Raw genomic sequence first — 72089 nt, 5'->3', positions numbered from 1 at the left:
AGTTCAGTGGAGGCTGGTGAAATCCAAATCTGTCAAGCGGAGAGAGAGAATTGTACCAATTAACAAGCTTATATGCAAGTTTAGGACGATAAAACAAGTTGAGCTGCTTGATCTCAGCTTGATATTGATTTTTTAAAGGCCTAATCAAGCAGCCTCCTGCTAAGCTTTATGCATATAATCCAATATTGAGCAAACTTTTCATCAGCTCGACTCTTTACTCTTTACTCTTTACAATTAAAAATTTCAAGCAACGCAAGCTCCAGTGGATACAGGCTTATTCACAAAAGGTTTGCTCAACACCACTGAGCAGAACTTGAGCAGTGCAACACCCCACTCAACAAATTTCATTTTACAGTATAATGGAGTGAAAACAAACTCAGGTTACCGCTGACCTTGTTTCTAAATTAAGGCTACAAGCTTTGCTTTTATACGAAACCATTGAACTATTGTGTATAGTTAATCATATAAGAATTGCAGGAAAATTTTATAATCAATAACATCTTTTCTCAATCCCCAAAAAAAAACTACTAACTTTGATTGGTACTTACACACACCCACTGGATTTTGAACCAACAACCATACTCTCCATATCACTTTTATGTGGAGAGGAGGTGTCATTTTGAACTAGAGTCAAATTACAAAATGATTGTAAAAAAAAAAACTCAAATTACGCCAAAAGTCTTGTAGTACAACTAGTTGACACCTCCTGATGTTTTCCACGGAAACATCTAGAGCTCAAATCCTCCTCCCCCGTTGTAACTATCAAATTATCAACAACAAAAAATCAAATTACATAAAATGAAGGGATTGGTTGATTAATTCAGCTCAAATCACAAGCAAATAAATGGTCATCTGCATTTTCACGTGCTAGTATTTACATTGAAACATTAATTATCATATCTGCTCAGCTTTTCTTTTTTTAGATAAGTATATCTATGAAGCGATAATTTTAGTGGAACAAACAAGAAATAAATAGCAGAACCAATTAAAGCACAAACTGCAAAATATTTAAAAGCTCTTTCTCCCCAATTCTATAATCTCTGTTCACAAAAACAGCATCACAAAATCTCAAACACATGTATACAGGAGGCAATACCTGTACTGTGTGCACTGAGGTGCATCTCGACGTAATAGTGTTTGCCCCACTTCCAGCATGTGACTCACTGGAGAAAATAGCAAATCAAAGATTAGACTATGAAAAAGAATGAAGACTTAAAAAGGATCACACACTGGTTCAAACTATTAAACAAAAGGATATATATTTGCTTTACCTAAGGAGTAGTCTTCAGTTCTCCTTTCAAGATTTTTTACTGTTGGAATGTGCTCCAAGGGAATCACCAAGTAATGCCTGTAAATTTGTCATCCAACTCAGAGCGATCACATGGTTGAACTAAAACAAAAAACATATAACAAGTCCCCAGCATGGTTGGCAGTAAGACTAACAGGTGCCAAATCCTAATTTGGTATCGATTTAGTACACTATGCATATTAGTGCAAATGTGGGAGATGAATCTGCTCTAAGTGTTTTAAGAGTATTGTAAAACCAATTACAAAATAAGCACAATATTTACTTATAGGCTAGGAAGCACTGACGCGGCTGGGAGGGTGCCGCACCGGAGTCCGACGCGGCCCGCGTCTGATTTTTTTTTTTTCAGATTAGCGCCGACTCGGTTCAGATTTGCGCCGATTGGGCCAGAATCGGGTTGTATCGGCCGAAATCAGCCTTGAATCATGCCTGAACAGCTGAAATTGGCTTTGAATGAGGCCCAAACATCCTAAATCTATCCTTCCTCAATTTTATTTTGAATATTTGCTGCTTCTTTTGTGTTTTGTTTTTTGTTTTGTGTTTCTTGCCTTCTTCTTTCTTTGTATAGTGAATTAAGGCCATAGTAATGTGTTTTCTAAGAATATTTTAATAGTAAAAATATATTAAAAAATATAAATAATAATTTTTTAATTGCTGCACCCCGCCGCACCTGCACCCTATTTTTTCAAAAATTGCCGAGTCCCGCACCCGCACCCGAGTCCTAAAACGCACTCATGCTTCTTAGCTTATAGGAAGCCCTAAAATATTGAAAAGGTGCCTCATGAAGGAAGACCCATGACAAGCGGATAACGAAGGTAGCAGAAATTTTGCAGGTTGTCCAAATGACATATATCTTGCCTTTGTCCAATGTAAGCACGCTAACAAAAACCAACATAGATGTACACATAAAATTTTCTCAGTCATCTTCAGGTTGCTTCAAGTTCAAGATTTTACTTGCTGTTTTCTTCACCCTATCTGACATCATTTTTCGATAAAATTATTGAAAACAAAAACAGTTACCATATATGCATGTTTATTTGCTTGCTTGGATCAATGGCCATTAACCAAAAACTAGTAACAGCAGTTGAAATCCAACCATACCAAAAAGCACAGAATGATACATGTCGGCCAGTCACGATCTGCAAATGCCCCAATTATCAAAAATCATTTTAATTTAACGAGTTTAAGCAATCCTTTTTCATCCTGTTAGAGATACCAGTCTAAATTCAGCCTGCATGTACAACTTGTACTATTGCAGTTCTACTGCACATCATAACTTTTATTACATCCTAGGCTTAGTCTAGAGTTGGTCCCTCTTGGCGTAGGTTGTTAGACCGAACCACACTAATCTTTCTTTTTTTCTTCTTTGATAAGTAATTGCAAATTATTAAAAACCAAAAAAGTGTATACAGGACATATACAAATCAAAGAAGAACAACAAAGCAAAACAAGAATAAAAAAGGACATAAACGAAACCAGCCATAATAATAATTGCACAAATTTATAGTTTCTAGAAAATCCATCAAAGAATACGTGGAGAGAGTGAAGGACTTCAATCCCCATTCATAGAGAATCCTCAAAAGTAAAAACTTGAGATTTGGCACGGTGGACTCTTTATCCTTGAAAATGTGGCAATTCCTTTCACCCCAAATAGGGATGGAGCTACTTGTGGACCCCCCCGACCCACAAGTTGGTCCTTTATAATATATATAGATATATAGAGAGAGAGTACAACGTGTATGCCCAAGAGCTTTTAGATTGAATTCTGCAGAAACTAGAAAGTAGAAACTACAGCTTGTAAATGGATGGTTCCTCCTAGAAGCTGCTATAAATTTAATGTGGCTTTGAAATCATTAGTAGGTGGAGGCTGTGCAATCCATGATTGTGGAGGTCATCTAGTAGCAGCTAATAGTGCTCCTATTCCTAAAGCAGGTGATTCACTATGGATGCTTCAGCTATGTCGAAATTTTGGTCGTCGCTCCCTATTGGTTGAATGTTCTATTCCCCAGTTGTTATCCTTGCTGAAATCAGAAATGTGCCCACTAGAAATCAATGAGCTGTTAAAGATCATTCGGGATTTGGCTTCTTCTTATTACAAAATTTCTTTTCATGCAATTCCAAAATAGTGTAAAAAGGCTGCAATGCACCACAACATACATGCCAGGGTCGCCCCCACTGTCCCATATCTACGAGAACCCAGAATACCATTCCAAGATTCCAGCATTGAAACAACAGAGTTTGGCATAACCCAACAAATCCCAGCTAGGCAGAAGAGAAAAGCCCACATATCAGAGGCAAATGGGCAATGCAGCAACAAGTGAAGTGACTAACACTTTCACCAGCTAATCTACACAAACAACACCAATCCACTATAACAATAGCAAATTCTGTTTCTCTTTCTTTTCTCTCACTTTTTCTCAATCTTACATAGCTTAAATCTCTTCTAATTATTCCTAATTTGTTCCAAACCCACTCTCCCACCCCACCCCACCCCCTTAATCCCAATTCCACAATTACCTCAAAATACACGTATCATACCACAAAATCTAACAGGGATCCCCACATTTCATATTAAAATAAAAGCGCATAAATATTAAAATCTAGGAATAAACGGTAATTAGAGAGTTGTAAAAGAGAAAAATGGATAATATGAAAACCTGACAGCAGAAGGGTTGATGTCTTGAAAGGCAATCACCTTCTCATCCTGCCCAAATCCACACACCCAAATCAGAAAATAAAGACAAAAGAAAAGGGTAAAAAGGGTATTAGAGAAATGAAATGATTACAGTGTGGAGGAGAGTAGCGGAGGCGGATTTGTTGGCGATCTGGCAAAAGATACACGCTGCTTCTGCTCCCGCCATTTTTTTTTTTATGTTTTTAGGGGCACTACTGCGACGGGACTCGAAGTTAATTTGAAGGTGGTTTTGGACTTTTACCTTTACTTTTCATCAGACTTTTTATTTAGTCGATGGCCATTTTTAGAAAGGAATTTCAAAATGCATGCAGAAAATTTGGGGAAAGAAAAGAAACGAATTTCAAAATTGCGATTCGCGAATCTGAAATTTTTTTTTTTTTTTTTTTTTAGGTCTTATTGAGCAAGTCGTGACTATTGTTGGAGAACTTTCCGAGTAAGTTCTGCGCTGCGCTACACCAACCTTTGCAATTTTGTCATGCAGCGATTTGTGAGAGGTGGAAATAAAATGATAGATCCATAATTCCAACCTTCACAAGACGTTAACATAGTAAAATTGTAATAAAGTTGTGAAAATTGAGATGGTTCTAGATTTACTCAACTCTTAGAAGCTGAATGCTCCAGTGAGATGTCACGAAGATGACGCCATAAAATTAGTGACACTAGGCTGTTCACAATCGGTTTATTAGTTTTTTTTTTTTTTTTTAAGAGAAAAAATTGGTTTATTAGTTGAGACCATGGAAAGATGGAAAACGTTAGGAGATATTTACTTTTTTTCCTCCAACCGTGTTTAATTGGGATGACAGAAAAGTAAAGATATGGAAATAAATATTATATTAGGGACTATTATATTTTTTAATTACAAAAAAAAAAAACTTAGGAATATAACGAGTATTATACGTTTGCAGGTAAAATCATTTTTCATCACACTGTTTTTTGGTAATTGGAAAATTTAGTAATTTTAAATTATAATGGATGCAAACAGGGACGGAGGGAGGGGGGGCGAGGGGGCACCAACCCCTGAAATTTAAAATGTTTTCACTAACAATACTGAAATACCATATTTGCCCCTACACAAAAGACAAAAAAAAAAAAAAAATCTCAATTAAGTTCATTCACGTTACCTTTCCTTTCCAGCTTTCCTTTTTTTTTTTTTTTGGACAGAAGTGATAAAACCTTTCCAGCTCTCCTAGTAGTAGTAGACTTCTACCCCTAGAAGTAGTATAATTCTAATGATCTCTATAACAACTATTGAGTGTGAAGAAACCATGCAGCGGTTTCAAAATATGAAAAATCGTCGAGGGCAATTGAGTAAAATAAGCTAAGTGTGAAAAAATAAATTAAAGTTTACATTTTATGTTAGTTTCTGTATGACAATTACATTATCATATAGTTGTTTACTTATTTTGTTATTAATATTGATTAATTTTTTTAGATTAATTTTTTACTTCCAATCTTGTCTTTTAATCTTGCCCCCCTGACCTAAATTCTTGGCTCCGCCACTGGATGCAAATTACTAATTTTTACAATATATGTGTGTGTGTGTGTGTGTGTGTGTAGAGAGAGAGAGAGAGAGAGAAGAGCCTCTCATGAGCGTGCTCAGATGCTAGTAAACTTTTAAGTTTACTTATCTAAAATTTTAAAATTTAGTTAAGGAGTATCCGAGTAAGAGAGATTTCTAAACCATTTAGTTAAGACTTAAGACTAAGAGTACAGCTTAAATTGAGCAATTGAAATGGGAGAATGTGTGTGTGGTGGTGGAAGTTTGTATTTGTGTAGAAGTTGCATTTTAAATTTTAAATAGTTAAGCCAAATTTTAGGAAAATGAGGTGATTTTTGTATTTTAATTTTATAAATAATTTTTTGAAAATGACTTTTACACCTCATTTATTTATTTGCTTAGGTAAAGATTAAAGGTGGTTTAGGGAATTAAAAGAACAAATAACTAATTTTATCCTCTTAATATAGGAGAAATTACTCTTTATCACCTTAAACTATACCCAAGATTACACTTTGCGCCCTAAACTTTTCAAATGCACATTTTACACCCTAAACTATGACACTTTGCACCCAAAGTTAAATTTTCTATTATATTGGATGTAAAACTCAATCAAATGACTAGCCATGACTATTGCTTAAGTAACACCAAGTCAAAATACCTAAATGCCCTCTTCCAAGTAAAAACTCAAAAGGACCCGGCCAAAATTGGAAATTAACATTAATTTCCAAACAATATAATTAGTAGGCATTGTGTATGAAAGTATATTGATTACTAACATCTCAAATCAAAAAGACTCAATTTTGGGCCTAAAAATCAAGTCTCAAAGACTCGGTTTCTATGTTCTAATCTTGTCTGAGTTGGCATTTTGTCCATGTGACATCTACCTGGAAATCGAGTTTTATAGACTTGATTTATAAGCCGACTCTTTAAGCATCGATTTGTGTGTGACATGGCAATTTCTATGTGATGTGGTTGATCCACGTGGAAGCCACCTGGAAACTGAGTCTCTAAGACTCGATTTCTAATAGGACTTTTTCAAAATTAAACGCACTGTCTCTAACGCCTCTCCACTCTCACACACCCTTTCACTCTCACACAAACCAGAGCAATCTCTCATGCCTCTCTCACTCACCTGCCCACTTTCACGCCTCTCTCACTCACCCTCTTCACCCTCACACAAACACCCTCTCACGCTCGCGCCTCTCTCACGCTCGCGCCTCTCCACCCTCACACAGACACCCTCTCACGCTCGCGCCTCTCTCTCTCTCTCTCACTCACCCTCTCCACTCTCACTCAATTCTCTCTCAGGTATGATTTTCTTATTGTGTGAATTTTTCATGTGGGTTTGTGGTTTGTGATTTTTTTGTGTGTTACTCTGTTTGGTGATAATGGATGAGAAAATTTTGTGAAGCACATTGTTGTCTATTTGGTTGAAATAAAATCCCAAATTCCAAACCAGTTTGTACTTTTATATAGTAGTTGCTTCGAAAATAAAACTTCTAGGACATTTTAGTGAAGACTTGATGTGGGCAGAACTTTGATATCATATTGGTGAATCATAGATAGCCATTGTACAAGGGCATAGGATCTTATTTACAATATTTCTTATAGGACAGCTTTAACATTAATGGAAATGACTTGAATCAATTAAGAGGAGCTTTGACAGTTGGTAGTAGAGCTAGTGATGAAGTTTTATGGGTCTAGAACTCTAGATAACAAACTAGAAGCATAAAATAGGAAGAAATACATGAAATTTCTTAGATTGAGAAGAGCTCATCTCACTTCATTGAGTCTATAATCTTGATTAAGGTCTTGTGGCAGGATGAACATCAAGTCACCAAACATTGGACTTATGGTTGCTTAAATTCTTTTTGAAAGGTTAATTTAAGGACTGAATGGACTTTACTCGAGGGTGAAATGCAAAAATAAGTCAGGATTTTCCTTACAGATAAAGTATCCTTGGCCTTAGTAACCTAATCAAGAATTATGCTTTTGAGTAAGCAGCTGGTTCTTGAAGTACAAAACTACAAAAGGTCTCATGTTTCACATAGTTACAAAATGTTCAGAACGACTTCATTTCATTTTGCGGGAGGAACTTCAAGCTTCGAAGTGGGGCTTCCATAAGAATTAAGCATATTTTGGAGTCCTCTTTGTCTTTGGTTTTGCATTAGAATCATTTGGTTTTGATTAGAGACTTAGTCTTCCCATCATTAATTAGTCTGTTTATATGTGTTGAAATCTTTTTGGCTGTTTTACCACCAAAAAAATTGATTTTTTTTTTTTTTTGGTTGTGTTGCTTAATTGCTGTCAAAACAAGAGTTACTTACCATCTTGTCATTCACCTTCACTTACCTTATTTTAAGTATTACTTACCAGTTATACTTAAAATCTCATTATATGATGCAATTTTGCAAACTTTCTTTACCTTTTACTTTTTTGATTAAACAAATAGGAGAGGAGCTGTCCCATCCTCTACTGTTCTAATAAAAAATTTAGCTTTGAATGAGAAAAACTTATTTCTTCATTCGTTCTGTTTCGGCCAAATGACTATTTTTATCCTTTGAACTACAATTTAAGGTTAAATTGTGTTCATAAACAATCAATTGTGTCACTATAGTCCTTAGATTTTTTGAAAATATTTCATTGTTTGTTTACTTATTGTAAAAAAAATAGCCACAATTATACAAGTCGTGTTACCTTCAAACTATTTAGTTTTGTTAGTAGGAATCAAAGTTAACTATAGATTGACTCACGTCTGTAAGCTAATCTCATAGGCATCACTTCATTTCCAAAAGGAGAGGATGGGCAAGGGTAACATTGAACCATTTTCAAAAATTTATGGGTCTAAATTTTAGTTGATAGTTCGGGTATGTAATTGAACATTGATGCATAATTTAGGGTTCAAAACTTACCTTATATAAACGTTTTTTAGCTTTTACCATAGAGCCACATTCTTTCTCCCCCAAATTTTCCGTTTCTCCTGGGTTGAATCATAGTCATTATTCTCAAAACTGGAGTGGCAGTATTTGGCTGCATTGGCTAACGATGACAGATTGTCTTGTAGGTGCAAAAAATTAAGCAAACTTCTTCTAGTTTTGAATTATTTTGATTTCCTAATTTATCAAATAAAAATGAAATGAATTTAATTTTTGTTCATTTTGATGTTAAACTAATGAGGCATTTGGTATGGGATGGTGTTTTAGGATTTTTGGAAATGTTAAAAGATTCCATAATTTTTATGTTTAGTTGCAAATCAAATGTCTACAGATATTTGGATCTTTGTAATTCTCAAGATATATACAATATTGCTATTTAGCTTTGGCCAAAGAGCAATATTGTATATATCTTGAGAATAATGCCCTCGTTAGGTATCACATGCTCTATCGAAATCTTGAGACACTCTAAAAACCACCCCCAACTAGTCCCTGACTCCTTGTCCACAACAGCAAAGGCGAGAGGCAAAACCTTTTGGTTAGCATCGGTTGTCATTACAATCATCAACACCCCTCTACATTTACCATACAAATGAGTCTCATCAATCCTGATCACTAGCCTGCAATATCTGAATGCAGCATTGCATGGAGTGAATGCTCAAAATACATAACGCAATAACGTAGTACCATCTATGCCCCTTGGTATGGTGTAATAGTTGTACTAGGTACCCGAATCCTAATCCTAATCCAAGTATGCCAACAACAACTTTCGTAATCTTTGGTAAGACTCCTCTTAATCCCCAAATATCTTAGCAATTTCCTTTTGTTTTGTGTCTCATACCTTATAGTAAGAAAGCTCATGATTATACTTAATATGTATGATCTCCCAAAGCTCATCAATATGAGTAGTGTGATTTTGTCGCAATTTTCCCACAATTTTCAATGCAATAAAATTAAAATCCATCATTTTACCATCTCTTCGCAGGCCAAAGGGTATACAACTATGTGGACCCACATAAGACATGACCATCCACAGACTATGAAGTTTAACCTTCATGAATGCCCCAACGTACCACTTGCAATTGGTGTCAATGCATGCGGCGCACAATTTAGTTTTGGTCGACCTCCAGATTATAAAAGTTTTATTATCCTTTGTTGCGTATATTATCAATACACGCTTCACCGCCTCTTTATTTGCAAAAGTCAACCATTTATTAAAATACATCACACCTTCCCAAGTATAAACAAATGGTATCTGAAGACGTGAAGGATCAACCATATTTTCCCAAGTATTTGCGTAGAATGACTTGGCAGGAGGTGTGTAGGCAGTGGTTATATTTGTATCATGCTGGACACCAATATCATCGTCTGCATCACCTTCATCATGGTACTCCATATTTTCCTCTTCAAAATTAGGAACGAGTTCATGGTCATCCACATCCCTGTCAAAGTCGCCTCGCTTAATCCTATCTTCGTACTCATCCATATCATCAAGATTTTTACCATTATTCGGAGCATGATCTTCATCTTCTTCTTCCTCCCCTAAATGTGTCTCTTAAGGTTGGAGTATTTCACCAGTATTGGCAGCATGATCTTGACATGGAAGCGTATAGCCTCCCATTATATAGCCTCTCATTGTAGTGCACTCATCATCTAGGGCTATAAATTGTAAAGATGTAGTTTTTTGTTGCACCTCCTCAGTATCAACTTTTGGAAGCAACTCCAAACTTACATACAACTTAGCAGCATTTACTTTAGGCATTTTATGGATCCTATTAAACATGATCTTTACATGTTTGTCTTCTTTGATCGCCATATACTCGTAATTTATCCATTCATGAAGGACTTCTTGTGGGTAACGATAAATAATCTTTATGTTATAACAATCAGGGTTCAAATTCAATTCTTCTATTATTTTCCTCTTCAAATCATTCAACGTCTTCAACTTACGACGTATCATCATGTAGTAGCATTCGATACTCGGCCCTCTAAATGGGAATCCGTCAATCTCTCCAGGATTGACAAGGGGTCCATCATAGTATACATTTATATCAATATTCTTCAGAGATTGTGAATCTATTAGAGTCAAGTGTAATATGTTAGTGGCATATTTTATCTCTTTCATTTAACATCAATTGCAAAACCTTTTCTATCTACCCAAAGTACAAAAATTACAACTTGTCACCTCACATTTGCATATACTCACCCCACATTACATACAAACACACTCAATCATTATCATTTCATACTCAAACAAATAAAAAAACTAAAGACAAAACTCACCCCCATTACAAAATTACAAATTATTCTAACAAAAATATAAAGGAAAATATCAAACCAAACAACAACAAAAATAGTCACGATAAAAAGCCTAACAATACGAATTATATCTACAATATTTTTTACTTTTTATAAAAGCATATGCATATTACAAACCCCACATTATCATTTGTTTCTAAAAAGGAAATATAAAGAAAAATACCAAACCAAAAAAAAATCATTAATCATACTCAAACAAAAAAAAAATCATTAATCATACTCAAACAAAAAAAAAATCATTAATCATACTCAAACAAAAAAAAAATCATTAATTATACTCAAACAAAAAAAAAAAAAACTAAACACACCTCACCCCATTACAAACCTTCAAATCATTCTATCAAAAATATAAAGAAAAATACCAAACCAAACAAAAAAAAATGTTCATGATATACCCATAATAAAACCTAAAAAAAAAAGTCACTAGAACCTTACCTGACATGAAGATGTGTAAATGAGGGGTGAGTTTTGTATGAGAGTGAGAGAGTGAGAGAGGAAGAGTCTGCTAGGTTTTTTTTGGAGGAGGAAACAGAGAGAGGCTGAGTGATATATTGTGAGGTTAAGGAGCTGCCCTATCCACGTGGGGGGTCGTGGACCACAACTTAAAAATTGAGTCTTAGAAACTCGATTATCTTTAAAATTGAGTCTCTAAGGCTCGATATCTAGCTAGAATCCACATGGACACAACTCAGCCATAAATCGAGTTTCAAATAGTCGAGTTATAAATCGAGTCTCTAAGACTCGATTTTCATGTAAACGCCACGTGGAAAAGCGCCACATCAGACTAGATCAGCTCATGGAAATCAAGTCTTTGAGACTCAATTTATAGGCTCTAAATCGACTCTCTAAGACTCGAGATGTTAGTAAAATATATAGTTTTTGAACAATGCCTATTATTTTATTGTTTGGAAATTAATATTAATTTCCAATTTTGGCCCAAAAGACCCTTCTCTTGTATTTTACACAGTCCAGTCTCAGGCAGTCCCTCTCACCCATGACTTGGTGTTTTGGGCCTCTTGCATGCACAGATCAGTGGAAATGGAAGGTGGTATGGTGGCTGGGTCGCGAAAGGTAGTGAGTGATGGTGGCTAGGTCTAATTTAGGTTTTGTTTTGGTCTCAATTCAAATATGATTTGGGGTTTGCTTGGGTCCCAATTCAGATCCGGTTTGGGTTTTGGTTGTGTATGATTTAACCTCTCTATCTCTCTCTCACACACACACACATACAGTAAATCTTGGTGATGGATTGGTTGAGATTTGTGTTTGTGATTTTGTATCCCTATGAATTTGTGTTTGTGATCTGGTTTTCATTTATGAGACGGCTAACAGCTTGTGGGTTTTGATTGTGAATTTCATGCTTGAAAATTGGTGGCTGTGCAACGGTGTGTGTGGCTAAAAATGGTGGAAGAGTTTGAGGAGAGAAAATGGCTTGCCGTTGGGTTGGAAGAGTATTTGGGTCTTTGGACTATGTTCCACTTAAGCAAGAGTCACATGCAACTCATGGGATTGAGCTTTCCATCCAATATAACAGAAAATTTGACTTCGGGTGCAAAGTGTAACAAAAGTCATAGTTTAGGGTGCAAAACGTGCATCAAAAAGTTTAGGGAGCAAAGTATTATCTGGGGTAAAGTGTAATTTTCCCCTAAATATATAGAAATATCTAAATAGCAATAGTGTATGTTAATTTTTAGGAAAAAAGATGTGTCAAAATTTTTAAATTTATTAAATTTTTTAGCAATAAAAACTTGTGTCGATGTCATTTTGGCAATTAGAAAAAAAAGAAGACTAAGTTGTGTGGGGGAGGGGGGGGGGAAGTAGTTTTATTTTTTATTTTTTTAAAAGAAGAAGTTATATTAGTTCTAAAAAGCAAAAGAAGTTGTATTAATACTTGACTTACAAACATGAGAGAGAAATGTGAAGAAGGGAGAAAAAAGTTTAGTGACCACAACTTGCTGCTATTTTACTTTGGCAATTAGGGAAGAAAAAAAAAACAAGAAATGTATGTTTGTTGGGGGGGGGGGGGACAGTTTTTTTTTATTATTTAAAAAAAAATTGTATTAGTGTTTGACTACTAATGTGAGAGAAAAATGTGGAGGTGGAAGAAAAAGCTGTTTTTCTTTTTTAAAAAATTTAGCTCAAATTTAGGAGTTTTTAAATTAGTTATTTTACATATCTAACCCTATTATTTAAGTTTTACAAAAAAGTAAGTTTGAGGGTATTTTAGGTATCAAACAAACTGTATCTTTTTATTATATATATATATATATATATAATTTTTATTTTGAAAATTTTTTTTTGAGAGAGTTTCAACCTATGACATCCACTCCCGATAATAGCTCTTTATTATCAGACCAAGACACCAATCAGTTTTTTGTGTAAGCGGTGATTAAACCCCAGATCTTTTATACAATTATCAAAGACTTTATCAGTTGAGCTAACTAGAACCCACATTTTGAAAATATAATTTATAAGTGAATAAATAAATTTAAAAATTAATAGGAGAGTGATCCTATTTTTATGGCAATGTTTTAGTGTGAGATAGAGTTTCATTTTTACCGAATTGTCATTTAGTTTTGTCTCTACTTAAACATAGGGGTGTAAAGACATTTTTTAACTAAAAAAAATTAGGAATCCAGAATTGTCATTTAGTTTTGTCTCTACTTAAACATAGGGGTGTAGGGACATTTTTTAACTTTAAAAAAAAATGAGGAATCCAAATAGAGGAAGCCCCTTAAGTAATAGTATAGACTAGTCTCATCACACGCTCAAAGCGCGTGTGATGAGGTTTTTTTTTTGTTAGTGGTTCTACTTTGTAGAAAAAAAATTATTTATTTATTTATTTATTTATTTTATATATATTTATTTATTTTGAAAATATAATTTATAAGTGAATAAAGTAATTTGAAAATTAATAGAAAAGTGGTCCTATTTTTTAGGCAATGTTTTAGTGGAAGTCAGAGTTGTATTTTTATCAGATTGTCCTGTAGTTTCATCTCTACTTAAACATAAGAGTATATGAGTATTTTTAAATTAAAAAATGAGGAATCCAAATAAGGGAAGCCCTTTAAATAATAGTATAGACCAGCCTCATCACACGCGCTTCGCGCATGCAATGAGGCTCTTTTTTTAGTAGTCTTATTTTGTAGAAAAAAATTGTATTTAATTATTTTATATATATATATATAATTTTGATTTTAAAAATCTAATTTATAAGTGAATAAATCAATTTAAAAATTAATAGAAGAGTGATCCTATGTTTTAGGCAATGTTTTAGTGGGAGTTAGAGTTGCATTTTTACCGGATTGTTGTTTAATTTTGTTTCTACTTAAATATAGGACTATAGGGGCATTTTTGAACTAAAAAAATGAGAAATTTTAATAGGAGAAGCCCCTTAAATTGTAGTATAGACTAGCCTTATCACACGCGCTTTGTGCGTGAGATGAGACTTTTTTTTTGGATTAGTATTATAATTTTTCACTTATTTTAATTTGAAATTTACACTTATTTTTCCACAAAAATTGTAGATTTAGAACCACTATTATGGTCAAAAAATAAGGCTAGCTCTAAAAAAATGAACACAAAATAACATTGAAATATGTTTTTTCTTTTTCTTTTTCTTTTTTAATAGGAAACCGTGGGTGGGATTTTTTTAAAGAAGGTGGCATAGTTTTATTTTTTAATTTTTTACCGAACTTAGGATGGGTATTTTTAATAGAAAACGATAGGGTGGTTTTTTTTAGAAGGTGGGATGGTTTTTTTAGGAGAAAGTGGGGATTGTGGAGAGTTTTTATTTTTCACTTTTTTTTTTTTTGCTAGTAGTCCTATTTTGTATATTTTATATATATATATATAATTTTTATTTTGAAAATCTAATTTATAAGTGGATAAAGAAATTTAAAAATTAATAGGAGAGTGATCCAATTTTTTAGGCAATGTTTTAGTGGGAGTTAAAGTTGCATTTTTACAGGATTGTCCTTTAGTTTTGTCTCTACTTAAATATAAGGCTGTAAAGGCATTTTTAAACTAAAAAAAATGAGGAATCCAAACAGGGAGCCCCCTTAAATAATAGTATAGATATAGATATACATTTTTTTATTCTATTGGGAAAAAAAAACATAATAAAAAATGAGAGCTTGAAAAATGTAGCTTGTGTGAATTATTAAAAAAGGGTTGGAAAATGACAAAAATGATAATTGGTGAGTAGGTGAAAAAAAAAAAGTGGTGTGGAATTAATTTGGGGAGAAGGATTGAGATCAAGTGCAATAGCCCTAGTTACTGCACCAATGTAATTCCTTTTTAATGGTTGTGATAAAAAGTTAGGAATGTTGCTTTTAATATTAGCCATTGGATCAAAGAGTTTTAAAAAGTAAAAAAATTAAAAGATAGAAGTTAGAAGAGGTAAAAGAGGAAAAAGTTGAAACTTTTTGTGAGGGATTTAGAAAGTATTGCAGAGTACAATTGCTCTGACTATTGCACAGATCCAAATCCTAGGGAAAAAACTATCAATTTTCACCCAAGTTTTCTCCCTAATTTGGAAAAAAAACAATTTGATGCGCCCAAGTCCCCCTCCCCCCCCCCCTCCTTATTTTTCCTTTGTTAACCAAACAATGGAAAACTCAATTTTCCACCCAAAGTTTTCCATCCCCTCATCACCCCGAACCAAACACAATGTAAAAGATCAAGTTAAAATAATAAATAAATAAAAGAAAAACCTAACGTTGTCATGCACTATCAAGCCTATTTAAAGAAATATCTAATATGTCTCTTAAATATAAACATCATTTAATATTGTTTGAATTTTCTTGTGAGCCTCCAAGTTCTTTACTTTATTCCTCATCTCTGGCTATTGTACATCTACCATTTGCTACCTAAACACTCTCATGCGTAATTGCATATAATTATTATTATGCAGTAAATATCAACTTTTGGACATATGCAAAGGATCTTAGTTCTTGATGAGAATCAATTTTAATCTTGTAATACCCTGATTTGATTTATAATCATCACTGTCATCATCATTATTAATATAGAGTTGAGGTACTATATGAGCGTGCATAGTAAGATGGGAGCAGATAATTTTGTGGTATTACAAAATAGGCGAGAAGATTAAAGTTTTAGTGTATACAATTTAGTGCGGTAGTTAAAATAAAAAATAAATAAATAAAAGAGGAAGATGTCTTCTGGGCCTCTTGGAGACTAAAGAGATAAGTTTAAGTGGGTTTTAAACTATAGCGCACTAAGCCCACATCTCTAATGCATCAAATATAAGATAGATGAAGAGATAAATTAAGGTTTTTCATAGAAAGGGATTCATCACTAAGGAGGCTAGGAGGTGTATTTTTTCTTGGAGTTAATTGAAGAGGCAACCAAAGAATCCAAGTATGATTTCTCATTTGTTAGAATCAAAGAATTAAAAAGTTAGAACCTTATCATGGAATCGGTAGTGATGGGTAAATTGTTTAAAACGGGATTGTTTACACTATAAATCTTAATTTGTATAGATGATTTTACGTTCTTCATTGGGTTGTATACATATTAATTCCTAGGTCGCAAATCCTAATTCAAGGAAAACATGGCTTTTATGTTTCCTGGTGGTTATATAGATTAGATTGGCTTAACTTTTTTTTTTTTTTTATAACTTTGGGATTATAAAACCACGGCTTACGTTTAAGAACAAAGCCACTGTGTGTATTCTAGTACAAGCCGTAAATTGAAAAAGGTATGTATATGGCTTTACTTCTCCTTTTGGTTATATGCATATTAAATCGTAGGTAGCCACTGTGAGTATTTTAGAACAAAGCCACGGATTACGAAATTCAATTCATTTATATAGCTTTACATTTTCATTGGTATATATAGAGACTAAATTTTAGATTTAGCCACCGTGTATATCCATGAACAAGTCATGGATCAAATCTTTAGTCATGAGGTTTTCACCTTTTCAACTGTGCTTATATGTATTAGGTGGCTTTAACTTTTGGGGTTATGTATATTTACTTAAATCCTAAAGTATTAGCTGCTGCCTCTGAGTTTTGAGAAATGCAAGGAAACATTATTGATTAGAATATTATTGGCTAGAGAAACTTTATTTTGGTGTTAAAAAGTGTATTAGTTCAGCAAAGTGTAATCTTAGTGAGTCAGTTTGTATAATTTGATAAGCCATATATTTTGTGGGAGATATTAAGTGATTCTCATGGTTGATTATAGGTCCTATTTAAGAGTGTATTGATACTTTTGGCAGGTGTTTCTGCTGGATTTTCAGAGTGATTCAAGTGCAGTAATTATGCATAATATGCACAAGTTTTGTCCATTAGGTTCTTAGAAGTTAAAAGTTTTAAAAAGTTTTGTATTTCAAACTTATATTTTCTAAAGTTTATCAAAAGTATTTTTACATCATTAAAATAGAAATTTCGACTATTAAATAATGTTTTAAAGAGAAACTTTGAATTCTAAATAACGTTTTGAACGCCCGAATCTTAATTAAAAGATGATTTATAAACCAAACTATTTTCAGAAAATAATTGAGTTTCAAAGTAAGTTTTCTAAAATGGTTCTTGTTCTTTAAGTTTGTTTAAAACCAAGTGATTTCAAAGTCATATTCTTATTTTCTAAATGGTATTTAAGACGTTTCTTTTAGAAAATTGGGTTTTCAAACTTACCCAAGAATTGTAAAAATATTTATATAAACTCTTCAGTTGTTATTCATTCCCTAAAAGAGTCAAGCATCCTTTGATTTATGTTTCAATTCAATATTATGAAATTCAATTTGCCTCTTTATATGGAGTAATTATTAATATTAAGAAAATTATTCTATTTTGTATAAACTTTGCTTTTGTAATATGTGACTTAAAATAAGTGTCTTTAAAATTGATTAGGTATATGTGTAAGCCCACTCATAGGGTTGTATGTGAGAATAAGTGTTGATCCCTCACCAAAAAGGGTTAGATGTTGGTATCCGCTCACAGGATTGTATGTGAGAATATGTGATATGTTTATATGTGACACTGTGCTCTGATCAATTATATGTATGTGTTTTCGAATGATTTTAAGATGTGATTACATACGTATTAAGTGATTCATTATATGTTTTGGAATAATTATATTTGATATCATTGAGTGAGTTTGGGAAAAATCAAAACACTCGTGTTTTGCTTGACTCTATGTTGTTGTGTATTGTATATAATTGCTTACTAGATGTGTGGCTCACTCCATCAATTACAATTTTCATATTAAAGTTTAGTTGGAGAACAGAACCTTTGGATTGCTTTGTAAGGTGCAAGGTAGAGCGTGTGAGTTTTTAGGCGAAGTCAATAATACTTGAAGTCTTAAATGATTATTAGTTATTTTTATTCCGCTTTAGATTTCATAGTATTTTGGAGATTATTCTAAATTATGGATTTTAGTATTGTAAAAGATTTATTAAGAGCATTGGTTATTTGGAGTTTTATTGAACTATGTTTAAATTAATTATGTTTACTGAGTTATGTAAGACTGGCAAGTTAGCCATGCATCTAAATTCATGTTCCATGGATTTGGGTCGCGACAAATCTACTATTACGACTAAATTTAAACACATTTGATGTCAAATTTCCTTTCATCACGTTGGTTGGAGAGGCTGAAGTCATAATGTAAGAAGCAGCACAACTAGTAACCTGGACATAAATTAGTTTTTTTATATTTAAAAAAAGCGCAAATAATATTAAGTGTTGATTGTGAAGCCACTCCCTTCTCATATGAGCAAGATTCAGAGGACACACTCATCTGGGCTCATTCAAAAAATGGCTTCTTCTCTCTAAAAACAACTTACCTGATGGCTAGGGGTTTAAACCTCCTGAACTTGGATATTGTGTCTATAGCTTGGGTTTGGAAGACTGAAATTCCCCCTAAGATTCAGTTTTTCCTATGGCTATGCCTACACAACAGCCTGCCCACTGTGGATTCGTGGAAGTGCTGGGTTCAAGAGGTTTAAACCTTAACCTAAGATGTACAATATGTCATAAAAGCAATGAATCCATAACACACCTTCTTAGGGAGTGTGAAGTAGCACAAAAATTTTGTCAAGAGTTGCAAGTGCCTTACTACCTAAGAGAGTCCTTTAAGCTTCCTACTGTTGAGTGGCTTGAACTAAACTGCAAGACTGAGCTAACCTCCAAATTTCTGGGCATCCCATGGAAGCTGCTATTTACAATGGGAGTGTGGAAACTTTGGTTACAAAAAACAATTTTGTGTTTCGAACAGGTAAGTTGGATAACCTAATGCGGAAAAGATGTATCCAGATGAGTGTTAAATTCTTCTCTGTTGGTATGGAGGCAAAAAGGAGAGCATCCAAAAGCATCATTCCAGTTGGATGGGTGAAACCACAAGAAGGGTGGATGAAATTAAACTCAGATGGCTCTACCTTAGGAAGCTTAGGAAGGGCAGGGGGAGGCGGTGTTATTCGCAATCATGAAGGAGATTGGGTACGAGGGTATGCTAGAGCTCTTGGCAATACCAACAGCATAATTGCAAAACTATGGGCACTTAGAGATGGGTTGAAACTGGCAATGGAGCTCGGGTTGAACAACCTCATTATTGAGCTTGATGCTTTAAGTGTTGTTATTCTAATGAACAATAATTCTAAAAATTTGCTGATGGAACCCCTTCTAACTGATTGCAGGAACCTATTGAAGGCAATCCCAAATAAACGGGTAACTCACACTTACCGCGAAGCCAATCAATGTGCAGATGCGTTGGCTAAGCTAGGAGCTAATTCCTTATCATCTTTTGTAACCCACCGCCTGTGGTGGAGAGTATCTTGGCTTTGATAAAGCTAATATGCATTGTAATAGACTTGTTAATTCCCAGTTTATGAAGTAATCTTGTTTTACTGAAAAAAAAAAAAATTGAGTGGAAGGAAGATGCCAAACTGTTCGTATAAAGATATTAGGATAGATAGGATTTGATAAAAAAAAAAATTATAAATAATTAGATTCCTTTGTTTTGGTTGATGGAGCTACTCCAATAATTGACATATTTATAAAGGTCGAACATTCTAATAATCACTTTGATGAAAGATCTCTCTCTCTCTCTCTCATCCTTAACCATAACACTTGCAAAACATTAAGAATGTGTGTGTTTGTTTCTAAAAAAAAAAAAATGAACGAGTAATTGTCTCATATTACTTAAGAAAATGTATTGTGTGTAGTATAACTTACTTCCCTTTTCTTTATGTGTGTATGCATTTGTTTCTCAAAAAAAAAAAAAAAAAACAAAGCAAACCTGAAATTTCAAGCATTAATCTCAAAAAATTTAGGGTCAATAATTGACACACTAGTTAAGGTGAGTTACATGTATTTTTTTTTTGCTATATTATTTTATTTAAATTCATACTCTTTGCTACTTGTTAAATTGATATACCATGTTTAATTTTTTTTGTCCTTTTCTACATTTTTGTTGTCTATCATCTTGAATCTGCTCACTTTTTCCCATTGGTTTATTAATCACTCATTTATCATTTTCAATTGTTTAATTTGCAGGCTTGAAATTTTGCACTTACACGTTTGTTAGAAATTTATTTTTTATTTGTTCAACATTACCTATAAAGTTTAAAAATCTAATTTATCACCTTTTTGTTTTTATAATTTCTGACTTTCTTTATAAAGTTTAGAATTGTGAGATATTCATAAAAAAACTAACGAGTAGATGGAGGAGCTATAGTGGTATTTTTTAAACTTTTGGGATTAAAACTTTAAGAGAAAAACTTTAAGACCAAATGGTGTATTTTAAATAAAAAAAAAAATGGTGAATAGGTAATAATAAGCCATATTCAAGGTCAAAACAAGTTTGTAAAACCCTTAACACTCTCTCAAGTAGAAACGCCGTCGTTCGAAATCGCTCAACTGTCATGTCTCTAAACCCACTTCCATGGCTTCTCTAATCCCCACAACACTCTCTCTTCACTCCCGGCTAACCCGTTTGACCCTCACTCTAACACAAACACCTCAACCGCTCCTTCGCTTCAAGGCCACCCGAGCCATGAGCTCCGAGTCAACTCAGCGCGCCTTCCAGCTCAGACTCGACCCACTCACCGGCAACTCAGAATGGATCGTCATCGAAGAACAAGAACAAGAAGAACAAATTTCAGACAATTCCCAGAAACCCTTTTTGGCTACGACGTCGTATCTAGACATGCTCAACGACTCTCCTCGTAACAAAGCCTTCCGCCAAGCCATCGATAAAACCGTTACCCAACCCTGCCACGTCATCGACATCGGGTATTTCTCAAAAAAAAAACCTTAAAAATCACATCAATTACGTTACGTGTCGTTCTCTCATTGGGCAAAAAATTTTATGAATGTGTGTGTACTGTGTGTGCAGTGCTGGGACTGGGTTGCTGTCAATGATGGCTGCCAGGGCAATGTGCAGTGGGGACTCATCAACGACATGTCGTAGTAGTAGTAGTAGTAGTGAGGGAATGATAACGGCGTGTGAGTCTTACTTGCCAATGGTGAAGTTGATGCGCAAAGTAGCGAGGCTCAATGGCATGGAAAGAAAGATTAAAGTTTTCAACAAGCGCTCTGATGAGCTCCAAGTTGGCGTTGATATTCCTTCACGTGCAGATATTCTTGTGGGTGACATTACATTGATTATATGTACCATCAACTTTGCAATAAGTCTAATGACGCAACAAATTTCACCACTGCTGAGGTAATAGGCTGTGATTAGTGTACAATAAAAGTGTTGTCAGGTGATCCCATGTAACGGTGACGTTGCATTAATTACAGCCTGCCACCTGAACAAGTTGTGAAATTTGTTGTATTCTGTAGCATTGTTGATCAATTTAATCGTCTGGCAATTTGTTGTTAGGCAACATCAGCCATCTAATGTGCTATATCAAGCAGATTTTTTAAAGGGCATATAGACAGGGGGACAAAACTTTAGAGACATGAAATATATTTTACTATTTCAGCCTCTATGTTTTATGTAGCATTCTGAGCTTCAATTCCCTTGTTTAAGATGGGGGTTGTTAGTGAATTATTGGAGCCACATTTGATTGTATATAAGATGAATAACTGAGTTTCACCAAGTGTTGTCATTTTGAGCACACACTTCTTTGGTTAGTTCCCTTGTTTTATTGGGTCTTGCCATCTGTAATTGCAGGTTAGTGAGATACTGGACTCGGAATTACTGGGTGAAGGGCTAATACCATCTCTACAACATGCACATGACATGCTGTTGGTGGAAAATCCACAAACAGTGCCGTACAGAGCAACTACCTATGGCCAGGTGTTCAAAAATACTACTTTTCTCGTTTCTGAACTTTTTTTTGACATATTATTCTCCTTTTTGTTATTTCTGTCTTTCTATTAAGATAAAAGTTGACATGCTATACAGAGCTTATGATATGCATGTTCTGGTCTTGAATTTGTCCTCTTAAGAGTGATCCTAGTTTTTTGGATTTATTATACTGAAGGATAGTATTAAATGGCAATGTTTCTGAAATGCTTTCCTGCTACTATGAAATTTGTGACATGTAAAGCAATTTGCTTTTACTCTAAAAATTGTCCGTGCCTAAGTTTCTGTGTCTTTCTTCTGAGATTCTATTTTTGCTTTATCATATTATGTAATTGTGTTTATTGATCTTATGGTGCCTCACAGACATTTGTAAATATGTTACACTTTTTTTTTTGTTGATATATTGTAATTATGTTACACTAATTAGTAGTACATTATTATGGTATCTGTTAAGTTTATTTTTAATTTTACTTCTCTAGGTTGAGATGGATTTCATTTGATCATTTCAAGGCTAACACAGCTTGGCCTCCCCCCCTCTCTTCTTTTCTTCTTCTTGCCCTTACTCAGTTGGTTGAAAGCAAATTTTTGTGGAAGCTACATGATTTACATAATAATGAAGCAGACACAGGGGATGGCATTCATCTTGTTCCAAGTGGGTTGGATAGAATTTTACATGTCAAATCCCAACAATATGCCATGCATTGTGATGCAATAAAAGAAGAAATAAAGCTGGTAATGTCATTTATTACTTATCAGCAAACTTCATTGGAAATTACTAGTGGTTTAATTTCTACTTAAATTAAGATTCATCCAGCTGTCAGAACCCTTCAAAATTTTTGAATTTGATTTTTGGAAACGGCCAGACAGTCATCGAGAAATTGAGCTGCACATAAAGGCGACTAATGATGGTAGAGTTAATGCTGTAGTTTCATGGTAATCGCATCTGTTCTCCAACAGTTATTCTCTGTGGCAGTATTCTTTCCTAGGATGGTTCTGATGCCTCTGTGTGTCTGTTTGTGCATATTCAGGTGGGTACTTCAGCTTGATTGTGAAGGGACTATCTTTTATTCTACTGCTCCTGGATGGATAAGTTCAGCAATGAACACAAGTTAGTTATATATACGATTCTCTTGTGATTGGAAGCATTTTCATTCTAGTTTCTGCTGTAATTATACACTTACTGTGCTTAGGAAGTTAGGCCACTTGGTAAAGAAGTGTATTTTCAAGTGACTGAGTCACCGAGAGAATGTTTAAGAATGCTTGCCCTATGAATGTTGTTAGTATGAAATATAATACTTGGGACAAAATACTGAACATATGTGTTTACCTTTTCTGGAATTAATGTTTTCCCAAACCTTGTTTGCATCCATCATCCATGCCTTTGAGGAAATATGTTGATGGTGTGAACTACATAGCTAGCCTTTTTGTTGATATACAGTCAAGAAACTTTTGTGGGTAAATGAAAGTTAATCATACAAGTTTAGTTGAATGGCGCTGTTTCAATGCCAGATGCTGCTTTCTGGTTCACCCTTAAGAATTTTACCTAGGGCTTCAGTTACTAGATAAATTCCTCAGTAGAACTTTGTACTTTCATGCTCTTGTAACTTATAAAGGTGGTTTGATGCTTCATCAGGTGCTGGGCATTGGTGTGACCATTGGAAACAGTGTGTTTGGTTTGTTTCAGGAAAAGGTATGTCCGTCTCCAAGGATGAAGAGGTTTATTTACATGCTGTTCATACTGAAACTAGCATCCTTTATAATCTCAAGACCAATGTCCCGAGAAAAAGTGGCTTTGACACTGGGGATCCACAACTCATACTATCACCAGAAAGAATAGCAATTTATGGAGACAGAGAATGGAGACAATCCATGTTTCAAGCCTTAAGAAATGCTGTAATCTCTCTCTTTCTCCAACATGCATGCATACACCTGTGCACACATTTACGCAAACTTTTTCTCATCCTTGTTATATTTTTCCACATCTTTCACCTTTTCTAAATCAGAGTATTCTTTACAGTTGCAGGAAAGAGTTAATTCACTATGCATTGTTGCTGATGATAGTGTTTTCCTAACCCTTCTTGTTGCACATCTTTCAAAAACATCACATGTAATATCATTGTTTCCGGGGCTGAGGGACAAGGGCGCCCAATATTTGCAAGCTGTTGCTGATGCAAACGGTTTTTCAATGGATCATGTTGAAGTTCTTGAAAAGAGGAAAACATGTTTAACTATGCATGATACACATCAGAAAAAGGTAATTCCATCCTAGTTTGCCAGGATACCTCTCTGACATGCTTTGAAATATTATTCTTTTTTTTTTTCTTCTTAATTTAAAACTTATTTTCAGAATAAAACCAGCGGTTTAAGATGCCAAAGTTATAGGACCCCAACCATGTGGTTATACGTGTTTGCATATTACTTAATAGCATATCTTTGGTTGAGCATTGTGACATTTATCCACTATTCTTTGAAAATTTTGGCTTGATTAAATATATTACTCCAAATTACTATTAACCAGTTATAATTTGGAAATAAACAATTTGTAATTATGCTCTTATGCAGGTTGATCTATTGATCGGAGAACCATTCTATTATGGAAATGAGGGCATGCTTCCATGGCAGAATCTGCGGTTTTGGTAAATTGAATTATTATTTGATCCTGCTATATTTTATGCTTTAATGAATATCTATGGCATGTGGATCTTTGAATTGGACTCTAGTAAAGATAGCTTGGAGTCTCTGAATATTAACAACACTTTGGATCTCAAAACATGCCTACTTTATTTAGCCCTGAACTTTGTAAGGTGTTGTGTGCATCTGCTTTTATATAGTATATTCTATAATGGAATTAGTATCTTCATTTATTGACAAACGATGCATCAGTCATGAAGAACCTAGGATTTATGTATTTGGCCTCTTGGCCATTATTAATGTAACTCATTTTATGCTAGATATTAAAAAAGTCACACACTTGAGAACCTATTCTCACAGCTAAGATTGGCAGTTCATGTCTGTTGACAAATAATAGCATTAAATAAGCCAATTGACATATTTAAGATGTGCCAAACGTGTGCCCAGTTGAAACCTGTGGGTTTGAAATTGCATTACTGTTTTGTACTTGGATGAAGATTAGGTGTACATCTGTCATCTGTTGATGCTCATTATTTGGGTAATATCATCCCTTCAATAACTGATTGCAGCTATCAACAATTTGCTGCCAAAAAAATTTACTAGCATGAACATATGCTTTCTCCAAAAAGTATCAGTGATACTGACCTCCACTTGTGCGGTCCTAATGATTGTGGTTATATCTGTTGAAACTTTTAATTTTAGTTTAAATTTCCATCTAAAATATAAGTTTATTTCAGGCATCAACTATACCTCTCAAAGGTTAGAGTGTAAATATGAAAATATGCTTTTTCTTTGCAGCATCAGATCCTAATATAATTTTAATTTGCAAGATTGGTGTATGGTTTTGTGCTTAAATCATTAATAGCTTAATTTCCTTATTAAGAATTCATTCATTCAACAGAAATACATGAGTTTTTATGGGTTAACTTCTCTCATATTATAATTTTGTACAGGTGGATTTATAAAATATTACTAGGTATACTTCTAGTGAGGCAATGAAAGTTCTAAAGTTTCATTACCTCGTGCGTTAATTTGATCTGTTAATAAAAAGTGTGTTCTTTGCTTATTTGGTCCCGCATCCTAATGCTCTTTATCCATCCATTTATGAGAACAATTCACCTATCTGAGAATTTATTTCACCACTAAGACATTCAGGATATTTAGTCGACCTTTGTTAATATTTGTTTTGTCCAGATTTGCTTAAATCATTGCCTCTCCAAAAGTTTGTTTATCACCATCCTTTTCTGTGGAAGTGTTAACTGAAAGTGGTCTGCTGTTAGTCCAAACACACACACACACACACACAGTTATACTCCTTTTGTTTTCTTTTTCTATTTTTTTATCTATTAATTCCTTTGTGTTTTTGGTCTGGGTTTAAGGAAGGAACGGACTTTGCTTGATTCTGTCCTCTCCAAAGATGTACTGGTAATGCCTTGTAAAGGACTACTGAAGGCTTGTGCAATGTCTCTCCCTGTAAGTTAATGTTGTACTTGTGTCATTGTGTCTTATTTGTTTGAACGAATATAGTGATTGTTTTGATTAGATTCTGTGATTGGAAAACTTTTGTTCAGGATTTATGGAAGAGTCGTCGTTGCTTGAGTAATATTGAAGGTTTTGACCATTCAGTTGTAAATACTACCTTAGGGGCATGCGGTGAATTGCCTGCACCAGAAGAGGGTCCCTGTTTGCCTTTTTACATCTGGCAGTGTGGAGAAATTAAGGTAATCAATGTTCGTAGAATTCATTTTTTATGAAGCACATCTTCTCTGTGACAAAAGAAGATAAAATTCCTTTCTGGATGAAAATAATATCATTGTCGCTAATGAGGCTTCTTTGAAAAACATTCCAGGAACTCAGTGAGATATTTACCATCATGGAGTTTGATTTTTCAAAACCAATAAAACCATGTTATGGAAAAGCCCAGGTATTCCACTTGCGCCTTGTAAACAAAGTGGCATTTTCATCCCAAAACAAAGTGGTATTAGACTTGGACATTCTTGTAAAAATTTGGTCATCTGGTGGCTAATATTAGTCCTGATCTTCCAATATCTTTTATGGTGGTTTATATTCTTAAATTTAGTTGCAAAACACGCCAAGAGCCTTGTAGCTCAACTGGCATTTCTTGGCATTTTTAATTAAGACGTCTAGGGTTCAAATCCTGCCCCAACTATTGAATTATAAAAAATAAAAAGTTTCAAAGCACATGTGAAAGAACATATTGCATGTTCTATTGTTCTGCGTTAAGGCATCAGACATGGTGAACCATTGCCTCATTGTTATGTGTGCACCAATAATGGATTAATCTATATGCATTTCTATTATGGCACCCTCAGCCTTATTAGGCAACAGGCATGGTGAATTGTTGCATCAATGTCTCTTGAGCAACCATGATGAAACAATTTAATCATGGGATTTTAATGGTTTCAGTAGTGTCCATGACATAGTGGAAGGTTTGTGCTCTGGGTACAACCTTTTCAGTACTAATTATGACATAGCCTACTGATTGAATCAGTTGGTGAGTTGTGTGTGGCATCAAATGGGCAAACCTTTTGTTCATAATGTAACATCCATAGACTAAAAATGACTGAATTTGCTATTTTTCCCATTATAAAATTCTTTTACATAAACATTCACTTTGTGGCAATCAAAACAAATGTGATTTGTTTTTTTCCACAGTAATACAACAACCCAGCCTTAGGCCCCAAAGTTTTTTCCAACAGCATATGTATTCTGTTCCATCATTCTATCCTATTTGAAGTCATATTCTTAATTATCCCTTTAATTGACATGTCATTTTTTACTAATATTATTTTAGGTTTTCCTCTACCATGTTTCATTTCCTCGACTTAAATCAATTTACTCTTCCTCGCTGCTCCAACAATAGTAACGGTTGAATATTTAATATACTTGGATTATCAATTTTGTTATTCTTATTGAAAATCATTGCTTGGTAATGGTAAACTTAACCATGATAAATATTTCATTACGTTCTAAGGACCATATCATACTGCTTAATTGATTATTGAAAGTGTTTATTTTAGGTTGAATTCACTGAGCCTGGAATTTGTCATGGCTTTGCACTATGGATTGATTGGGTGATGGATTCAGATAATTCCATTGTGTTATCTACAGGGCCAGGTATGGTTTAACTCCATGTAGAAGTGGCTAATAATTAATTGGTTACTTGATACTCAATCATATCCCACTTTCTCTTTGCAAAACAATCTTTAGTAGGTCTTGCTTGTATTAAACATTTTACATGTTTGATTCAGATAAGAGATATTGGAAGCAAGGAGTAAAGCTTCTGGCAAACCCTGTTGCAGTGGGAATCCATGAATCAAGAAAGACGGTGGAACATATTTCTACAGTAATTGAAGCATCTTTTGACCCGTTCAATGGTGAACTCATCATCAGAAACAACTTCATATAATGTCCACTGTTTTTTGGCATTCTAGCTGTTATATGCGGTTCTTCTGTTATTATGTAGTGACAAATAAATTATAGACCAAATGGTCAATTGTTAAAATATTTGTTGCTGTGTATTTAAGAGTTTTTATAGAAATTATGCTCTGACAGCCTGCAAAACATCCCATCTTCAGAGTTCTGTACTTCTCATTAATGCGTGGTCTATTTAAGATTTGTGATTTGGAGGTGCAGAATTTTTGTTGTAAATATGATAGCATTTTTATCGCCTTTGGGTGAGATAAGAATAGCATATGTTTTATAGAGCAGCACCTCATGTAAATCATTCAGGATCATATTAGATAGAGCACATGTTGTTCTGGTGAGAGGATTTAAGAAGAACCAGAATGCAACGCAAGTTTATTCATTGAATATTTTCACTCCCCATGTGAAAGTTCAATGTACAGTTAGAAGCTAATGGACTGTGAAGATAAGGGTGTAGTTGCTCCTGGTGTTGGAGAAAACTCCTGAACTTAGAGATAAAATAAAGCCTTTTTATCAAGCACTCAATTGGGGAAGGCAATTCTGTGTTCCTTAGGCACGATAATTGGCATCCAGAAGAACCTTTACATTATTATTTTATTGTCACTAACTTATTCCTGCTATTCTCACATTACTATGTTTTTTTTATTGAGAAAGTGGTTTATATATTATCTTTGGTTGGTAGCAAACATATCTTTTTTTTATTTTGTTATATTGTGCCTCCTGCTATAACATATTTGTAACAGCATCCTCTGCCGTGGGCACGTGACTAAGATCTTGGCAAAGGGGTCCTAGCTTGCACACAAGCTGGCTTAAGGTAAGTCTCAATTGAGTCAGTCCTGACTTTCCTACCCTAGAACTATTGGGTCACAACGTGGTAGGAAGCAATCCAACCCAAAAGTACAAAAAAGCTCACCACATTTAAATTGACGACTCCGCTGGGGAGTTGGGAAAAAACATGAGCGTTGTGCCATCGTAGGCAGAGTCAAGACCAACAATGCCTCACTAGCACCAACCCAACCAGGTGGAAGGTGTTAATAGTACGAGGGCTGGACCACAACAGTAGTAAAGAGTTCCTGCTGATAATGTGAACTTTTTCATCGAGGCACTGCAATCTGTGCAGCATTCCCAGTAGTAGATAATGGAAGAAATCCGCCAAATGAAAGTAGACAAGACAAAAGAAAAAGGAAGTCAGCATCACCCCGAGCATGCGGTAGACAAGGAAGAAACCCCTACAGGGGGTGGTCCGTAGAATGTGGAGTAGCGTTTCATCACCATGGCCGAAGTTGCAGCACTTCTAGAACAAGAAAGGGCCAAAGCACCTAAGGAAAGGTTTTATACATGACGGCCTCCTTATTTGGTGAGAATACTCAGCAAACCATATCCTGAGAGGCATGAATCTTGAACTTTTGCACAATATGATGGCAGAAGGGGAAGTGCTATCAAACATGTAAGCAAGTTTATTGATACCCTTAGTCCCTACGCGACAAATGTGGATTTGTGTCTTCGGGAATTTTCCAAATCCTTCTATGACTGTGTGTATACTGGTTTGAAACCAGGGTCAATCCCAACGTGGGATGACATGGTAGACGTGTTTTGCACTAAATACTTCCATGGAGAAGAGACAGTAATGCTTGCAACTTTGTAAGCAACCAAGCAAAGAAGCGGTTAAGATTTAATGGAATACATTAAGAGGTTTAGAGGCATAGCACTTGACTGCTATGATCATTGTGAGGAAAAGACATTTATAGAAATGTGTATGGGTAACATGATTATGGAATATAGAGTTGTTTTGGAGAATTTAGAAATCTCCCAGTTCGCACAATTGTTGTAGAAAGCCAAGAAGATCGCCCAATCAGTGAGGCTAAGTTTTGACAGGCCTAAAGAATGGAGGACCGCTCCACAAGTCATGGCGGTATCTACTGGCGAAAAAAAGAGGAAATCAGATGGGAGGGAGTATGAGACCCCTCCACCATTGCCATATACATCAAAGGAGCTAGATGTGCTCTTGGATAAATGGATCGTAGATGGGGTCTTCAAACCTAACCAACTTTCCAGGGAACCTGCCGAAGAAGAGCAGAGAGACCCGCATTTCTGCCATTTGCACAATTATGTGCAACACCCTACCGCAGATCAAGCCATTTAGGTTCATTCTTTCAAAATAGGCAATTTCCATGGTAGGATTTCCCTATGAGATTGCTCACATTGGAGATTGGTTCCCTTCTTGGACTTACATCTGCTAAGGAACCAAGTACAACAGACTAATCCCCCTTCCCTCTTTTATTGTAATTGATTAATCATTAATATTATTCCTTTTTTTTTTATTGTCAACTTATTCCTGCTATACTCACATTACCGTGTTTTATTATTGAGAAAGTGGTTTAAATATTATCTTTGGTTGGTAGCAAACATATCTTTTATATTATTATTTTTTTATCCTGTTATATTATGTGCCTCCTGCTATAGTATGGATATAGGATAATTTATGATGTGGCTAGTTCATTTCATGCTGAAGTAGCTAGTATCAAACAAATGAACAAAGGGATTGTCGAAATGGAACCCAACAAGGTCAGAAGATATTGTAATCATTCAAAGCAAATTGTTTCAGTTAAAAATGGAACCCAACAAGGTCAGAAGATCTTGTAATCATTCAAAGCAAAATGTTTCAGTTGAAAATGGTGGGTGATGGTTGATGATTCAGTTTCTTGGCTTCTTTCTAATTCAGGGCAGTTTACTAGTGCCTCTGCTTGGGAGCCTATTTGATTTAAGAAATTTGCTCCCTGCTGGTGATGGAGATTGGTCCGATTCCCTAATTCAATTCCAAAAAAAGTGCCTTCTTTAATAGCGTTGGCCATCAAAAATAGATTATCTGCATATAACAGAGTTGTGTGTTGGGCTTAGGCCAAAATGACAAAATACCCATTTCGCTCAAAACAAGTAGCAAAATACCTCTGTTCTGAAATTATTTAGGGATATGCTCTTGTTTAAACTCGATTTTTTTAAAATCGAGTTTCAATAAATAAAAAAAACTCGATTCGCCCAAAATCGAGTTATAGGCAAAAAACTTGCAAAAACTTACATGGAACTCAGTTTTTGCAAGTAAATTGATTTTGGGTGAATCGAGTTTTTCATTGAAACTTGATTTTTAAAAAATCGAGTTTCAAAATAGGGGCATATCCCTAAATAATTACAAAACAGGGGCATTTTGCAAGAACTTTTGAGCGAAAGGGGTATTTTGCCATTTTGGCCGTTGGGCTGTAGAAATTTCATGGAATCATTTATTTTTTTAATTTCTTTCTCTCAAAGAATCTGGTTACAGATTTTCATATGCTGTTTGGTTGAATAACCTGTTTACTACTGATTGATGTAATGCAGTGGTGTGCCAGAGATCTCAAAGGTGGGGGTTTCAAAGTAATTTCGTAAGCTAGCTCTTTCTGCTACTATATACCATTTATGGTTGCAACGAAAAATTTGAGTTCATAAATGGCCTTATCAGATATGAAGAATATCTTGAAGTTGATCAAATTGGATGTCAAAGTAAATTGAGTTTTGTAAGGGAGTAAAGAAGCTTGTAGTAAACAAATATCTATACTGCTATCTTTACCAAGGATGCATATGTTAATGCTAGTTTTTGTAAATCCAGGACGTAGTGCTTTCTTGTTTTAGCTGCAGCTTGATGGTTGTTAATCTAGGTGTTTGCAAAGTCTTTGCTAATTGTCTTGTAGCCACTAGTATTGTAGTTTTAAACGAATTGAGCTATTTATGAACAATTTAGGCTTGACTTGTGTTGGGTCAAATAATTAATTTATTGACAGAATGCATGGCAAATGGGAAAAAGTCATGTGTAAAGGAAGTTTTAATATAATTGTCAAGTAATAGGTAATTGTCATAGATAAGTGCTCCATTTCTGCAAGTAACATTGTTCATTGATTTTTTTTTTTTTTTGGTAAATAAGTTGAAAATAGTAGGATTCAGTTGATAAGACCTAACATAACTGAAACTCTCTCTAAAGCTTCAATCTCTTTCTTTTTCTCCCACGATCCCACCTCTTTTATGCCTTCTATCCTTCTCTCTTAAAAAAAACACATACCAAACACATAGTTTTTTTTTTCTTCTATATTTTAAAATATGTTATTTGAAACATGATATCAAACACTTTTTTTTTTTTTTTTAATGAGTATTTTAAACACGTGTTTTCACAACACTTCTTAAACCACTGCTACCAAACAGACATTTATCGTTTAATGTTTTTCAGACTAGATAACTCAAAAATGAAGGGAAAACATAGTTTGTGTATAGAGCAAATAAAAATTGAGAAACGTGCAAATAGTAATTTAGTAACGAGTCAAATTTTAACACAATGGAGGCCTGTCCAGCACTACTAGCAAAGCGCTTGCAAGCTTGGGCAAGGAACACTTTATACATGTTCCATAGCAGCAGCGGAAGCTCCTACAGTCTGGTGGGCCGTGGCGATCAAAATTGCATGGAATGCAGCCAATCCATTATTGAAGGTGATGCCAAAGATGTGATCAGAAGCATTTCAGATAGTTCCAAGCAAGTTAATTGGAAAATTTGGCTGGTGATCGAAGTAATTCGAAGATGTTCCAAGCTTTAGTTTTCTCGGTTCCCAATGTAATGCCAAGCATGGTTGTCAAAATCCCGATCTGGATCCTACGATTCTACGATCTCACCTGCTCAAAACGATTAAGATCTTTCAAGGATCTTTGCGATCGTTCAGGATCGATAGGATCACACGATTTTGACGATCCCAAACGACCTTTATTTCTTGTAATGTTTTTAAACTTAATAGATTGCTCAGTTGGACTTAAATGAAAAATAAAATCCCAATAGACCAAAATTTTCAACTCTAATGTAGAGAGTGTGCCAGTTGGATCCGAATAAAAAATATTCTAATAGAGTGTCATGTTTTGAGATTTTTGACCTCTTTAAATGATGCTTATAAATGAATATAGTGATATATGGTAATTAAATTAATGAATGTATAATTTATGTGATTATTTAACATACAAATGTTTATTTTTTTTGTTTTTTTCTCAAATAATATAGGATCTTACGATTTACGATCCGATCCTACGATCCACGATCTCACCTACCTCCTACGATCCTACGTAGGATCCCGATTTTGACAACCTTGATGCCAAGAGGCTTGTAGCTAGCTCAAAGCATTGTCATCCTTCTTTTAGAAGTAGAACTAGGATTCAGATAATGATCACTCCCTCACAGGTGGCAACAACTTATCAAAAAAGGGACCCAAAATGAAAATCCTAATGTAATGTTAGTGTTTAAGTGGGCTCTTAGATATAACAATAGAGTAACCCATCTTTTTTGCAAATGGGGCCTAAATGGTAGGCTTGTCTCAGGTTCTCACTTCTAAGATTGTTTAGGCCTTGCCGGTGTATAAGGCCTTTTCTTTTTCTTTTTCTGTTTTTTTCTCTCCAAACAAACATTCAAACTTTTAGTGAATAAAATACGAGAGAAATAATTTTAAAAAAAACAACCAAACAAACAAACTTGATACGAAATTGTACACATTTAAAATCCAATTCCAATTCTTGCATTGCTTGCTTCAAAAGTGGGAATCACTTCGAAGTTAAATCTCATGCCAACTCCAATTCCAATTCTTGCATTGCTTGCTTCGAAAGTGGGAATCACTTCGAAGTTAAATCTCATGCCAACTCCAATTCCAATTCTTGCATTACTTGCTTCGAAAGTGGGAATCACTTCGAAGTTAAATCTCGTGTCCATGAGACGTGCCTAAAGGCAACAAAAACTGCCTTTGACAAAAAATTACAAATAGAAAGAGCCATTGCAAGTATAGACCAATGGTGCTTTTAGTTCACCATGAAAAAGAAAAAAGAAAAAAAATTAGATTATATGTGATTCCTGGGGTATTAGCAGCTCTTCATAATCATCAACGACCACCTGATTCACAAATTTCAAGTTAGTAATACAAGAGCTAACCTTCATCAACACCTTTTTTAGTTGCTTACAACAAAAGAGAAACTGTCATTCATACCTGATATCTCCCGCCTCTGTAGGTGTACTCCACATGCAGCTGCTTAGGTTCTCCAGGACATGGATCACAAAAGCCCATGATGCCTGACTTCTTCACACCCTCATGCAGCTGCAATAACAGAAATGGGATATGAAAAATATAAAAACCAAAGGATATTTTGAGTATGAAGTGAAATGCATAGTGGATTAAAATGGACTGGCAGACAGTCATAATTTACTTTAGTCTATGTCTGGCTTTAGGGAACTCCTAAGAATATATGGTAAAGACTCAAAATGTGTTTTAAGAAGCTATCAAAATCAAAATTTGTCAGTTACTTTTAATCACTGGATTAAACTTTGGGTTTAAAAATGAGGTCAAGGATTCTCTCTGTTCACTATATAAAGGAACCTACAAGTAGGATGAGATGATAGAGTTAATACCATAGACCAAATGGAAATTATGATTTGGGAAATGAGTTGGAAAGGTTCAGTCTGAAATTATGCAACTTGAATTAAGAACCTTGAATTATGATTTGGCTTGTTAATAAAGTAGATGCTCAGAAGTTCACTCCTTGATACATGCAACAAAAATATGCTAACTTATCAGAGTATTTCAACTTTTGACATCAGTATATACTAATACAGATTTGGATTCATAACAGCATAGACAAGCAAAAACAGCACTTGAAGGAGAAATACCTTGAGTTGTCCGGACTCACTAACAAGGAAATTTAGAGGAAGTGTAACATCCAAGACTTGTGAAGTCAATTCATGTTGTGTTTCCCTTGATTCATCATTTCTACTCAAAGCAGTACGATTTCCATACAATGCTCTAGTAATAATCAATCCGTTTGTTTCTAATTGCCTATTTCTTTTCCTATTGGCCACATTTTGTAGTAACTTCTGAGCTTTCTCCGCTGCTGCTCTTGCCTCTTGAACCTACACATAACAGGGGCTAAAATAAGTATAATCACTCAACATTTTTGAACAAGGCTAAAGAAAAGAACAAGTGAAACTCACCTTGTACGACCAAAATCAGAAAACACACACACAGAAACACAATATAAACTTAGAAGTCTTAACATTTGCAAATATTGAGAACCTAATTAGTAAACACAAAGACTTCTTCCATTTGAAACTCCTACCTGACATACTTGAGTTTGAGCTATCCAGAACTATTTGCTATTAGTTGAAATATGGAGGCCTATGTGGCTGATGTGATGAAGTTCCCAAATGGTGTTCTTTTCTGGGATTTAATTTTTGTAAGAGCCACTCAAGATTAAGAATTGGAATCCTTCTACAATTTCATGGGATAGAATCTATGGGATGTCTTTGAGAGGAGTTGGGGACGATAAGATTTGTTGGAAACCTGCTATGGGAAGAGGTTTTGCAGTTTGTTTCTACTATCCGGTTCTGACAAAAAGTATTGATCAGTCTTTCCCTTGGAAGACTGTTTGGAAGCCAAAGGTCCCTTCTAGAGTTGCTTTTTTTGGTCTGGACTGCAGCTTTGGGGAATATTTTGATTATTGATAATCTTTGGAAACGGGTGATTTTGATTTTGAATTGGTGTTGCATGTGTAAAAGGAATGGGGAATCAGTAGACCACCTCCTCGTCCATTGCTCTTTTGCTTCTTGTCTGTGGTCTAGTGTTTACCTTGTTTGGCAATCACTGTGTTAGGCCGAAGAATGAGGAGCTGTTGGCTTGTTGGCAAGGAAAGTTTGAGCGACATTAGAATAGTGCTATTTGGATGGTTGTCCCTCATTGTTTGATGTGGTGCATTAAGTGGAAGAGGAATAATTGGCATTTTGAGGACTTGGAGAAAATAGTTTCAGATCTCAAACTTTTCTTTTCAAGACTCTTCTGGACTAGGTTGCAGTGTTAGGCTGTCATTCTTTCTCTTCAATTCATGATTTATTTTCAGTTCATGGGTTTATGGACTTTTGTACTTTAAGCTCTCAATTTGTACTTTGTTCCTGATGTGTACTCCCTGTATACTCAAGTGACACCTTTCTTCTTTTTATAATATATTTTTATTACTTATTAAAAAAAAGTACTGAAAATATAGGTCCTCATGTATCGAAATTTTCATGGTTAGATAACAGAATTGTTCTTCACCACATATCCATAATACTATATTGCTGGTCTCTTAAACTTTAAAAGGGAATCAGTTTTCCTTGTCTATATAACTTTCATTAAATAGGGAATGAATATTGATTTTCCCCTTTGTTTTCTAAGATCACAAGAATAATATATTAAATATTGATCACTTTTTTTTGCTGAAGTTAAATATTGATCACTTGTTGAGTAGATGAATCAGGTTTCTAAATACATGTAGAATGGTATGAGGGGCAAAGGTAATGCAGCTACCAATTCCTTGTGGAGTACTGTTCTCTCTTTTTGGGCCTCCAATGTGCATGGTTAGAAAAGTTGTTTTAAATAGGATTGAGGAGATGATTGGAAGTCAACTTCCTAAAATCGTACCATACAGTACGTGATATAGAAACCTGCATCATCTACTCACCAAAATATCACAGTTTAATATATATATATAGTTAGTAACAGCCAGATTGGGATATATACGACAACCACACATATGGGTTTAATTCAGTTCAAAGTTTTAAAAACGTTTTGAAATTTTAACGTAAAAAAAAATCATTTATATATTACGGATTAAAATGAAAAATTCAAGACCCAAGTATAATTTCATAAGATATTATTAAGAAATCAACTCATTAGGTATATCATATATTTAATATATTTTTTCCCAAACTTTTGGCTATGTTTTCTATCAAAATATTAATAAGTAAATGAAGGAAAAGAAATAACTCTGATGAGAAGAAAAAATAAGGTGTTAAAAGGACTACTGGCTCAACCCTAGACACTCAAGTATCCTTGTGCTTATGCCCAACCATTTGAGATGTTTATTATATTCTTTCATTCACTTAGCTAAAATAAAAAAAGAAGAGAAAAATAACAAATAAATTTGCTTTTGATAGGTAGATAGTGGGGAGGCTGTGTGAGGGAGGAGGTGAGGTTCAAACCACAGACATGGGACACTACAAAGAATACCATTACCAATGGGTTATCATTTGAATCCCAATAACAAGTAAATTATCTATTGTTTCATATAATTTAAATAACTAAAATGATTTCATTTTTTTTTCTAAGATAAAAGAATCATGAAAGAGGGAAACACTGCTCAGATTAAGTCATACCATTAAATTAAAATTTTCAATATATATGTACTTAACTACTTATATATTACATGACATTAAGCTGTAATCATCCAAATTATAGGAAAACCTTAGTAGATCAAAGAAAAAAAAATTCAGAATTACAATAAAAAGATGAAAATATTGATGTTTAATGATAAAGAATAACACATGGAACTGATTGGCACAATAAAATTTTTTTTTGGCACAATAAACAATTACATTGCCAATAAAAGTATCAAAGCATATTTAGAATGGTCAAATTGAAGTATAATTTGTATGTTATGGAAAACGTTTAATGCATGTTCTATACTTTTAAATATAGAAAATAAACATTTTTCAGAGCATTTTTGTTTCACACACACACATAAATACATATACTTTCTATGTTCATGTGGACCTTCAGAAGGAAAACAATAGAGAAAGGTCAAAAACGTGGGAAGAAGATATTGAAATAGGAATCTAAGCACATATTTGTAATATCCACATAACCTCCTTGGTTAATTATATGGAGTAGGCTATCAAACAAGCTGAGCTGCTCCCATGTCCTTTGGGAAAAAAAATCAATTACAAAATACAAAAGAGAGGCATAGCTCATTGGGCTCACTTGTTTACTAAATGAGCTGAATTTCATTTGCTAGGAGATCCCGTGAGGGTGAGCTAACCCCAAAAAACCCATTCTCAATTTGGATTGTAGGCTACAACTCGCCTACATGAAGCCGGAATTGCTAGTAGCCATACAGCGGTATATTTGTTTCCAGGCCTTGTACACACCTTTTGTCATACTATGGGAAATGGCCATGCCTAAAGTTGTTACCCTAAGTCTTTAACCTTAAGGAGGGAGATGTTGAAGGCAGGGATAGTGACTGGAGTGAAGTCATAACAAGGTAGGCATATTGGAAGGTGCGACTGGATCACATCTTTTTTAGGAAGAGCAAACGCTTGTTAGGTATTTTGGTTTGACACTACTTCACAGCCAAAGTGCTAACACATATATATTTTATGACTTCTCAAACTTATTTTTATATCTATTTCAATTTTTTTTTTATATAAAATATTTTTTATTTGTAATTAACTTGCAATTCGACCAATAAGTCAATAACCCACTGGTTGAACACAATGACCCAGCTCCTAGTACAGAATAATTTCAGATCCAGGTTTACTAAGTTTGTGGCACCGAATCTGAATGGCTTATATGCCTACCTAACTGCTTAGTAAATGTGCCCAAACTAAAAAAAATTGGGGCCAATTTGAAATCAAGCTAAGGTGAACGTTTCAAAGGCTTCGATCTACTAGTTTGCAATGGGTTAAGAAGTTTGTCTTTGTTTAAGGCTGGAAATGAGCCATACTCCCAGCAAGTTACTTGCGTTCTGTTCAGGTAGTGATTCAGCTTGACTTGAATTATGAAAGTTTGCAACTGCATGCATGTCTCATCCGCACATTTTTGCTATCTATAAAATACCATGACCATTTTTCATTGTTCTATTTACATGCTATGCAGAGAGAGATCTATATACTCCTACAAACATGCAAGATGGCAGACCATGCATTATAAAGGTTTGCATCTACATGCATGTCCATACAAGAAAAACTGATCAATCAGAAGTTGTATCTAGACAAACAATAGTAAAGTAACTCATACCTTGGCAGAAGTTTTTTCCACATTCTCTAAAGCCTTCTGTTTTTCCCTTTTAAGGTAATAAGGTTTAAAAACGAATTTCTGCATGCAAGCAAAGGACACAAAATTAGCAAAAAAATGCAGATAAATAATTAATACAAAACTTCATCTCTCCACACATTTACGTATCCCACTTATGAATTGTGAGACCATATAATACAATTAATGGTGAATATGGAACTCTGGATAGAATCTAGAATAAGGAGCAACTAAAGAACATCACTAGCCATTGGGAAAGCCATGTAAATCACATTAATAGATAGCCTAAATGCAAGGATTTTTTAATATGAAAACAGCACTAAAATGGCAGCTAAATAGTGGAGAGTAGCAAGATAAGGCAAAAAATTAGTTCAGCCACATTGAAGTTGTAAGAAAAATGTCACTATTTTGAAAAACAAAGCAACCTGTAGCCTGCCTGCCTTGGGACTAAAAGCTATATTATGACAAATAACATTGAGTTTCTGGTCAGTTGAACATCCATGATTCCAGCTCATTCACATTTACATCTAATAGTATCCAACTGATAAAACATAACCCAAAGGGTTAGCACAGCTGCCAAAGACCATGCCACATGAATGCAGGCTTTACAAGCCATTATTACTTTATACAGAGTCAGCTGTTCAGCAGTATACCAATGTTGTTCCCCACCCTCCCAAATGAGTCAGAATAAACCAATCCCAAGAGATCCATATGAATATGAAAAAGAGACAGCAGATAGTCACCACCAACAATTCTGCCAGCAGATTTTGTGACATTTTTTTATTTGTAGTTATACACGCACTTAGTGGGTCTTGAGATATGATGAAGAGGATAATATGTTATTTAAGGAGGATACTTAAATAACAACATTTTTGGAATTTGAGTCACTCTAGCTGTTTTTGGATTTTTTGTATTCAATAGCAGTCCAAGATGGTGAAGAGGATAAGATGGGCTAGAAACCATCTATTTAGAAGGGTTTTGAGGTTAGATCTTATACTAGTTTTTTTTATAAGTAATAAGATTTATTGATATCAAGAAAGGGATGCCCTAGTACACAAGAAGTATACAGGGGTCAAACAAATCAAGTACAAAAATTACATAAATCAAGATATTCAAGAAAGGAAGAGAATGATTGGTTTCGCAAAGCTGACAGCCAATCTATCAAGAAAGAGAATGATTGCACAGCACTAGTTCCTACAGGAGTGGAGACGTTCCCTTGGAAAACTATTTGGAAGCGTAAAGTCCCAACTTCAAACGGCCCTTTTTACTTGGGTTGCTTCTTTGGGGAAAATTCTAAGAGTGGATAACTTGAGAAAGCATCATATTATTCTTGTGAGTTAGTGTTGTATGTGGAAGGGGGCTGGAGAGACTCAAGATAATTTGCTGCTACATTATGCCATTGCCAAGGAATTATGCGATATGGTCTTTGCACTTTTTGGGGTTCAGTGGGTGATACCTAGAAAATTTGTTGATTTTTTAGCTAGTTGGAGAGTTTGTTTAGGGCTTCTCGTTCTTCTAATCTTGGGGCTTTAGCTGAGGGGGCTGAGAGAGGTCTTGGAAGAGAGAGAGGAATCTCTGTTTATTAAAAAATTATCCTTAAGCAAAAACAAAACGAAAGAAATTTGAGAATTCTTAGTTGACATTGCATGTGACATGGTAATCAATTGCCATATCAGCAATTTAGTCCAAGTTACTTAGCTTGAATTTGGATAGAAGAACGAAATGATGGGCAACATTGTTGCAACTGGAATAACAAGGACCAGATAGAAAAATCAACAAGTTTGGAGGAACAAAAGCATGGTTAATCCAAATATTAATTTCTTATATTTGTTCAGAGGACTGAATTTTATTCAATTTTAACAATTCACAAGAAAAGCTAACAAGTGGAACAAATCACTTTTTCTGCTAAACCTTGTAATTTTTCAAATTGAAACTAGTTTCAACTGAGTCTAAGAGTCGGTTTGGCATCAGTTTTTAGTTTTTAGCTTTTATGTACAGCTTAACTCTAATAGGCTTTGTAAAGAATAATCAATAAACGCATCCTTTCACTTATCCTTTTGGCATGAATATAAAGGAAAACAGTAAAGAGTTTGCAATATGCAATAACCTTGAGTACAAAGTAAAGTGATGTTGGAAGTATGAATGCTCCAGTTGCAAACACAGGATTCAAATGCCTGGAGAGTAGAATCTGCAAGATGTAGCCCATCAACAACAGATTAGAAAGACATAAGCCAAAAAGGTTCTAATAGCTTTTCACTCTATCCATCCTATTCTTACAGGAATGGAAGAATATGGGTGCATTTTGAAGTGAAATAAGAGAAAGAGTGAGAATATTCTTACAGGAATAATTAACTTTTGGCCACCACGATGCAATTCAAATTTCCAAACTATACCCTGCAAACATAACAAAAGAGAATAAGATAACACACCTGCTTTACAAAGAAAACATTCGACAGCTGAAACCAAAAACTGAATGAGCGAATAAATGCATGAAATTAAAGGAGAGCTTTTATAAACTCCAAAAAAAAAAAGGCAATTAAAAGGATATTTCATCTTTGTTAGACTATAGGAAAAACATTAAAGGAATAAAAAATAAAAATAAAAAGATGCCCTTTGGTCCAAAGACCATTGGCCCAAGCACCAATATTCAAAAAATCCCCAATATTACATAAGATTTTAGTAGGTAAATTGCACAATGGACAGATGGGTCACCTTCCAGGATCAAACTCCTTGCCCAACCTCAACTGCTCAACAAAGGTTATGTAAAAGAACCATACCACAGTGGTCTTTGAAATATCTAGTGAATGGCCTCACCCCAAAGGTTCAAACTCCTTACCCAACCTTTTTTTTATAGGACTATATATTATTATTATTATTAACAAAGATACATATGTACAACTACAAATCAAATAAGTATACAGGTTGTATTTCCTAAAACTCTTCGTAGAATTACATAACCAGAGCCTCAATAAAGTCATAAACTTGGATTTAAAGACATCCAAACGAATAAGGATCCTATAAAATAATCCCCAGAAAAGACACTTCTTGACCTTCAAAAATTCTCCTATTCCTCTCCCTCCAAATATACCATATTAAACATCCAGGAACCGTATTCCATACTGTACTTCTGGAAGACTTTGGCCTTCTTCGCCAACATTGCAACATATGCTTCAGTCTTAGGCATCATCCAATTTAATCCAAAAGCTAGAAATATGAATCCATAATTCCATAGCCACTGGACAATGAAGCAGCAAGTGTTCCATAGTTTTCTTGTTACTTTTTACACAAAACACTCCAATTTTCCAGCATGAACAAAACTTATATACAATTCCTTAGGTGTTGTTCCTTAGGTTTTCCTTTTAAGATTTTGCCATGTGGCTGCTTAATTAAAAAATACATTTTCATCCTATGAAAAAAAAGCTACATGGCAAAATCTTAAGAAGAGAACCTAAAGAACAGTACCTAAGTACTGTACCTAAGTCTTGCTCTTCCAGCATTATACCCCTTTTCATCAAATTTATCTATAATAAGGACTTTCCACCAAGTCACGAACCATGAAAAAAATGCCACTTTTAGTTAGAATTTTTACCTATCAAATAACCTTCGGAGGGAAATCCAAGCAACCAAGACCTCTCATCATCTCATAGAAAGAACTAACACTAAAATGGCCATCAGGACCATCTTTGCACATGCTCCAGAGCATCTTGTCCTCATATAATTTTTTTTTAAATTTGAAAAGTAATTTTGAATAGGATAGAATGGGGGAGAAGAATACAAGTGAACTTCTTTGATTAGTCTATTCACTATTTATTGCCAACCCCATAGTTTTAAGGCAAAGGCTTTTGTGTTGTTGTATTCACGTACAAAAGTTTGCCATTAAGTCACTAGATATACAGCTAGGTACTTGCAGAAAACCCCTCACTGTCTTCTTTTTCTTCTAGTAAAACCCAAATAAGCATCTAATTGAGAAAATTTATGATGAACTAGCATCAGTTGCATGATATATCTGGAAATTACCCAATACATCCAAGCAACCACATGCATAGTTCATCCAGGCTTCCTGAATAACAGGCATTTCACCAAATAGAAGCAACAGATACAAATGCATAGGCATCACTGGAGAAATGATAAATTCATTTTCTGCCTAGATAGCTGCAATTACCTGAATTCCAATTGAATATAAGATGCGGACAGTACTGAAATTAGATATTTTCCTCCCACCGCCAACTTCAAGCTCAAGAGTGGTGCTGCAAAAATAACGTATCAAGTCACAAACATATGACATTAAATCCACAAGGACACTATCTAAATTAATAATATACTGTGAGTTATTTAGATATTTTTATATAGGAGAAGTTCCAAAAGATTACTTGAAGTTATGAAAGACAAAGCAGTGACAGAAAATATTAATTGTATCAACACATAACCACAACCACTAGCTGCCATAAAAGAATATGGGAAGTCTATAAGGAACATCTACTAGACATATACCCGCTTACAAGTGGCATAGCCTCCAGGGAACCACTCTAAACTAAGCCTGCCATCAACCCCGATTTTACTCAACACTTTGCACACAAACACAATCATTAAAGAGGAAGCATTTCCTTGTTGGAGAATAAATAATGGATGGCATGGAAACTCCTTTATAGAAGCAAATCAACAAATCATTGATGTAAGTTGAGTAGAGAACATAGAGGGCCACCACATATATTTGTGTGGCAAAGCCCATTAAATGGCTTTTCAGATATAGATAACCCAAATCAGATGTGTTCATTTCTCACCAAAATTAGAAGAAAGTTTTTTTTTTTTTATTGCCAACTAAACTGGTTGAAATAGATATTAGCCTCCTCTGGTAGACTTCTGGTGCATGGATGTAGATACAGGCCAAAGCATGAATTAAATTGTAGTTAATAAGACATTTTTGGTTTAACTAACAATACTATACTTTCCCATTCAGGTTGAATGGGAGAGAATGATGACGTGGTCTGAGACAACTACCTTATCTTACTTATAAGAAAAAAAAACACTACCTTATCTTCTGTTTTTATTAGCCAACATCACCACTACCTTCATTTTGTGAATTTAACAGAACCATATTCTCCCAACTGGAGTGATTACATTCGTGTTTGTTGCTCAAATGATATCACTCCAGCAAAGACTTCTTTTGTCCAAACTTCCGTCGAAAACTTATCATTTATTAATCTATCCTTTCTTCACTTGACTTTCATTCATATAAAGAATCATCTTTCAGGTATATTATAAAATTCCAGTTTGTAAGGAGAAACAGTTTACTCTAAGCTAAAATACACAAAAGATTAAAATACATGCATATAAGTTATGAGTATATGCTTGTGGATATTGGACAATATGTCCATTTAATAAAACCACCTTAGAGTAATATAATTTTTAAGAAGAATATATACTCCTGTTGCTAGCAATTTTGCTTCCCTAACCTGTTGTACTGATACTGATGACAATTGTATGAAAAGTTGAGACTCAGCACCTCTCTATTCCTCAACAGTTTATGAAACTTTCCTACAGTTTGGTAAGCCAGCTGGTCCGTATCATTCTAAATAGTTCTCCAATCAAAATTTCCTGCATTGCTAAATTAGCATGATATTTCCCATGTGTTTTGATATATATACTATTTGATTGAAGTCAATAGCCTTACAATGAAAACATAATAAATAGCATAATCACAAGGGAAAATTTCTCAGTATTTTATGTAATATGAGAGGAAAGACGTGACACTAGTTTTTTATTTTTTGCTAGGTAAATAGTGGGGGAGGGGGAGGGGGAGGGGGTGGTGGGGTTCAAGACTCTAGCACTGGACAACACTTCAGAAAGGAGGTTAACTGTTTATGGCATCAGGTTATAGTATCCAAATACAGAGAGGCTAGAGGGGGCTGGTGTACTAGAGATGTTAGAGGAAATCATGGATGTGGGATGTGGAAGAAAATTAGGGCTGGTGCAGGGAGCTTCTTTGGAAATGTGGCGTATGCAGTGAGAGAGGGCCATTGTATTTGGTTCTGGCATGATCCTTAGTGTGGGTTTATCCCCATAAGGATCTCTATCCAAATCTGTTTGCGTGTTCTGTGTCTAGAGAAGCTTGGATTTCCAATTTGATTTCTTCTGCATCAGAAGAGGGAAATAGGAGTTGGAATATACAATTTTAACAAGCTTTTCATGATTGGGAGTTGGAGGGCGTGTACTTTTTTTGAGCTTCATTAGTCCAAGCTGCCTAGGGCTGAGGGTGATGATACCTTGATTAGGCAGTTTGACTCAGAAAAGAGTTTTTGAAGTGAGTTCTCATTAAAAAATTTACTAGAGCCTCCTTCTGTTTCTTTCCCTTAGAAAATCATCTGCTGTATTAAGGTACCCAAAAGGGAGTCTCTCTTTTTATGGACAGTGGCATGGGGATGGATTCTTTCTATTGATAATCTTGGGGGGCTGCCCCTTGTTAATTGGTGTTGCTTGTGTAGATGTGATGGGGAAACTGTGGACAATCTTTCGCTCCACTGTAAGTTTGCACATGCTTTATGGAGTGAAGTTTTTTTGTTGTTTGGGATTTAGTGGGTGATGCAAAGACTGTAGCCTCTCTACTCTTTGCTTGGTATAATTGGCTGGGGAAACAATTTTCAAGCATTTGGATATGGTACCAACGTGTCTTATGTAGTTAATTTGGCGGGAATGTAATACCAGTATTTTTGAAGATATTGAGAGACCTTTAGATCTAGTGAAGTCTTTGCTAGTTAAGATCTTGTTTGTTTGGTCTTGTATTTGGGGTTTAACACATTGTGTTTCTATTTGTGATTTCCTTCAATCTATTAGCATTTCTTTTTGGTTTGTATGTATTCGTTTCAAGTATAGTGCGGTCATCATCGTGAACACGTTGTTCATCCCTGATGTATCATACCCAAAGTTTTTCAAAAAAAAATGTTGTATCCTTATACCCATACCCGTATCCGTATCCGTACCCAGGCATCTTAGTTTCCATCATGATTATACAAGGAAATTTACACAAAGTTAAAAATCCCAAGGTATGCAACCAAAAAAAAAAAAATCCACATCTATATAATACAGAAATGAATAAACAGTCAAGATATTTAAAAGTGGAAGAAATTCAAAAATGAAAAACTGAACATCGACAAGAGATTCTTTTATCAACATCACAGAAAATAATATAGCATAATCAGTACACAGACAGATCATAAGCACATACCTTCCAACTTTGCCCACAATACGACCATGAGATTTTGAGGAAAACCGATGAGTGTAATGAGCTGATGCCAAAAATGAACTTGTGCCAAACTGCATGAATTGATAATGAATAAAGGGAGGGAAGGATAGTAAGCATCTAAATTAATGAAAGCCTAAAAAAATTTGTGCAGTTTTGGAAATAAATACTACACAAAGGTTTGAACAAAAGAGAAGGACGAAGAGCTTATAAGGGAGGAGAAGCGGGATATTATATTCAGGGTACGGTTACATATCATATTATGTTTGATATTATGAAATAGATCATTCATTCCCTAGCCTAGCCATGAATGAGGGTCCAGTTGTATCATAGATTTACTAGTTTGTTTTTTTATAAGTAAGAATGATATATATACGAAAGGCTACTCTATGCATGAAAAACAAAGAGCAACCCAGATAATACAAGAAAAAAAAAACAAAGAACTACAAAAGAGAAAACCAAACAACAAAGAAATTACAAGAGAAGAAGGGAGCAAAGAAAAGAAGGGAGGGAATCACTAGACGTGAGTCCCCACGCTTGAGACCAATCAAAAAGAGTTCCACTAAAAGAAGCAAGCAACTGATCACTAGAGCTATCCAAATCTTCAAAAGTCCTCCTATTCCACTCCTTCCGAATACACCATAGGATGCACAGCGGGACTAAATTCCAGATCTGAGACGAATGCTTCCCTAGCCAATTCCACCATCCAAAAAGCAAGTCTAGGATCGATCTAGGAATGATCCAAGCCAAGCCAAAAGTTATAAAGACAAAACTCCATAATCGATAAGCCATCTCACAATGAAGAAGTAAGTGGTCTACTGTCTCTCCACAATGACGGCACATAATGCACCAATCCACAAAATCCAATATCCTCAATCTTAGATTATCTTCCGTTAGGATCTTATTCCAAGCTACACGCCAAACAAAAAAAGAAACTCGCCTAGGGGCCTTTACTAGTCGCAAGTAGATATTTTCTCAAGTCGATTCTTTGGTCCATGTCCATGTAATAAAAGATATAAGAAGGATAAAGGATCCCTCCTGAGTGAATGATGCAGCCATGGAAGATTGATTTGATATTACTTTGCAAATTTGCCTATGAAGAATTATTTTATGGGGTCCACATGTGAAGCCGAACTGAAGTAAAACCCACGTGGTTTTAAAGGTCAAGTTATGAATCTTTTAGGGTTTAAAAAAAATATTTGGGTTTTTATTTTATTAGTTATAGTCAATTTTGTAGTCAAGGCAAATCTGTAATTTTTTCCATTCCTATGAATTAATGGTATTTTGGTACTTTAGTTGAGTCTAGAATTCTAGAAGATACGAATTAGTTTATTTTCTTTGAGTCCAAGTTAGTGTTTTATTAGTTTTTTGGTTTACTGGCCAAAGTAGGAATTCTAACGCTACTAGTACAAGAAAGACTCTCTCTCTCTCTCTCTCTCTACACACACACACACACGCATGCACGCACGCATATACACACACACACACACATATATATATATTAGGTAAAATAAAATTCATTAAATAAAAAATGTTATTCCAACACATAAAAGGATCAGTTAGAGGCAAGAAAACTAGCTAATGTCCAAAGAATCCATAAAATCTAGCAGCCCCTCATCCGAGAAAGATACAAGCGGAGAAGTCCACTCATATAGAGTCTTCAAAAAGAAAAACTTCAACTTTGCAAATTTTTTAGTTGATTAATAAAGTTATTTAGCTTTTTGAGCATAGAAGCACATTGGCCTTTTTGAGTTTGTTTCTCTCTCTCTTCTTCTTCTTCTTCTTCTTCTTCTTGAGGTAATGTTCAAAGGCACTGTAAATACAGCACTTGAACACCATAAAATCCACTATTTTCCTTATTCCTTACAACCCCAAATGAAGCCCTTTCTTTACCTATCAAACCCGCATGCTTTCTTCTACCAAATAGCCCTTAAATACTCATCAAACCACCTTTTAATTCCTAGCAAAACCCATAAACTTTTCTAAAACAATTCTAAAGCCTAGTTCCATAATTCTTCCTAATGCTAAACCCACCAAAATCACACCTAGACAAATTCCCTATGTGTCCTACGTCATTGTACTCGAAAGGAAAAATAATTAAGCCTCTTTTTTACATTAATTGGCTAAAAATTTCTAAAAATCCATATGTTTTATGGTAAGTGTAAATAAAGTCATATATTGAACATAAGATTTTTTTATATATAAGTGTGTGTGTGTGTGTGTGTGTATTAAGTTTTATATAAGTATATATTGAACATAACATAATAGGCCACAATTCCTTCAAGGGGCATTCAACAAAAGCTACTATTGTCATCACCTTCATCTCTACCTGCTATCATTTTCTTGTAATTATGATCACATTTTTTATTAAATTCAGTCACAAATGTGCTGTGATCCTTCAGTCACACGCATGGCCATTATAGCTTGTCACAAACGTATGACTATCTATTTCTTCTATCAGAAATTCTCTTGTTATTGTTGCATTGCATTTTATACATATGCATCTCACTCTCTCCCCACTGCACATAGAAGAAGAAAAACAATCATCACTGTCACCTAAACCAAGAAACAGTCCTTATCTTCAAGAACAGATCAGTTAGCGGACTTTCACATAAATTCCAAGGTCTTAGAGTTCTTTATCAGCACTCTATGTAGTTGTCTTGTCTTCTAAATTTAGAACATGAAAAATTCTTGGTTTTCAAGAACCCGCAAGTACTCTAGGGAGAACCAGTTAGAGCCCAGCTGAATAGTTTTGGATTGGACTTACAGGTTGTAATTAATCTTCTGAATTGGGAACTCACTAGAGAAATGCAATTGAACTTCAGTCGCTCAGTGCTAGAATCCATCATTGATAAATAAATAACAAATAGCATGTTTTCACGTAGCTCCTTTTACAACCAAATAGAAGGTTGAGCCTTTGAAATTGAACAAAATGGAGACGAGTCTAACTATCAGAGCAGGTATTATGTTACAAGGTTTGCATGCTTGACACCCAACTATACATAATTAAATGACAGTTAAATGGGTTATGACAAACTTAGCTTAACAATGAATCATAAAATGTCAATGGAAGATAAGAATGATGAAGGTGTACATCACCTCTAAATGAAGGTGTACATCACCTCTAAATGAAGGTGTACATCACCTCTAAACTGGTATGAAGAACTTCTACATTTACAGGCGTGTTATAATATTTTTCTGTCTCCATGGTATGGCCCTTTTTTAAAAGTATAATAAGCTTTCTGGGAAGAAAATTTTAACATGCTCAAACAACAACAAACATAGATGCACCTTCACTTCTCCAGCTGCAGACATTTTCTCTTCTTTCTTTTGCCATCCAACTGCAATAGATGATTCTGGGCCTACTGCAAGCTGTATCTGTAAAAGAGAAAGTGACAAAAAAATGATTCAAAAGATAATAACGACCACAATCAAGACAATATAAATGTAAAACACAAACATCTATTTTTTCCAGCGTCTAAAGATGGCCTCTGTGTTAATTACATAGTTAAAATTGTCAAGCTTTTGCAGGATCATTTACTTTTCCTTTGAACCATTTCCTCCATAAAAGTATGCCTTATGATACAAGAAAATCAGTAAATTCCCACATAATTCATAAATAAATTTTATACAGATGTAAATAGCCTAATGAACATGATATGATGGCGAATGAAGTGAAAAAGGGAAAAATGAGCCAAGTTGAAACAAAAGGAAGCATACATTTGCATTTGCTGTTTCAGTAAGTTGGCGGGTCCAGGAATTGGAAAGATTCAAGGAACCATCTCTCAAAGAAATAGCAAGGGCCATTGTTGCAGTTGAGTGTGACGACAGCTGACTGAACAAAGAAACGATATAAATGTGGAGTGAAACGAGAAAACCAGCAGAAAAGGTCAAATGACATACATAAGTACATGCCCTACCGAGACGTTTGCACCCCAACTAGTGCCCGTAAACCAGCTGCAGCCATAAATTCTACAGAAGCAGCGGGAGATATCTGATGCCTGAACACAGCACTAGCAGCTCCACCCCCAGAATTCCCACTTACTGCCAAATTCCCACCAATTGCAATTGCATTGTTTTTTGATATTTGAGACTGAATTTCACTTGTCATAGCCATTCTGACATTTAGGTGCGTAAGGACATGAGTGTGCAATTGAAACAGTAAGGTAAGCACTAAAATAAGCAAAGTTTATGAAAATCTTAAAATGCCTGAAATTAAAAGCCTTTGAGGATATCGAGAACCAATGGTTTAAAATTAGAATGAGATCAAAAGCTTCTCAGGCAACCACCAAGAAATATAAGTAACAAGATGTATCAAGATTCACAAATATACAGATGACTAGTGAGTGAGAAAATAATTTCTAAAAGAAGACAAAACAAGTTTGTGTGTGTGTGTGTGACAGAGAGAGAGAGAGAGAGAGAGATGGCCTGGATGGGCATAAGTTTAATACTAGCAAAAAATCTAAGGGGCATAAAACTTCTCAGATCGAACTGTACCCTCGCATGATGCCATCACCTTTTAGAAGGTGTGGCAAAGACATATTTGCCAGTATTGTACCAGAAGGTCGGAAATGTGCTGAGATCTTTTCTTGTTCCTTCATTTTCCGTAACCTTTCAAGTTCTTCCTTTAGCTCTTCTACTTTATTCAGCTTTGGACCAAGCTGCAAACCAGAAGTCAACCCTTCCATGCCATAAATGTCATATATTTGCCTTTTATTTGCGTCTGATAAAATTTCATAAGCTTCACATATACGTTGAAAGTTCTCTGTAGCGATGTCTTTCATCTGAAATGAAAATTTTGTCAATGAATCTTTAATGAAAATAAAAGGGGAAAATCCCTCGATACAAGAATCAAACATGACCACAAATTCAATCGATAGTAATATATGAGGTAAAGATTATTGAACACATGCAAAAACTCACACTTCATTGCAATGCCAAAGCCACAGGTATGAAGCTGGATATTAAGAAATGAATTATGGGATTATTTTTTGAATATTGCACTTTGATTTGGGGAGTTTCATGTAACTCAATAGTTGATTTTTTGGACCATATAAATGTCCATTTGTTATTCGTTAAGAAATTAGACATGTCGAGCTAATATACAGAAAAGACCATGGAAAGGGTGATTGACCAAACATATTCAAAACTGTCTATGGTAGGTAGAGGAGGGTAAGACATGAAATTATAAGTGATGGGCAAACAAAAGATCCTCCCTCCATCCTATAACAAATTTCTATACTAAATATATGTGTGTGTGTGTGAGAGAGAATTTTAGGGGGAGCATGTCGCCATGTACTGCCTTGCAAACTCAAGCTTTTTGCATGTATTTCAATTCACCCTTATGTTATTGGTGCTTTAAACTTTTCATAAAGAACACAATTCTCAAGATAAGGATAAAAAGAATAAAATAAAATAAATAAAATTTGATAGGTAATAATACTTTTATTGAAAAAACTGAACATCATGTTCACGATGGTGAACACTCTGAACAAGAAACAAATACTATATAATCAAGAACTAAAGGAAATAGAGACTGAGAAGTCAAATAAAGAAGTACAATTCATACAACCCCACACATGAGCCCAAAGAAACAGAGTACCAAAGAGGAGAGATTTTAGATGATCTAATGTTCTCTCCTTGTCTTCAAAAATACGGGCATTACGTTCCTGCTAGACTAACCACATTAAACATGCCTAGACCATATTCCAAGTATAAAAATTTTATACTTGGATGCCTTTTATATATAAACATTTATTTATTTATTTATTTCCAATAAAATAAAATAAAATAAATAAATAAAAAAAGAGGATAAAACAGAAAGTAAAAATTCAAAATGTTCAACTTTTTTTTAACAAAATAAACTTTAAACTTTTAGATATTATATATATTTGCATACAGGATGTAACCCCAATGCCACATAATGGCTGTAGACCCCCAAAGAAAAGTTGTGTAAAAGTAAACAAACCATTGAAGCAATTTCAAGAGAAATAAGATTGATCAAATAATTTTTTTTTTTTTGTTTTAAATTGATAATTCAATAATTACAACAATAAGGGAAGGGGGATTTGAATCTTGGAGGTTTCCACTGAAAACACCAAGAGGTGCCAATTGAGTACAAGGCTCTTGGCTAGATATAGGACAAACAACATTAAAAAAAATGCTCATTGTTGGATGAAGGGAATAGGATCTAACATAATTACCAATAGGGAGTAGGATTTAAGATACCAATGTTTTTTTTTTTTTGCAATGAGCAAGACCAAAGGTGGCCTATTAATCAAAGCATCCTTCCAATAGGATGTAATGCAATAGAAAGTAGTAACAGCAATGCATATGGCGATAATATGAACTTCTCTAGTTCTCAGCAAAGAAATAACTGGTGGAAACTATCATACACCTTATATTCTAAAAAAATAGGGTCCTCCTAAATTGATCCTGAACATGATGCAAGTTTTTTTTTTTTGCTAATTGTAACTAAGGGGATCCGACCCCCCAATCTAAATCCCATGGTAGGGAGCAGATGCCACAAGGCCATTTGGCCATTAGATAATATTCATACAAAAAATATTACAGCTGCCATCAGCTTACTAGTTGAGAGAACTGAAGTATCAGTGTTCACTCTTAATATGAAATGTTAAGAGGAATGACTGTGTCAAAATTCCTGTGGAAAGCAAATTGGAGAGTGAAGGACCCCTGAAACGTGGGTGTCTTTGTATTGACTGCAACTTGGATGAAAATCCTTAAGGTAGAAAATCTCATAAGATGGGGTATGACTATGTTTAATTGTTGTCATATGTGCTACAGAAGAAGAGAGAAAGTAGATCATTTACTTTTGCATTTTCCCGTAGCCATTGAGCTATGGGATTTTGCATGTGTGGTATTTGGAGCAAAATGGGTGATGCCTAAAATTGTGTGGGTTGCTTCAATGTTGGCATCGAAGATCTAACACTTTTCTAAATAGATCATGGAATATAGTTCCATATTTGATGTGGCAACCATGGAGAGAGAGAAATTGGAGGACCTTTGAGGAGCAGATGCCATCTATGGAGAGATTGAAATCCCAATTTGTTGGGTCCCTATTCTTTTGGATGTCTTTGGATGATAGTGGACGATCCAATATGCATGATTTCAAAGATGCACTATAATTTTGATCATCTCAAGGACATCTTTTATAAAACCAATATACTTTTTTATAAGTAATAATTTCATCGAAAACGCATAACATGGGAGGTATGCTAAAACCAATATTTCTTCCATACAATTATTTTCACTTAATAAAAAAAATAAGGATCTGGGGTATCACCTTTCATAAATATAAAAAACGAGCCATCTTTGTGAATATGTGAGGATAGACGAGCGGCATTAGGGCACATGTGCATTTGAAGGACATATAAGACTCGTTTTCTATTTTTTAAGTCATATGAGCTTCATATTTCAAGGAAGTATACTGTATACTCTCCATCTATAGTTCTTACGTTTGATTGGCCAAATGGAATTTGTTTCAGATTTCTACCTCTCTTTTTTTCTTTTTGCAAATAAGCTATTAAGGTTATGATCAATGTAACATACCCAAAAAAACATCGGTTGGTTTCTTCCACCTATGTACCATGTTTAAGTCAAGTCATGAAACAAACAACTTCAATGGCAGCTACCCATCTGCCAGATTCTCCTCACTTAATAAAATCTACATAACTAAAGAAATTTACACATAATTCAACACAAACTTTCTTCACAACTTGTTGAAGTGGCAGATTGTGAGCTGTGAACAATCACTTTTACAAGGACCCTTCAGTAACACCACTCTCATTTCCACCACTCACAACCTACCACTTCAACAAGTTGAGGAAAAAGTTGTGCCACTAAGCTAATTCACTTCCACAAGTTCAGATAATACCCCATCTCAAACACCAATAATTTCTTAAACAAAATACATTTTTGTCTTGTTTTCAGGCTTTTACGGGTTTGAAGTTCAATGTTGGAAAAAGTGAGATTATCCCTGTTGGGGAGGTGAATAATCTAGTTGCATTGGCTAGTATTCTTCAATGTAGAGTGGGGAGTGCCTATGAAATATTTGGGGATGCCATTGGGAACTTCTTTTAAGACAGCTTCAATTCGGAATCCTATTTTGGAGAAGATGAAAAAGAAACTATTAGGGTGGAAGTGTCTCTATTTATCTAAGGGTGGTAGGCTCACTTTACTAAAAAGTACTCTCTCAAGTCTTCCTATGAACTTTTTATCTCTATTCACTATTCCTAAAGCTGTGGCTGCTCGAATGGAAAGAATTCAGAGGAATTTTCTTTGGGGGTCTTCTGAGGGGAGTTTAAAATATCCTTTGGTGGCTTGGGATAAGGTGTGTTTGCCAGTTAAATTGGGCGGTTTGGAGATAAGAAGTGTGGCGTCGTTCAATCAAGCTTTATTAGGGAAATGGTTGTGGCGTTATAGGCATGAAGTTACCCATCTTTGGTAGAGAGTTATCTCCACAAAATATGGTAAGGGTCAAGGGGGGTGGTGTAAGAAAGTGTGCAGGAGGACTCATGGATGTGGCCTTTGGAGAAGCATTCATGAAGGGCGGGAAAGCTTTTCTAAGCATCTGTCTTTTGTAGTGGGTGAAAGCACCCGTATCCGCTTCTGGCATGATAGATGGATTGGAGATAATACCCTAAAAGATCTCTATCCTGAGCTTTATGCGTGTTCAAATGCCAAGGATGCTTGCATCTCTGACGTTTTGTGGCTTCCAGAAGGTGGTACTGTTAGAGTGTGGGATTTAAGGTTTTTTAGAGCTTTTGAAGATTGGGAGCTAGCCGCCTCTTATTCTCTACTTTAGTTTATCCAACCTCGTATTCCTTGGGGTGATAGAAGGGATACTCATTGTTGACGGCTCAAAATTAATGGTAAGTTTGACAACCGATCTTATTACCAAGTATGTGTTGCTGTGATGGGCCGTCGGTAGACCATCTTCTTCTCCATTGTCCTGTTACACATACTTTATCGACTTTCATGCTTCAGGCTTTTAGTATTCATTGGATTATGCCAAGATCGGTGGTGGGATTGTTATCTTGTTAGTATCAGTGGTTTGGGAAGAATAACCCGAATATTTGGAATTTGATTCTAGGGTGCTTAATGTGAATTGTTTGGTTGAAACAAAATCGTCGCTCCTTTGAGAACATGCAGAAGGCGTTGGATGAGTTAAAGGTTTTATGCAGAGTAATCTTTTTGAGTGGTCTTGCTATTGGGTTTTACTGAATCTTTCCGAGTTTATGTTTTTCCTTAGATTAACCTTCTGATTTCCCTCTCCTTTGTTTTGCTGTTTGTTTCATTTGTTTCTTATTGTTCATCACCATGAACATCTTGTACTATTCTTTTTTTTTTTATTCTTATTAATATTAGTTCTCTGATTACCTATCAAAAAAATAAATAAATAATACAGATTAAATACACTTAAAGCCATTCAACCCAAATTTGAACTGACAAAACGAAAATCAAACTGCTCACTATATCACCCATTAGAGCCAACATTGCATTTCAATCATTAATATCACTCCAAATTAGTTCAGCACAACTTAGTTAAAAGAAACCAAAACTGAAGTTTGTAACATACATGGAGTTCTTGGTATTTGTCGGGGTGATATATTTGGGCCCATTGACGATAGGCTTTCCGGATTTCTTCGTCGGAGGCCTCCGGTGATATGTTGAGCAGTGCGTAGAGTTCTCTATTGGGTGGGCCCGCGTCTTCTTTCTTCATCTTGTCTCTGTGGTACCAAAAATCGAGTACGAATTGCCGGTGGATGCGAAGCTGGATTACTTTGCTTTGGTTTCACTTCGCGGAGTTCGATTCGAGAGTTTTAAGGTTTTAGGGGTTTGAGGTTTTGGCCGAGCGTGCGGGTGTTGACTGTCGCATTGTTGCGTGCGGCACAGGTTGCCCTTAGTAGGCTACACTCAGTACTCATCTATTAATGCGGTTAAAATAAAATCTTAAATGAAAGTTTTGGTCCTACATTTAGACCGTATTTTTATTTTGATCTCTAATTTTTTATTTTACTAATTTTAGTCTTCAAAATAAAAATGCATTTCATTTTGTTCATTACTGTTATAATATTAACGAAATTTTTTATGTGACAAACAAATAGCACTCCTGGCGCACTAACTACTGACATGGCTTCTATAGTAATATTAAAAATAATTCTATATTAGCATTTTCATTATTAAAAAAAAAACCCACATAAGATAAAACAATAAAAACATAAAATTCTAAACTTCTAATTTTTTTTAAACAATTTTTTTTTTCTTTACATTATGTTCTTCCTCAAATAATATGTTTGGTTGCCTAGGAAATTAAAATATCAAGTACAGACCCAACATGGAACACGTAAAATCAAAGCCTACAGATCTACAAAATACAAAGAATTTCAAAAATTCAAAACACAAAGAACACAACCCTAAACCCAACAATCAATCTCCAGCAAACCCAAAACATCACATGAACTCATAAAAATCAATCCCTCCACACATATCAAACCCACAAAACAAACCTTTAAATTTCAAACCTAGAAAAATTCAAAACAAACAAAGACCATTAGATCCAAATCCCTTCAAACCCAACTAATTCTTGCAATTTCCCAATACAAACAAACCCACATGAAACTGAAAAGTCAAACCCAGATGAAACTAAAACCAAAACCAAAGATCTAAGATTACAAAACACAAATGCCTTCAACAATTACTTTGTTAACTCTTTCACTTTCCTAGTACAAAACAAATATTGGAGGAAATATAGCTTTTTGAAAAGCAAGGACCTCAAGAATCTTGATCTAGGTCTATATGAAAATGGGTGCCTCTTGTTTCTACCACCTATCTCCACCACAATCTCCACCACCGAGCTGATAGATAGAGATGAAAGAGAGTAAGACCCACCTAGGGCGGTTTTGTTTTTACTATTTAAACATATTGTAACCTCTAGGGCAACTCAGTTTTCATATTTATAAAATAAAAAATAAAAAAATAAAAAAATATAAATTTTGTTTATTTCTCTCTAATGGATTCCAAACCCCTACCACCTTGTGGATTCAAGGGACTCCTCGTGAATTCGAGGTTTTCATTCAGAAGCTAATGTGTTTAGTTTCTTTTTCCATTTAGAAAGTAACGTGTTTGTTTTCTTGTAGCTTCCGCAACATTAGAGAGACACCGATATAAGAGAGACCCACTGACCTAAGAGAGAGAAAGGATTTTGGGTTTTCAGCTGAGAGATTGAGAGAGTTTTAAGCTGACAGTATGAGATGAGAGAGAGGGAGATATAGGAAAATAACAATGACTGTCAATTTTCAACTAATGTTGTGTTTGGTTGCCAAAATTTTTTAAGAAAAGTTGAGAAATTACTATTATATTTTTTCTCAATCTTAAAAAACAATTAAGGGCTTGTTTGGTGGGACCCACACAAATTTTTTTGTTTGGCTAGATTTTCGCATTGTGTTTCCATCACTCAAAACTCAAAAATTTTGAGTTAGAGTGATGGAAACAGGAAACAAGAAATGGGTGTTTTCAAAAACTGAGATAGGAAACTCAGTGGTATTGTTGTAAATATTCAGACTCTATGGGACCCAAAGTTTCTGTGTTGTCCCATCAGTTCATTAGAAATATTTGATATTACCATTGCAAACAGCCACAACACCACCACAACAAACCCAACGCCACCACAGCACCACCACAACTAAAAATTCTAATTGGGGAAGAACATGAGCAGTTATGCTCTGGTGTATGTACTTCAAAAAAAAATGAAAAGAAAAAGGAAATTTATTTTAATTATTTTATTTTATTTAAAAAAATCATAAGTTTAGAATTTTTTTGTAATTATTTTTTTGATGTGGTTTTTTTTTTAATATTTAAAATGCTAATGTGGCATTATTAAAATGCTAAATAAAAATTTTATTACTATTCTAATGACCAAGTGGGCGTTCTATGTGCCAACTATGCACTTTATCTGCCACATAGACTATTTTTCATTAGTGAGATAACAATAGGGATCAAAATGAAATGCGTTTTTCATTTTGAGGACAAAAGGAGGTAAAATAAAAAAGTAGGGACCAAAATGAAAATATGGTCAAAATATAAGGACTAAAAGTGCATTTATGTAAAAAAAAAAAAAAAGGTAATTGATTTTAGGGCAAAATTTTCACTAGAAATTTGATTATAACTAATAAAATTACAACCACCGTGCACCTTTGGTGCGGTGGTCACTCTACAAGTATAAGTATTTGTAGGGTGTGGGGAGTAAGGGCCGAGGTTCAAGTCTCCAGAAGAAAGCTTCACACACATATACACTTAAATTAGGCTAGAGTAGAAATTCTATCTTTTATATATATATATATATATATATATAACTAATAATTACAAGCCTACAACTTTCACTAAAGAATTAACATTATTATGTTTTTTTTTAATCTAATCGTTAGATTGCTTATTATTTATGTTTTTAACATGTGTGTCAAATTTCATGTCAATTGGATATTATCTACTATTCAATCCATGAACACATTTTTATGCATAATTTTATACTACAAAAACATTAAATTTAAACATTTGATTAATCTTATCTTCAATTTTGCAAGCATGAATAATATAAAAAGAAAATGTAATCCAATAATGAATTTGTTAAAATGCACATCTAGTAACAAAAATTGAGTAAACACCACCCACTCTAACCATGACAAATGATAACTTACATTTCTATCATCTTAAATCTCATCATTTATAATATTTGTAGAAACTTTAAAATTAAAAATCAATAATGTTACAACCACAAATTATTTTATAAACTATTGATGTGATAATTCTTACTGGTTTTAATTTGGATCCATCATTGACATTATTTTTTTACTTAATAATAATTATTCGCCATATTAGTAATTTGTAAAATTATTTGTAACTTTAGCATTTTCCATTATGAATTTTGAATTTTAGACATAATTTGAATTTATAAAATCTTTCACTATGCAATATGTTTGAATCAATTAAAATATAGTTCTAGAAAATAAGTAGTTAATTTCCATAGTGTAAAAACTTATTAGAATCTTTTAGTGACAAGAATAATGTTTTGTTCATTAATACAAGTAACATTTGATGGAAGCTTATTTTTCTTTAAGATTGAAGAAAATAAATAAATAAATAAAATGTTAGAGTAAAAATAAAATACCAAATATGAATAAAAGACTGTAAAAAATTATTCCAATGATATTATATCTTAATAATAATATTAACACGTCCTTATGAAAGGTTTGAAAACCTTGGCTACATAAAACTAAAAACTAAAACTAAAATTGGAAAATTAATTATCTTAAGAGCAACATCAACATAAACCCATCCTATGTCCCTTGTGAAATAACATCAACACCATGTTTTTCTTTCTCTTATGAGACTCAGCCAAAACTTTGTTCAACATGAGAAATTGTTTTTAATTCTCTGTAAACCAAGCATAAGCATTAAAATTCATATAAGTAGCAATAACATCCTTACTCATAGAAGTACTTCATAGAAGTATTATTTTCTTTGTTGGAGCAATAACAGAAGTAGTTGATGCTTGAACTCTTTTGTTATGTGGGATGTTGTACGATTTGTGCCCCATGCATAAAATGACATCCAAACCAATGGAACAAGGTCAAAGTGTGCAATAATCGGCTGAATGACTGAATGATGATGCAAAAAAGTTTTACAATATGATAGATGATGTGGACAAACCTTTATATAACAGTTGTACAAAATTTAGCATATTCTCAACCATTGTCGTATTGTTCCAATTGAAGACTTTTTGTGGTTGGACCAACAAGTCATTTACTATGTTGCTTCAACTTTTGAAAGATTTACTTCCTTCAAATGCTAAGTTGCCAAAAGACTATTATGATACTTAGAAGATAATTCGAGGTTTGAGTTTGGGTTATGAGAAGATTCATGCTTGTCCCAATGACTGCATGTTGTTTTGGAAGGAAAATGTTAACCCGAGGCATGTCCTTGTTGTGCTGTTTCGAGGTGGAAAATGAATGAGGCATCTGTTGTGAGTAATAATTCTTCATCCAATAATGGAAAGAAGAAAGCTGCAAAGATCTTATGGTGGTTCTCTTTAAAGCCAAGATTGCAACAACTCATTTTGTCACTCGAACTGGCTGAAATGGCATGTTAATGGTCGTACTAATGACGAGGTAATGCGGCATCCTACTAACTCAGATGTATGGAAAATGTTTGACACTAAGTATTTAGAGTTCTCATCTGAACCTCGTAATGTCAGACTTGGATTAGCTATGGATGGGTTCAACCCTTTCGAAATTATGAGTACTATTCACAGCACATGGCATATCATGTTGGTCCCCTACAATCTCCTGCGTTGGTTGTGCATGAAATGGTCATCTTTGATTCTATCACTAGTTATTCCTGGAGACTCACTCTCAATATTTAAAAAATGACCACAAATTCTGTTACATGGGACATAGGCGATGGTTGGATATTGACCACAAATTCCAGGAAGAAGATATGTCCTTTGATGGATCTAATGATATGCAATTGGCTCCTATGCCACCAATTGTGTCCAACATAATTATGCAAATTGAAAATTTAGTTGGACGTTGTCTGGGAAAGAAATGTCAACTTGCTTACAACAAGAGAAAGAGAGGTGAGGCAGGCCAGTGTGTTTGGAAGAAGAGAATTATATTGTTCACCTTGCCTTATTGGGAGGATCACAAGTTGCAACACAATCTTGATGTGATGCATATAGAAAAGAATGTGATGGACAATATAATTGGCACGTTGCTGAACTTGAAAGATCAAACCAAGGATAATTACAAGGCACACCTCAACTTGGCAGATATAGGAATAAAGAGTGAACTTCACCTACAACGAAAAGGCGATGATAAGTATACTATACTGCCTAGTTATTTTCATATGATTGCATTGGAGAAAGATGGTTTCTTGCAAGTTTTGAAGGATGTAAGAGTGCTGAATGAATACGCTTCCAATATCTCATGTCGTGTCAATCTGAAAGAATGCAAGATTTCGGATTTGAAGAGTCACGATAATCACATATTAATGTAGCAACTCCTTCTAATAGCATTACGAGGATCTTTGCCATCTCAAGTAACTAGGCCTTTGATAAAGTTAGCTTGTTTCTCTAGAGAAATTTGTTCCAAAACCCTTATGGTTTCAAATATTGCGATTGTTGAGGCAGACATTGCAGTGATGTCGTGTGAATTGGAAAAAATATTTCCTCCATCTTTCTTTACAGTGATAGTACATTTGGTTATGCACTTAGCTACTAAAGTCAAGATTAATGGTTCAGTTCAGTATTGTTGGATGTATTCCATTGAGAGGTAAAATATATGTAATACACTATGAGTTTCATGTGCGTTCAAATAACTATTGTCAATAATTGATCTTCACATTCCTTTATAGGTACCTCTCACGCCTTAACTCTTACGTAAGAAATAAGGTTGCTCTAGAAGGGTCTGTTGCTGAAGGATACTTAGTAGAGGAGTGCTTAACATTTTGTTCACGGTACATGGAAGGAGTTGAAACTACTATGAGCTTCATGTGCGCGTTCAAATAATTATTGTCAATTATTGATCTTCCATTCCTTTATAAGTACCTCTCACACCTTAAGTCTTACGTAAGAAGTAGGGTTGCTCCAGAAAGGTCTATTGTTGAAGGATGCTTAGTAGAGGAGTGCTTAACATTTCGTTCACAGTACATGGAAGGAATTGAATCTATATTCAATTGACCTACCAAGACGATTGATGGTGGCGATTTCAAGCGCGACACTAGACAATAGAAAGTTGACATAAGCCCATCGCTACGTTTTATTCAATTTTTTGAAAACATTAACCAATTTCGTGAGTAAGTACTGTGTATACCAATATCATTGCACGTCAATTAAATGTATGTTAGGTTTATTAACACTAATACAATTGTCATCTCAAGATGCATAGGAGATTGATGGAGGATGAAATCCAAAAGGGCCACCATTGTATATCCAATGCCATTATTTATAAGCACCACATGAAGAAGTTTTGTGGTTGATTTAGGTGTCATGTACGATGACATCTTCAATAAACTTGTAACATTCTCATAACTAGAATTACAATACTAATAATAAGTTCGTTTGGTTATATTAGGTGATATCAATGACTGGTGTTGATAGGAAAATGGAGGGAGTTAGTGATACACTTATTACATTTTCCAAATGGCTAAATAATATAGTAAAGTGGTTGAAGCATTATGTCATAAATGACTTAAAATTTAGGAGTTCGAAAAATAAGGCAAATAGAAAAACACAAAATAGTGGGGTTTGTGTCGCTACTGAAGGTGGCATTACGTAGTATAGTGTTTTAATTGATATTATCGAGTTGAATTATTTTGACAATATCAAACATTTGTTATTCAAGTGTAAATGGGTTGATGATCAAAATAGGAGGGGATATAAGAGTGATGAGTTTGGGTTTCCTATGGTAAATTTTACACACTTCATACATGGTAGGGATGAAATGATAGACAAACCATACGTCTTGGCATCTCAAGCTACACAAGTTTTATTACGTGAAAGATAAAAGGTACAAAGATTGGTATGTTGTTAAAACTAAAGTCAAAAATGTGTTTGATGCCGATATTGGTCCCTAGCGTGACGATGATGACACATATAGGTTTTGTGAGAACATTCTGTACAATATAACTAGTAATGATATTGTCAATGACAATCTTGGTTGGGCTCGAGATGATGTAGAGGGGATGACAATTGATGCTTCTATCATTGTTGGAAGAGATCTTTATGAAATGGATAACTTAGACGATTATGAGTTTATTGATAATAATTCTAACGATAAAGATGACAACAAAGACGAGTACAACGAGGATGAATAGTGTAATAGTTTATTATTGTATTGTGTGTAATTATGTTATAGATATAATGAAATCGGAAAATAGAAGTAGAATTAGTAAAGTTCTATGGTGTGCAAAGTTTGAAAATCTTGCATATGTTAAGATCGTTATTTTTTCATATTGTAAAGACTAGTAAATGCTCTTTTTTTTTACAATATCCTTATTACTTACATTGTATGCAATTGATTGTTGTCTATAACTATTATTATGTTTGTGTTGTTAAATTGTTGGACGCGGGAATGGGAAGGAAATGTCTATTGTCGCTTGTTGAAATGGAGCAAGCTCAAGGATCGTCACATTCATGACAGAGGGTGGAGGTAGAACTAGAGGAAGCCCATATTTTTGAGAAGGCAAGACCAGTTGCAAGTGATGATGAGACACAACGCCCAGGTAGTTTACATGTCTCCAAATGTAAAGTTTGATATTTATTACTAGATGCATATTTTTATCGTGGTGTGATATTTTTCACTAGTTGTGAACTTTGAAAATTCAGTCATAATGGTGGTTCACTATATATAGATGATAATCAAGAAACCCCAGTAACAAATAATATGCATAAAAAATGTGGGAAAACATAGCTTCAACAGATATAGGATCTTCCAAATAATATAAAAATTTGGTTGGAGTTAAATACCATTGGCTAATTGATTGGGGACATCAGGGAAATGTTCATTAGGTGGTTGGGCACTTTTTGCAACAATCCTTATTTGTGCCCACTTGTGCTTACTGCTTGGATGAGCGTCCTGAAGAGTATAAAGAAGATTGTTGGAAAGAGATTGAGGTAATATGAAAATAAGATATAATTAACTGTCATTTACAGCTGTTGTCCTTAATGTAATTATGAGTAGGGTCAACTCTTGCATTTTGCTAACTCAACTTTTGCATTCCAAAAATGATGGATCATTGACCTAGCTATTGTCCCACCACTCAATTAAATGAACTGGGCAATGCGACAACTGGAGGAATTGAGGAGGGGTCGAAGGAAGAGCTTGAAATTTGACTACTATAAACTTGGGATGACAAAAGAAGTTGTAATATTAAAAAATTGTTGTGGGTTGACAAAGAGTAGTACGGGATAATGGTTGACTATTGGTTTTTGGCTAAAACAAAGGTACGACTACTTTCTTGGTCTATCTCCTCTTCATGGTATTATACATATGACAAGGTATTTGAACTTATAGAGTAGACTTTATTCAAGAGATTTTTTTTTTTTTATTTTAAGAATGTGTTCGCAAAGATTAAGTGACAAGAACAAGGATAGTCGTGGTAAACAGGAGGACATAGCAAGGACTGGGCCAAGAAGTTTTGCACAGACTGTTGATATCATGGTAAGAATTGCATTAGATCTACTACTATATTCAACTAGTGCTTGTTCTAAATTTTCTTAAATTATCATGCATCAATCATACACTATCATACATTATAACATAGCAAATATGTTGATTCGTCTTAATTGGGAACTACCTCATGGGATAAGAAGTCAAGTTGGTTGTAACAACCTATTTATGCACTAGTATTTTAATCATTGAGATTTCTTGTGGGAAAACAAATTGATATGCATAGAATAGGAAAACAAAGCTTTCTTGTTATGTGTGTGTGTATATCTATCTATCTATCTATCTATCTATCTATATATATATATATATATATATCACAGCGAAATGATACGTAGATAACAACGATATTGTTTGTAATTGAACATTGATAATGTTAACATATATCACCAACTTCAATTTTGACTCTATAACTAAAGTATTGAGATTGTTGAGTATGATGTAGTCGAAATCAATAGGGGCGATAGTAGAGCGTGCAATGGTTTATGAAAAAAGTCTACAGTACCAAAGATGAGACTCCTGTTACTGACCAAGCAAGAGAGAACATTGTAAGCTCTATTTATATCCTATTTCTTTTGTATTTTGTGTTTGTATTGTTTATGGAAAGTAATATGTTATTTGGTTCTTGTGGGTAAACAGGCTAGGATGAAAAAAAAATTAAATGAAGAGGACACACCATTCAAGGCGAGTTGGGTGGTGGAATCCTGGAATTCTATGGTTGAAAGATGATACGTTTGCTCAAGTGATGGATTTAGAGCGATGTGGACGTGTATGTAGGGTGGGTTTTGGACCAACCCCATTAGAAAGAAGTGGGGTTCAAGGCGAGTTGGGTGGTGGAATCCTATGGTTGAAAGATGATACGTTTGCTCAAGTGATGGATTTAGAGCGATGTGGACGTGTATGTAGGGTGGGTTTTGGACCAACCCCATTAGAAAGAAGTGGGGCAAACCTTTCACAGTATACATTAACTCCATTGTTGTCAAGCAAAACAACTTAAAGGATCACATAATTAGAGACTTCACTTGCAATTGTGATGGAGCAACTAGCCCAATCACAGGCAAGGCATGAAGAGCAACTCGCCCAATCAGAAGCAAGGCATCGAGCGTAACTCACTCAACCACTAGCCCAATTAGATGCGAGGCATCAAGAACAAATGAGAGAAATGATGTCGCACTTCAACCAAATGTTCGCCCAATTTAGCCCACATATGCGTTCTTCAAATCTTTCTCAGTGTTAGGACTTCAGTACTAGACATCACAGCTGTGATAATTGTGTGCAATAGGTACTTGTACAGAGTTAGTTGGAACAAGCATCAAAGTATTGTACATTGTTAGTTGGAGTGTTGAGTTGTAATATGTGTACTTTGTGGTTAGTTAGTTAGTTACTACTAATAGTAATACAATAACTAGTATAAGACTGAGATGATTGTAACAAGAAAAATAAAAAATAAAAAGAAAAAAAGAATGCATTTGATTAGTTCTCATTAAGACTAGCTTGGAGGTTGATTCCCTCGAAGAATCATTGGAGGACTAGTTCCCTTGAAGAACCACCATATTGAGTGAGTAAGAGATTTAGAGAGTTGAATCACTAAGGATTCTACCATTTGGTATTAGAGCTAAGTTCAACCATGGTGCAAGAAACCAGATATTCTCTTTTGAGTGACTTTGTTTCGCTAGTACAGCAAAGATTTGATGATCATGCTTCTACCATGGAAATTATTTCAAGAAGATTGGAACAACTAGATAGCAATTTCAGAGGAAGATTAGAACAACTAGATAACAATTTCAGAGGAATGCAAGCTATGATTGAAGAAAGGTTACAAGCAGTACAACAACAAGTTAATCAGCGAAAAGGTCAAGTTCATCATCAAGAAAATCATCTTCTTGATACTGAGGTGTTGTAACAGCCAATACATCATCCACGACCTAAGGTAGGTGCTCTAATTCCTAGGCCCATCAAGTTAGAATTTCTTAGATTTAGTGGAGGTGATCCTTCTGCTTGGATCTTTAGAGCGGTGCAATTTTTTCGTTACTATGAAATACCTGAGGAAGAAAAAATCTTGAATGCTTATTATCATCTTGATGATAAGGCATTAGTTTGGTTTCAAGATTGTGAAAGATCTTTGGATTCTTGGGAGATTTTTGTTAGGGCCATTCAAGTTAGATTTGGACTTTCATCATATGATGATCCCATGGAAACTTTGACCAAATTAAGGCACACTTCAACTGTGCCTACATACAAGAGCCAATTTGAAATGATAAGCAATAGAATCAGATTCCTACCCTAGTCTCACAAGCTTAGTTGTTTTCTGAGTGGTTTAAAGGATGAGATTAGATTGGCAGTGAGAATGCAAAATCCAAGAACTTTAAGTGTTGCTTTTGGGTTAGCTAAAATTCAAGAAGAGTATTTGCCCACTTGTAGGAAGATGTATACGCCATATTCTGAGCCTGGCAGGGTTAATTGGCAAGAACAAGCACTAAACAAGTTAACAATAAGAGTGAGACTAAAAACAAGGGTCCCTATTCAAAAGATTACTCCAAGTCAGATGGAAGAAAGAAGAAAAAAGGGTCTTTGTTACTACTGTGATGAGAAATGGCAGCAAATGCACAATTGTAAAGGTCTTAAATTGTTCATGATAGAGGAAGTGAAAGGGGTCAATGAAGTTGAAGTTGTGGAAGTGAAAGATGATACAGAATTTCAGGTAGATCAAGTTGATATCACTTTATATGCTCTGTTGGGCAGCCCTTCACTAGGATCTATGGGGGTTTTAGGTCAAATTAGAGGGCATTGGGTAGTGATACTTTTGGATACAGGAAGTTCTCATAATTTTCTTGATTTTGTGTTAGTTAGAACCTTGCAATTGGCTATGTACATTACAAGGATTTGGGAGGTTAGGGTGGCTAATGGAGATTTGATTAGAATTAAGGGTGAATGTAAAGATTTATTGATCAAAATGCAAGGCAAATATTTCTTGGTGGATTTGCATGTATTAACATTAGGGGGTTGTGATGTGGTTTTGGGCACCCAATGGCTAAGTACACCTGGTCTCATCAATTGGGACTTCAAAAAATTGGATATGGAATTCATGTATCAAGGTATGAAGGAGTGGCTGTAAGGTATCAAGTCCTCAGGTGCCAAAATTTTTTAATTTAACGAAATCCAACTTATTGCAATGCATTGCTATGTGATACTAATGCAATGCATTTAATATATCCAGGATGATGATGATGAATGATGAGGACTCTCTGTGGATATTGATCAAATCCTTTTGTATTCTTTTTTGGCTGAACGATGAGAGTACGAAATATTGCTGTGTTATTTAACTTATTTCATTATCATGCTGCCATAATTTCATGGATATGTTCATATTTACAGGTTCCAGGAAATGAAAAATTGAATTGAATACCAATATTCACATGGTTCTATCTTTTGGACTCTTGACTTGTGATTTTGGAGATGATTGATGTATTGTGACTAAGTAATTTAAAATTTTGCTATGCTTGGGCTGGTCAAGATGTGTCATGGAGTTTATGAATATAGAAAGTAGGAAGTTAAGAATTGTGAATGTGGTTGGGTATCAAGTGCAAACTCAAAAATTTCATATAACTATATATACTAAGCATGGTTTTAAAAATCGGTAAGGTGAAAGAACAAAAATAGGGAGTATTTATCAGTTTTATGGTCTGATCGGGTTCGACCAGTGGTCGAACCAATGATGTCATATAAATAATAAATAAATAATTATTAATTAATAAAATAAAAAAATAATTTTATAACTAGTCATTTTAACTAAAAAATTTAATAATAGTAAAGTATTAAATATTAATTTACCAACTTTTGGACACCACTTAACAAAATTCAACCAACAAAAAAAAAAATCTTAAAAAGGTAAAGTGTAACAATTACAATCCATTTTTAGTTATTTTTTAATTTGTCAAATAACCAAAAGAAAGTCACCAATGGGTAACAATATTTTTGCCCACTTAATACTTTTTTCCCACCTATCATACACTTACACGTTTATATCACACCCATCACACATTTATCTACATTCACACGTTTTAGTGTTTTATTACTTTTATTCAAACTTTCAAACAACTCTTTGAACTTAAGTTTCTTTCCTATCCACATTTTGCTAAAGTTTCAATATTCTCTCCCTCTCTCTGTCTCTCTCATCAATATGGGTATGCGCAAGTGCAACTGTGCAAGAGCAGAAAACAAAGGTTGAAGTGGAGTGCGGACAAATAAAATCATATAAAATTTGCTTTGTTTTTGGGCTCCTTCCTCAACACAAAGATAGGAGATTTGATGTTTTTGGAGTCACTGTTGGTGTCTTAGGCTTCACCACTTCAAGGTTGAGAACATTTTCAAAATCAAAATCTCTCCTCTCAAATCCAAACAAAATCTTTTTTTTTTTTTTTTAACACAGCATCTGAAGTTTTAATGAAGAACTGCTAAAAACTGGTTCAATCGTACCGATTTTCGGTTTTTACGGTTAAATCTGCGGTTTTCGGTTTTGTGGGGAGTAAAAAAACCCTGATGGGGATGTGGGCCTTTGGGCCATGCTAAGGAAGGCCGACCTGCTCTTGGGTTTAGAACTTGTTAGTACTACGGGTTGGCCCATACGCCGAGGATCCGAGGATCCAGCCGATGGTGAATTTCCCTTCGGACGGACACCGGAGAACCCGAGACTTCATGGTAAAGGTTAGGGAATGACACGGTCAAGACCAATGGTTAAAGGGGGTGAATCCTTGAATGTCCTAGAAGCACCGATGTTAGAGAAATACCAAAGATAAAGGCTGCCACCTCCACATTAAAGACCCTGCACCTACCACCCTGGCCGCATTAATGGGGAAGTGACACCTGAACAGTGGAAGGGAAACTTCTGGTTACTATTCAAAGGCACTGAAAAAAGAAATATCTAGGCTAAGGGGGAGTTGGGGCAACACGTGTACAAAGTATAAAAAAGAGGAGTATTTAAGAAGTAACCTAGAATAGGAATGCGGGGGTCCCTTTTTTGTAATCTAAAAGAAAAAGAAAAAAGAGAAAGAGATAATATAAGAACAGCTCTCGGCTTACGTCCGAGCAGGTTGATTTACAATATTCCTTGTTGTTTTCAAGTGTTTGCAATCTTTGGCTTGTCATTTAATCCTCAGACACTTCTAACCTGGGTTTCAAGCCCACACTCTACAAATTCATATTGTTTAAGGCTCATTGGGCCTGGGCCCGTAACTGTTCTTGGGGCCAGGTGCAATTGTGCTCTTACAATTGGCGCCGTCTGTGGGAAAATCTAGTCTAGAAGAGGTAGGGATACTATGGCAGGCTTAGGTGCTCACCATGCAGAGTCACAGGGATCACAACCGGAGGATCATTTCGAGCATCTTGAACGTCGAAGGGATCGTGAGGGAAGCGTCCACACAGAATACCCAGGAGCTAGCCATACTCATGGTGGGGGTAGCACTACCCATGAGGAGGGTTCTGAGTCCATGCAGAAGGAAATCAATCGTTTGAAGAGGAAGTTGCGTCGTGCTAAACGTAGGTTTTCACCGTCCTCGTCTAATTCCTCCTCGGAGGAGGATAGGGGAGGTGGCTACAGTTCAAGGTCGCGCTCCCCCACCAGTGTAACGTCCTCCGGTGAGGAGGACGACCAGCCAACTCGCAGACGTAAGAAGCTTCGTTCTAGGGGCTTAGGCAACGATGCTATGAGTAGGGCGTTGCACCAGCTCTCCAGATCTCCGTTTACACGGAGGATTGAGAGGGGGAGGCTTTCCAGGAGGTTCACCCAGCCCACCTTTACCATCTACAATGGCCGGACTGATCCGGTGGAGCACGTGAGTCACTTCAACCAGAGGATGACAGTGCACTCTCACAACGAGACTCTGATGTGTAAAGTTTTCCCCTCCAGCTTGGGACCTGTGGCTATGAGATGGTTTAACGGTCTCAAATCGGGGTCTGTAGGCTCATTCGGGGAGTTAACTAGGGCATTCGCTTCACGGTTTATTACGTGTAGCAAAGTCCCTCGGCCATTGGACTCGCTGCTATCCATGGCCATGAAGGAAGGGGAGACGCTGAAGCATACTCCAACCGATACTGGGAAATGTTTAATGAAATAGATGGTGATTTTGATGAGGTGGCGCTTAATACCTTTAAGGTAGGTCTTCCTACTGACCACGACCTAAGAAAGTCTTTGACGAAAAAGCCCGTCCGCAGCGTACGCCGCCTTATGGATCGTATTAATGAGTACAAAAGGGTAGAGGAAGACCAGCAGCAGGGGAAGGGAAATGAGAAGGTTATCCCGCAGGAGAGAAGGGATTTCAGGTCGGACAGATATCACAACAACAAGCCGAGGAGGGATTACTTCGGGCAATCCAGCTCGGCAGCACCTCAGGCTATAAATACTGTGTTCCGAGAACCAGTGCATCAGTTACTAGAGAAAGTTCGTAAAGAGCCCTTCTTCAGATGGCCCAGCAAGATGGCAGGGGACCCTGCGAAAAGAAATCAAAACCTCTTTTGTCAGTACCATCAGGATGTGGGCCACACTACCGAGAACTGTCGGACCTTGTGGAACCATCTGGAGCAGCTCGTCAGTGAGGGAAAGTTGAAGCAGCACTTGTGTCGGCCGCCGCGGTGTCACCAAGTTGGCTCAAACAACCAGAGGAACAATTCATCTCGGCCAGCATTGGAAACAATTAATGTTATCTTCGCTGCACCTGGTAGGACCGGCTCAGGTCCCACTAGGGTGATGGTGGTTTCCCATCCTCAGGCCGAGGATGTGGGTAGCAGGCCGAAGAGGTTGAAGGGCACTTTGCCCGTCTTAGGTTTCTCCGAGGAGGATAAGGTAGGGACTATCCAGCCCCATGACGATGCTCTTGTGGTCACCCTCAGGATAGGGAACTATGATGTGAGAAGGGTGATGATAGACCAGGGCAGCGGTGCAGATATCATGTACCTTGATCTATTCAAGGGGTTAAGGTTGAAGTTGGAAGATCTTACTCCTTATGATTCGCCACTTATAAGTTTTGAAGGGAGAGCCGTTGTGTCGAAGGGACAGATTCGTTTGCCCGTTCAATCCGGCTCAGAAACGGTTGAGGTGGACTTTATTGTGGTTGACGCATACTCTCCATATACAGCCATCCTTGCCAGGCCATGGCTGCACGCTCTTGGAGCTGTCTCCTCTACCTTGCATGTTAAGGTTAAATTTCCCTCGGGGGAATGTGTTGAAGAGGTCCTCGGCAGCCAATCGGTGGCCAGGCAATGCATATCGGCTGCTGTCCTGCATCAGACGGAAGCCGAATCTTCGGCTCTGATCACCAAAGACTTATAGCAGTTAACAGCTCTTGGTTCATCTGGGATGGTGACAGGAGAGGAGACACACTGTGAGGAGTTAGAGAAGTTTCCAGTAGCCAATGACCCGGAGAGGTTCTTCCAAGTCGGCATACTTTTGCCACACCAGGAGAAGATCGAATTGTTAGACTTTTTGAAGGACAATATTGATGTTTTTGCGTGGGATCCTTATGAAGCTCCAGGCGTTGATCCGAGCTTCATTTGTCATCACTTAAATGTCAACCCAGCTATTGTTCCGAGAAGGCAGCCACCTCGGCGATCTTCTAGAGAACATTCCGAGG

The 72089-nt window shown here is 35.2% G+C and overlaps 3 protein-coding genes across 3 annotated transcripts in view; 1 reads left to right on the top strand and 2 right to left on the bottom strand.

Moving 5' to 3' along the window:
* The window catches only part of LOC142611876 (bifunctional adenosine 5'-phosphosulfate phosphorylase/adenylylsulfatase HINT4), a 4979-nt gene extending 501 nt beyond the window's left edge, over nt 1-4478 (bottom strand). Inside the window, exons 1-5 of the mRNA XM_075784027.1 lie at nt 4093-4478; nt 3964-4010; nt 1272-1348; nt 1097-1163; nt 1-29 (exon numbers count right to left, since the gene is read on the bottom strand). The exon at nt 1-29 is cut by the window's left edge and continues 49 nt beyond it. Of these exons, the coding sequence (XP_075640142.1) occupies nt 1-29; nt 1097-1163; nt 1272-1348; nt 3964-4010; nt 4093-4167 (295 nt within the window). The 5' untranslated portion in view covers nt 4168-4478. The remainder of the gene's footprint in view (nt 30-1096; nt 1164-1271; nt 1349-3963; nt 4011-4092) is intronic.
* Nucleotides 4479-20562: 16084 nt separating this feature from the next.
* Nucleotides 20563-28315, top strand: LOC142611834 (protein arginine N-methyltransferase 7). The gene is made up of 14 exons (XM_075783974.1): nt 20563-21004; nt 21108-21357; nt 21891-22016; nt 22593-22757; nt 22840-22958; nt 23054-23133; nt 23659-23918; nt 24043-24279; nt 24588-24661; nt 26036-26129; nt 26228-26377; nt 26506-26580; nt 27698-27794; nt 27929-28315. Exons 1-14 carry the CDS (start codon nt 20655-20657, stop codon nt 28084-28086), a joined length of 2235 nt encoding a protein of 744 aa, XP_075640089.1. The 5' UTR covers nt 20563-20654; the 3' UTR covers nt 28087-28315.
* A 5288-nt stretch (nt 28316-33603) lies between these two features.
* Nucleotides 33604-56171, bottom strand: LOC142613881 (chaperone protein dnaJ 13). The gene is made up of 13 exons (XM_075786398.1): nt 55821-56171; nt 50720-51006; nt 50143-50340; nt 49943-50057; nt 49514-49600; nt 46208-46296; nt 43148-43232; nt 41326-41379; nt 41093-41173; nt 38971-39048; nt 34815-35054; nt 34138-34245; nt 33604-34043 (listed from the first exon to the last, which is right to left on the bottom strand). Exons 1-13 carry the CDS (start codon nt 55962-55964, stop codon nt 33987-33989), a joined length of 1623 nt encoding a protein of 540 aa, XP_075642513.1. The 5' UTR covers nt 55965-56171; the 3' UTR covers nt 33604-33986.
* Nucleotides 56172-72089: the final 15918 nt, after the last annotated feature.

Source organism: Castanea sativa, chromosome 10 (assembly GCF_040712315.1).
Source record: "Castanea sativa cultivar Marrone di Chiusa Pesio chromosome 10, ASM4071231v1".
Classification (NCBI taxonomy): Eukaryota; Viridiplantae; Streptophyta; class Magnoliopsida; order Fagales; family Fagaceae; genus Castanea; species Castanea sativa.
The sequence above is the reverse complement of the archived record's forward strand: the minus strand, read 5'-3'. Positions and strand labels throughout refer to the sequence as shown.

What these genes read in the sequence shown, in the direction of transcription:
- LOC142613881 (XM_075786398.1), bottom strand. Translation starts at nt 55,964, where the DNA reads ATGAAGAAAGAAGACGCGGGCCCACCCAATAGAGAACTCTACGCACTG. An exon ending in ATTGTGGGCAAAGTTGGAAG is followed by an intron (nt 43,233 to 46,207) that starts GTATGTGCTTAT and finishes TTATTTTTGCAG; the next exon opens with CACCACTCTTGAGCTTGAAG. An exon ending in GCCAAAAGTTAATTATTCCT is followed by an intron (nt 41,174 to 41,325) that starts GTAAGAATATTC and finishes TACATCTTGCAG; the next exon opens with ATTCTACTCTCCAGGCATTT.
- LOC142611834 (XM_075783974.1), top strand. Translation starts at nt 20,655, where the DNA reads ATGGCTTCTCTAATCCCCACAACACTCTCTCTTCACTCCCGGCTAACC. An exon ending in TGGCAGAATCTGCGGTTTTG is followed by an intron (nt 24,662 to 26,035) that starts GTAAATTGAATT and finishes TCTGGGTTTAAG; the next exon opens with GAAGGAACGGACTTTGCTTG. An exon ending in CATGTTATGGAAAAGCCCAG is followed by an intron (nt 26,581 to 27,697) that starts GTATTCCACTTG and finishes TGTTTATTTTAG; the next exon opens with GTTGAATTCACTGAGCCTGG.